The sequence below is a fragment of the Glycine soja genome, chromosome 20 (assembly GCF_004193775.1).
Source record: "Glycine soja cultivar W05 chromosome 20, ASM419377v2, whole genome shotgun sequence".
In the NCBI taxonomy this organism is placed as follows: Eukaryota; Viridiplantae; Streptophyta; class Magnoliopsida; order Fabales; family Fabaceae; genus Glycine; species Glycine soja.
The window spans coordinates 48,865,513-48,936,972 of record NC_041021.1 but is presented as its reverse complement, the minus strand read 5'-3'; the positions used below and the strand labels follow the sequence as shown (position 1 = coordinate 48,936,972).

General features: G+C 31.5%; 7 protein-coding genes and 1 long non-coding RNA gene across 12 annotated transcripts; 2 read left to right on the top strand and 6 right to left on the bottom strand.

The window, feature by feature from the left end:
* Window positions 1-1,549: 1,549 nt before the first annotated feature.
* LOC114403340 (serine/threonine-protein kinase Nek2-like) lies at window positions 1,550-8,339 on the bottom strand. Of its 3 annotated transcripts, none has more exons than XM_028366242.1 (15): window positions 8,044-8,339; window positions 6,998-7,113; window positions 6,789-6,855; window positions 6,550-6,615; window positions 6,320-6,366; window positions 6,165-6,210; window positions 5,973-6,053; window positions 5,829-5,871; window positions 5,695-5,744; window positions 5,524-5,605; window positions 5,386-5,435; window positions 4,844-4,917; window positions 4,539-4,590; window positions 3,747-4,193; window positions 1,550-2,997 (listed from the first exon to the last, which is right to left on the bottom strand). In XM_028366242.1, exons 2-15 carry the CDS (start codon window positions 7,081-7,083, stop codon window positions 2,329-2,331), a joined length of 1,860 nt encoding a protein of 619 aa, XP_028222043.1. In that variant the 5' UTR covers window positions 7,084-7,113; window positions 8,044-8,339; the 3' UTR covers window positions 1,550-2,328. The 3 variants fall into 3 exon arrangements, with proteins under 3 accessions (XP_028222043.1, XP_028222044.1, XP_028222045.1); XM_028366243.1 differs by lacking the exon at window positions 8,044-8,339 and adding an exon at window positions 7,268-7,288; XM_028366244.1 differs by lacking the exons at window positions 5,695-5,744; window positions 5,829-5,871.
* Window positions 8,340-19,312: 10,973 nt separating this feature from the next.
* Window positions 19,313-21,967, bottom strand: LOC114403677 (trihelix transcription factor GTL2-like). Its single transcript, XM_028366781.1, has 2 exons — window positions 21,390-21,967; window positions 19,313-20,943 (listed from the first exon to the last, which is right to left on the bottom strand). The coding sequence occupies exons 1-2, from the start codon at window positions 21,923-21,925 to the stop codon at window positions 19,548-19,550; spliced, it is 1,932 nt and encodes a 643-aa protein (XP_028222582.1). The 5' UTR covers window positions 21,926-21,967; the 3' UTR covers window positions 19,313-19,547.
* Window positions 21,968-25,098: 3,131 nt separating this feature from the next.
* Window positions 25,099-26,046, bottom strand: LOC114402018. The gene is made up of 3 exons (XR_003664386.1): window positions 25,734-26,046; window positions 25,508-25,631; window positions 25,099-25,390 (listed from the first exon to the last, which is right to left on the bottom strand). It is a non-coding gene; the product is annotated as an uncharacterized LOC114402018 (long non-coding RNA).
* Window positions 26,047-32,504: 6,458 nt separating this feature from the next.
* On the top strand, window positions 32,505-33,429 carry LOC114402593 (mitochondrial import inner membrane translocase subunit TIM23-3-like). Its single transcript, XM_028365234.1, has one exon. The coding sequence runs from the start codon at window positions 32,624-32,626 to the stop codon at window positions 33,176-33,178; it is 555 nt and encodes a 184-aa protein (XP_028221035.1). The 5' UTR covers window positions 32,505-32,623; the 3' UTR covers window positions 33,179-33,429.
* A 979-nt stretch (window positions 33,430-34,408) lies between these two features.
* Window positions 34,409-38,138, bottom strand: LOC114401649 (protein NDL1-like). The gene is made up of 11 exons (XM_028364226.1): window positions 37,952-38,138; window positions 37,722-37,821; window positions 37,438-37,535; window positions 37,112-37,200; window positions 36,798-36,858; window positions 36,620-36,706; window positions 36,241-36,318; window positions 36,097-36,153; window positions 35,947-36,002; window positions 35,060-35,195; window positions 34,409-34,942 (listed from the first exon to the last, which is right to left on the bottom strand). The coding sequence occupies exons 1-11, from the start codon at window positions 38,009-38,011 to the stop codon at window positions 34,703-34,705; spliced, it is 1,062 nt and encodes a 353-aa protein (XP_028220027.1). The 5' UTR covers window positions 38,012-38,138; the 3' UTR covers window positions 34,409-34,702.
* Window positions 38,139-45,544: 7,406 nt separating this feature from the next.
* Window positions 45,545-47,954, bottom strand: LOC114401203. Its single transcript, XM_028363666.1, has one exon. It carries the CDS (start codon window positions 47,196-47,198, stop codon window positions 46,296-46,298), a length of 903 nt encoding a protein of 300 aa, XP_028219467.1. The 5' UTR covers window positions 47,199-47,954; the 3' UTR covers window positions 45,545-46,295.
* A 10,139-nt stretch (window positions 47,955-58,093) lies between these two features.
* On the top strand, window positions 58,094-63,241 carry LOC114403315. 3 transcript variants are annotated; one of them, XM_028366196.1, is made up of 9 exons: window positions 58,094-58,358; window positions 58,648-59,140; window positions 60,026-60,417; window positions 60,872-61,121; window positions 61,300-61,465; window positions 61,571-61,673; window positions 61,769-61,897; window positions 62,361-62,579; window positions 62,794-63,241. In XM_028366196.1, exons 2-9 carry the CDS (start codon window positions 58,906-58,908, stop codon window positions 63,073-63,075), a joined length of 1,776 nt encoding a protein of 591 aa, XP_028221997.1. In that variant the 5' UTR covers window positions 58,094-58,358; window positions 58,648-58,905; the 3' UTR covers window positions 63,076-63,241. The 3 variants fall into 3 exon arrangements, with proteins under 3 accessions (XP_028221997.1, XP_028221998.1, XP_028221999.1); XM_028366197.1 differs by having other exon boundaries at window positions 58,757-59,140; window positions 62,794-63,145; XM_028366198.1 differs by lacking the exon at window positions 58,094-58,358 and having other exon boundaries at window positions 58,982-59,114; window positions 62,794-63,145.
* An 850-nt stretch (window positions 63,242-64,091) lies between these two features.
* LOC114403094 (ankyrin repeat domain-containing protein 13C-B-like) lies at window positions 64,092-67,892 on the bottom strand. The gene is made up of 2 exons (XM_028365826.1): window positions 66,024-67,892; window positions 64,092-64,978 (listed from the first exon to the last, which is right to left on the bottom strand). Exons 1-2 carry the CDS (start codon window positions 67,575-67,577, stop codon window positions 64,595-64,597), a joined length of 1,938 nt encoding a protein of 645 aa, XP_028221627.1. The 5' UTR covers window positions 67,578-67,892; the 3' UTR covers window positions 64,092-64,594.
* Window positions 67,893-71,460: the final 3,568 nt, after the last annotated feature.

The following is a 71,460-nucleotide window of genomic DNA, read 5'->3' as shown; positions in this document are numbered from 1 at the left end:
GTATCAAGTTGTACTTCACCATTACCATTTCTCTCATTTTTTTTTCTTCTCTTAAACGTACTGCTATATTGCATTTGATTCTGGTTGTATTTGCAGTAGCATAATGCAGGCTCCTTTATTATTATGCTCACCGTTTTCATGGGTAATTTTTCTTGACTCCAATTTTGCGATGACTGCTGTATTGGGGATTCTTCCCTTTCCACCCTTGCCATTTTAGCCTTTACATTCTTTGTCATCAAGCTTGGCTGCGTCCCCCTGACGTTAACTTCCTTCTTCGGTCAATTTAAGGTGACTAGTCAAGAATACCGACACTAGTGAGGAGTTACTTCGTAAGGAAACAATCTGTTGCACTGTGGAGCATGCGTTTACGTGGGTTAACGGCATACCCCCATGGCCCCATAACCCCATTACATGGCATGAGGCACAAAGCAAGCCTATGAATTCCAAGGGGTAAAAAAGTGATCGACTCACGAAATGATGGTTCAAGGGAAAATGTGTCCTCAAACTCGCCACGCTTGTCATGGAAACCTGGATTAATATGTTGCCCTTTATCGGGTCTTTGAAGAACAGCAACTGTGATTCTGTCAACGGCAGCTCGGTCACTCGTTATCTTCCACGAAAGAAAAATTTTACGGACATATTTTAGATCCTGTTTGTTGGTCTGAGTTTGTTCCCCCTTCCGTGTTCATGTTCATATATCTGCTAGATGGAAATAATACTTATCATAGAAGCAATTGGAATATAAGCCATTAGCCCCTTCATTGTATTATCAAATTGTTTACGGGAATTAAACATGAAGAACCCAAGCTTACAAGCAATACAAATGGTAGTCGATGATTCACGACCACTCGAAAAAAATGTACTCAACTTTTTGGCCTGTTTAGCTGCAAGCTTCCATAACCGAGTTTTGTAGGTAACAAATAGTATGAAAATTAAAGGTTAAATTCGTATTTTAATTCCTCTAATTTATTATTTATATTCAATTTGGTCCTATAATTTTTAAAATTAATTCAATTTGATTTTTAATTTTTTTTTTTCAATTTGGACCACCACAAAGTATGAATTCTCACAATTTAGGCCAAAGGATCAAATTAAATCAATTTAAAAAATTAGAGGATCAAATTAAATAAAAAAATTAAAGAATCAAATTGAATTTAAATAATAAATTAGAAGACCAAAAAATTAATTTAACCAAAATTAAAAGAAGTGCATCCTTCATCTTGCTAGGCAGATCATTGACCAAGGGTTGCATTACTATGATTTTATAAGTTTTCTCGCATACTTGCCTCACATTATGACATGGTTTGAACTGTGAATAACATGCTACGTGCAAGGGGTCGTTACAGGCATTAGTGAAAGGTCAACTTGTCAAATAAATAATGAATAATAAGACGCTGCATGCATGCATTGATATCAATACCCACAAGTTGAAGTTGGAAGCTGAAATCATAAAATTCAAACAAACGGCAGAAGTAGTAACTATCGATTGAAAACAGTCATTTCATCTTGAGTCCGTCTGGACAAGTATAACAAGAATGAATAACAATCATTTCAACAAAGTCCGTCTTATTAGGAATTAAAAGTTCTTACTAATCAGTTACAAATTTGTAACAGACATTACAACTTTTAATTCCTAATACGTCTGGACAAGTGTAACAAGAACGAATAACGCCGGAATCAATGCTCATCCATCTAAAATATGAGGGTGTTGAATGCCTGTGTGCTAAAAAAACAAAATCTTTTTATCTAAGAAATAGCTGCTTGTTCTCTAATACCTGTACTACATCGAGGCAATGCAGCATCTCTAGTCCGTACCCATAATATGGCCATTGCGTATTCAAGGTATGATTCATTGACTTTCTACTAAAAGCATCTTTGCATTTGCACTCAACTGGCAGTACAAATAGAAAACAAAAAAAAGGTTTTCAGTGCCATTAGAAAAATAATTGGCAAAAGTATACCACTTGCCTGATAACGTTTGGCCTCTCTGCTCAAGGCCAAAACCTGGCACTGTTTTGCATCAGTTTAACTGATGTATAGTCGATTCATGCAAAGAAATTCGAGACAACATCTACAAAAATAGAAAGGGTTTTGAGCCACCAACCTTTGCTACCTTTCCTGGCAAGGAACAAGGATTAGGATCATGAAAATGTCTATCATCTGCTTCATGGATCAGTTTGAAAATTTGAGTTATCATTATTAAGTGATGTGAAACAGAAAAGGGTAAATGAAAAAATTTGATAAGCTAAAAAAATCAGCTTGCTAATTTCTCTCGTGTGAGAAAAAACACAGAACTCTAAAAATGACTACGGTAAACATAATAGCAGTTTACATGGATTCTTCTGGGTTGAAAGTGTTCTCTTTGAAGCTCTTACTCAACCAAATAGCAGTTTCCCTAGGGGAAACCTTTCCAGGCCCAAATGGTTTCAACAGAACCCCAAGTTCATCATACCTTGCCTGCTGTAGCAATCTTGCACTAAATTCAAGCAAGCCTTCTAAAGCTTCAGCTCTTTGTTGGAATGATGACGGGTCAAATTGTCGACGGCGCAAGTCAGAAGAGGTGTGGCTTGAAGCACCTGCAGTTGCATTTTGATCTGAGGAACCACTTTTATCCTCATCAATCTCCTTTAACACGCTCTGCTTGATTCCCTGCCACGCATCCATACTACCAGGCTTGTTAGAGGCTCTACCATATACCTCTACCGTGCATTTGTCTATCACAGTTGAATGGTTGCTATGAGATGGGAAGCCTGAGGAACCTCGTGCAGAGGATGATGTTTTATTGATAGGGAACAAAGAATCTTCATATGAAGTTAATGGGAATTCAGCCATCTTATCAATCCGTGGAGAATTGACTGAGATATCTGGTGAAGACACGTGACTAAGCAAACTGACGGACCTGCAAGGAGGCTGCCGATTACCACCCCTTGTTGGCAGTGGGAATGATGCTCTGCGATTAGTATTAGCAGATTTTGTGGTATTTTGTGAAAGAGGAAGCTGCAATCAGACTTTAGAAAGTCAGACATATAAAATTATTTTTTGGATACAATAACATACCTTGAGGTTTGACCAAATATCAAGAAGCTCCCTCCTAGTCTTGAATATTGCAATCCACTCTTTAATTTATATTATCATATTATAGAAATCTCCCCAATTCTAAAATGGTGTTAATTTTATAATATAGTAACAGACTAACAGTATTATAACTTGTATAACTGACAGTTACTGATTTTTTTTTTATCTTTTTTGTAATAATGCTTCTTGCAGAGAGAATTCAAAAGACAATTATTGAAACCAGAAATAATTTATCTTGTAACTTTTGCTCTCCTGTTTTCTTAATATAAATGGAATGACAGTTATTTGACAGGGAAAAAAAATGTAAAAGTTGTACCTAGAGATATAGATAAAGACCTATAGTTTAAAATATATATAAAAAGCTAATGACACGAAGGGAGGTTTAGGTTTCCATAATGATACAATAAGAGTTGAAACTAATATTTCTAACTAGGAGGAAGGTTACTGTCATTTGACTACATATTAGTGTAGTTCAATACAACCACCGCATTCTTTACAAAAATACCAATACAAGTCCAGGAGTTGTCAACTGTGAAACTACCCATTTAACAAAGCCACAAAGGTGACATGCTTAACTCAGAATAAACCACGTGACATTTCCTACACCCCCAACCCAAAGAATAAGAAGCCAAAGTCATGTGAAAACATAATGGATTTACAACTTTCCTTACCGTCTTACAATTCTTTGAGGATTTCATTGATTTCTTGTTGGTGGCTGAGACCTTTGAGGAAGCGAATTTTGGAGTCTTAACAATGCTAGAAGTTCTGGAAACAACAGGCTTCTGGATTGACTTCACTTGATGGCTATCTCCAATACGTAGTTCTGCTAACCTTTGATTCAAATGGTCAGGAGTACAATCTATCTCCAGAGTAGAACATACAGAATCTTGATCAGCTCCAGATACACTAGGATTTAGAGTCCGATCATTGGTGAAAGAATGTCGCTTATCCCTATAGATGGAAACAGGATCATCTTCTGGCACCAAAAATCTAGTTTTCTTCATGTAGTTGGATTCTGGCCAGTGAACTGGCAATGTGCTTCGTCTGGGGCTGTTAATTTTGAGATGGACCTTAAGAACATAAGGTTGAAGATGTGGGTGCCCAAGCAGCTCTGAAGCCTACCACCAGAAGTACACTTCAAATTAGAAAAAGGGTCAACCTGATTAGGTCAGATTTGAACTCGGATGGGTAAGCACATAGCATGATAGGTGCCCACAAGGCCACAAACACGGGTAAAATTTAACATGATGGTAAGCACATAGCATGATGGATATATCATATATGTGAAGACAAAGGATTCAGAAGCTAGACAAAACATTATACAAAATGCCCATGCCACTAACAAGAATCATTACTGTCATGTAGACACTGGCACCATTCATCAAGAAAACAAAATATGGTGCAAGATGTTCCAGAAATACAGTTCATTGAATTATTCTAGGTCAGTGGAGAATTGTACATACTCTGGGCCTCAGCTCTGGATTTTTCCGCAGCATACTTTTAACAAGACCTCGACTGCCAAAGGCGATAAGATAACAAAATGACTAGATCAATCATCAATCATATAGTAAACAATATTAATAATTGATCTCTATAAATTAATAAGAAATTCCACTTTAAATCATCATTGGCTAACCTATACCTGATAAGTTTGGAAAACTTTAGGCACTATATGATGAAAGATGATAAACTTACAGCGTAAAACATGACAATGCAATTTGTAAATGGCAAGATTAATTAACTATTTGATGAAAGACTATAAACTTACAACGAGCTAGAATATTTTGTTGGCAGTGGAGCCACTATGGACTTATTAATCTTGTTAATCAATGCCTGTATATCCTGTTCAAAGAAGTTGAAAGCTTAATTAGGTAAATTCAAAAAATAAAAGGGTTTACAGAAAAGAAATGAAAACAGTAAATATATATTGAATCTGATTCTATATATAAATGAAAAAAGCTTAATTAAGTATAACCATGCAACTAAATCAGTGCTGCTGGTAATATATCATGAAAATCTTAGTTATCAAATAATTATATAATAACCATGAGTTCAAAACATAACAAATTGGGATACAAAGATAATGTAAATTAACAGGATTTTAGTCTACGGTCAGTCCACATAACCCACTATCAATGTCCAAACATTGTAGTTTGATGATATCATGTGAGTCAAATGGATTGACAAATGTTTGTCTGATTGATAATAAACTGAAACTTGTTCATCCAATAGCAGAGATAAATGTATTAAATATGTTCCACAAAGAAAAGATACAGGAAATAAAAAACTTATAATGAAAAAGAAACTTACAAATGCTTTGAATGCAGGCTTATGCGCTGTCATTTCATATATACAACATCCTGGATAATCGATTTCAAAGATCATACATATATAATAAACCAATAATACAAAAATTACAAAGAACAAAACCATAAAACAAGTATTTACCCAAGGACCAAATATCTGATTTAGAACCATAAGGTATATCAGCAAGGAGCTCAGGGCACATGTAGCTAGGAGTTCCCACAACCTACATTACAAACAACCACTCATTGATTATTACAAGTCGTGTTAAATTTACAATGAATAAATTCAATTCAAAGGTTACACATGTCTCACAGAGGAAGCAAGATCATCCGAAGTCAACATTTTGGCAAGTCCAAAATCACCTGCTTCATCATTGATCACTTGTAAACAAAACATCAATCTTCTATTCTATGCCTAATTTAAAGGAACCATAGAATAAAACTTACCGAGACGTATGTCATGATCTTTTGTTAGGAAGATATTTGAACACTAATTGAATCATGTGGTTTTCTCATTAGTATATAGTTAAAGATAAATTAGACAGAAACATAAATATCATTGTTAAGTACAAAGAGAAGTCTGACACTAACCTTGACATCACGGTGAAGAATGTGGTTCATGTGCAAGTAGTCAAGAGCCATAAGAAGTTGAACGAGCCACTTACAAAGTTTCTGCAAACAAATGGCCTTTATTAAATTTTAGATGCAAAAATTTAAATGTTACTCTTATTCTAGTCCAAATGAAAGGAATTAGAATTTATGCTAGGAGGAAAAAAAAATAACCTCCTCAGGAAACAGGACACCATTAGCTTTCTTTATAGCTTCCGCCCTATTACATCAATGGCATATTTCGAAAAACATTCATGCTCCAATTTACAAGAGTTGACAGGAAACGGAACTATAAATTGTACGGTAGAAGTTAGAGAAACAATACTTACATATCTCCTCCCTCACAATAACCTATAATGATGCAGACATAACAACCCTGAGAAGGAAGGAGCCAAACTAGATCAAAACTTAAACATCCTCAGAGGTTTAATGATGCGTACAGCAAGAGGTTTCCTATCAATCCTATAATATAAGCTTATTTTTGCCAAACAGCTAGCAGAAGCCATTCATATAATTAACTGAGGAGATGAAGAGATGTAAAAAGTAAGAAGCAAAATACCTTTTCTACCCATGAATCTTTGTACTCCACAATGAATGGGTTTCTTAATTTAGAGATAAGCTCCATCTATACAGGCCATAAGAAATAAATGTCAGTAGTATGGTGTCAATCATACATATCCACATACAATTTCACATTTTCATGTCAACATTTGAGAGTGGCTGCTAGGGAAATATTTTAGAAAAAGTAACAAGATAATCATTTAGCGCCCTATTTGAATAACTGTTTAAACCACTGACCTCCAGGTGTGCAGATCTACGAGAGCGCTCAGTTTGACGAGCAAGGCGAATCTTCTTCAACACATATCTATGTAATCAAAAGACGGAAGTTTAAAAGCATTACCAGTAATGATTTAAGGAATTGTATATATTGCTGTTTAAACATTAAAGTACACAAGTGAAAAGAAACAGACGAAAAATAAAGGAGGTCAGGTAGGTTTGATTCTCACTTTTTCTTTTCATGCTTATGTCTCACTAGAAGCGCTGAACCAAAAGCACCTTTTCCAATTTGCTCAAGTATTTCATACTGCTCCATGTCATCAATTTAGTAAGAGAATTCCCGCCCCTGGATACATTCCAAGTCAAACACGTTAAATCCTTACAAACAGATTAGATGACAAAAAAAATGGAGGGGAGGTAAATAATTAAACCATATTTGAGATTAACAGCGACAACTATTCTACTGCACTAAGCGACTAAGAAGTAAGAAGGGAAACTACACTAGCAGCGAAGTTACTCAAGAATTTGCATATGCTTGCAAGTTAACCTTTCCCCTTTCTCCTTTCTCATAAAGAATAGGAAAAGTACAATACAATATAATACAACGGTGATTATTCTGCAAAAAGAAACCAACAAATAGTAATAGATAATCATAAGAAAACAAAAAAAAGAAAAGAAAATAAAGTAGTCAAAAACCGGGTCCAGCAATGCTCGCTAATACAGAAAAATAAAGATCGCGCGGTTAAAGAGAAGTAACCACGGATCACACTAAGTTATGCACTAAAGTTGAATAATCAGGACGCTAATTACTTGACAAATAGTTTGATTCCACCACAAAAATGATTCACGTGAAGCATTAGTGTCTTTCCATTCGTTTGTAGATAATAGTGTATGTCGAAAATGTTTTGTTCGTTCAACCACGACGAGGCACAATTCATACTTAGCTACTTGAATTAGCAACAATTACTGAGATCACTACGCGTGATTAACGATTTGCTCTCTGACCTACATTTCTTGAAACCACGAGGCAATACAATAATTAAGTAGTAACACAAACAAATAGCCGAAAAAACGTTAAAAGCAACGAATCAAAGACAGCGAAGTCAAATGCAGAAGGAAAGAATAGCATGGAAGTGAATGTGAGCAGTGCAAGCGACGAAAACGGAGAAAAAACTGAAATCCGAAGCAGGTAAGAGAAAAAAAGAAGATGAGTGAAGAAAGAGCATGGAGAAGAGTTGAATCAGGAGGAGAAATGAAAGGAAAAGAGAAAATGCACCTGAGTTGAGTGAGTCGGTGGTTGCGAGAAGCGAGTTGAAGTTGAACACGGATCCGAGGGATCGAGAATGTAGAAGGGAGAGGAGTCACAAAGCGGAGAATGAGAAGTTGAGTATTGGCAGAGGAGATGCAAAACGACACCGTTGTTCGGGAAGAAGAAGCAGCAGGCGAAGTTGCAGAAGAAGCTCTTTCGCCATTCTCGCTCAAAAGAAGAAAAGGACAAATCCAGAGAGAGATTATTATTTATTAAACAACTTGGTTGTGAGAGAGAGAACGAGGGAACATGATGGGCGAAATTATAACTGGATTGATATTAGTATTATTTTATATTTTTATTTTTGCCGGTAAACAAAATGACTAATGAGAGTAATTATTATGACGCTCTTGTTTCCTGTTTTGCGAAAAGAAGCAGAAACCGAGGGGGAAAGTGAAGAACTGGAAGGTGTGTCTTGTCTTCGCAACTTCTTTTTTGGGTTTTGTTTCACAAATCACATTATGAGTATGACAATTCAGAAAATTACATTATCTATACCAATAATCTATACTAATAATATAAGAAATACTCTAACTTACTGTACACATTTCACTCGATTAATTTAGTCTTTGTTAATCTTTAAATTTTGTTATTTCTCCTGATAATTACCTACTGCTCTCATATTTTTAATTTTCTTTTTTAACTCTTAATTTTTTTCTTTTTTTTATTTTTAGTTAAAATAAATAAAGACACATAAGTGCCTCTCTCCACAATGAGAATTTAGAAAACCACATTTCGTACAAATATGTTTGTAAGAAAAATTAAAGTAAAACTTTTTTTAAGAAAAGTTTAGGTATTTCCATATTATTCATTATATATATGGTTTTCACATTGAAAACAAAAATTAAAAACATGTTTTTTTTGGATATAAATTTATTCTTCATCTTGGATCAATCTTTATTGATAATTTAAAATAAAACTTAAAAGAGATAAAAAAAAAGAAGGAAAATATAAAATAAAATAAATAATTTAATTGTCTCTTAAGAGGATTAGGCTCCCATGAACAATGATGCACGTTCTAGAGAAAAAAAAAACAAAAATATAATTTAAAAGAATATATATATATATATATATATATATATATATATATATATATATAATGATAAGGAACTGTGATGGCTAATTAACAAACTAAGGAACTATATCTAAATAATTTTATGTTTATTAAATATTTTATCACAATATTAAAACATTTAATGAAACAATAAGGAAAGAAAGAGTGGTAACACACTGACACCTGATACTTTGGTTGAAACTTTATTACCTAATTTTCTTGCATTTCCTTTTTTTTTATTTTGCTCAAGAATTAGTTTGTGTGTTTTTTAAAGCAGTAAATTACAAGTATCTTTTCCTAAGTTCAAATTTTTTTTCTCTTTTTTAAAAATATATGTATGCCTTTCTTGAAATTTTAAGAAATTACATATTATTCATAAGATTTTTAAAAAATACACATATCTTTTTTTATTTTTAAAAATTTTTAAATATCATTTAAACATTGAACAATAATTAATTATTTTTGTCGATGATTCTGATTTTAAAAAAAATAAAAAAAAAGTGATGTAAAAAAATAAAATAAAAAACTGATAAATTTTATAACAACATACACATATAGATTAGGTTGGAATGGGGTTAACTTAAGTCTCAATCCCAGCCTACAAGACGAATTCATATTCATTAATTTATTAACGAGTTGATGTGTCAGCTATCATAGTTTTTATATATAGCATATTCAGATATATAAGATGGTGTCAGATCTCTTGTCTCATGTCTCCTTTGAGATTCTTCAAACAGTAGCATTTCTCAGCCTTTACATTTTTTCCTCATAAACATTTTTATGACCAAACAAGTAAAGAAAAGATAAATAACATGAGTTATTAGTAGAATTAAATTTATTTATTTTTAACAAACTTAAAAATATATCAAAGTTGGCGTTTATTGTAATGAAAAATAGTTAATCAGATAAAAAAAGTATATAATATAATAGTAAATTGTAATTTTATCTAAAAATATTATTAAATAGATTTATATTTAAATAGTATGTTACTTTAATATCTTTTATAATATGGCAATCTCTATTAATTTGTCTGTAACGAAGGATATATGTGTTCAAAGGTGAAACTGAATATCAATGATAATTAAAAAAAAAATAGATTCAATCTCCATAAATATACTTTAAGAAAAAGAAAAGGTAGAAACTGAAACGGGAGATTAATTTGGCTAGACGGGGAAATATACATGAAAAACATGGTGGGACACACATTTACACAAACATATATATCCCGATCTCAAGTCTCAACCACTTCTTCTCAATCACCTTCCTTCCTATTCGGTGCTTTCTAATAAAAATATCAACAACACTATTGTTTTGTTTATCTTTTCTGTGTATGTTGAATAAATATTTTTTTAGCAACTCTTGTGGCCCGGGGTGGGGGTCCGTGATTTCACTGATGATCTGCACTCTCACGCTCTAACATTTGTTGTCACTAGATAGGGAAGTTAATTATTAAAATAAAACATATCTCCTTTTAAAACTAAATAATGAATTCAATATTTCACCAAAAGTCTCAATACATAATCAATGATCGTGTTTCTCTCCTCCTTAACATCGCATGCATGGCTTTATTACCATTCAAAAGATGAGAGGAAAAAAGAAAAATCGCCATTGGTTTGCCCTGCTTCGCATCTATTTGCATAAATGAGCACACATGATGTGGATTGGTATACAGGTAAGGATTCTTTATTGTAGGTGTTGTTAGATAGAGTTAAGAAGGAAGACCTACCTCATTGTCCGAGGGTTTGCTCTTCTGCACTGAGATCTGAGTCCAGCGTGACGAGATTGCCCAAATAGTTAAATGAATAATCTTAGTTAGGTTCTCAAAAATTAAGTTTTATTTTAATTTGATTTTAGTCTAGCCTTACTTAAAAACTGAATCAATTTTGTACTTATTTTTATAATAATGGGTTGGACGAATTCATTGAAACAATTTTGTACTTTGTTTATTATTATCTTTGTCGTTTTATTGAACCATTATTTATTTGAATTAATCTTCTAATATCAAACCAAACATTGATGTTACAAAACAAAAAATAGAAAGTATGAGAAAAATTTCAAGTTATAAATATTTTAAATATAAAACACAATATATTGATTTAAGAGGATAATAATACTAAAATATAATATAGCAAATGAACATTTAGAGGAATATTAACAACATGATATTTATTATTGGGTGAAATTTAATCATGTGTGTCTCACTAAATATAAGAGGGGATTTTATTTCAAATTATGATATTGTATTTCCAAAGACTATATTTCTAAAAATATTATAACCAAAATTTTTATTCGTGTAAATATTTAAAATATATTTGGTTAATTTTAAATTCTTAATAAAAAATTCAAAATATAAAATAATTGAAATGAAAGTTCTTTTTTTGGAACGAACAATACTTATGAATAATTTTTAAACTCGTAATAAATATGAAAATATTACATTTTAAAATTCAAAATACTGAAGAAGAAAAAATTAATTTGTGAAACAAACACGCTTTGAATGTTTCATTCCACATTTGGGAGTTTCATTTCCAAACCAATGGAACCTGCATGAATTATAATAATAGAGAATGTGTTATTAGCATTAGTTGATATTTTAATTAATTAAAATATTATAAATTAATAATTAATGTAGGCCTATTTGAAAATATATATTTTTGTTAAAAAAAGTGGTCTTTCGAAGTACGTAGCTTATTTGGTCTACAAAGCATAATTATAAACATGATTTATTTATCTTAATGTTATGCTATGCGTCTTACAATTTTACGTAGATTTAAATACATTATACCAAAATTACTTAAATATTAAGATTGTTAAAATAAGTGTTTAACTTAATTTTGTAGATTCTATAATAATTAAAAATGTGTTATGTTTTTGTATAAATATTTTAAACAATAATATTTATATATGCAACTTCATATCATATATTTTAATAGAAAAAATAGTTAAACAACATTATTATTTAAAGTTACATAACTCATGCAAGGTTTCATTGGAAATGTTTTTAAGGGATGCTTTTTTATTTTAAAATGAGGACAATCACAGATTGAATTGAATTAGTTTGGAGAGAAAAAATCACCCAACTTAATTATTTAAGCTTTGTTTTTAATTATCAAATACATAATAAATTTGATTTCAAGGTCAAAATGGATTCTTTTTTTCTTTGAATTCGATTATTTTTTAGCTTATTAAAAGAGTTTATAAAAAATGAAAAAATTTGCAAAATACATAAATCAATTCAATATTAAAATCACATTCTATGTAGAACTCAAAACCTATTTCAAATTATAAGTTGAAAATAATCCATAATCTTTCAAAGAGCAAATACCCAATAAATAACAAATTCTTAAATATGATATTATTACTAATTAATAAATATTCATAAATAAACAACGTAGTTCCATTTTATTAAAAAAATAATCCATTTATCAAAATTTTCAATTGGATTGCACAGTTTGCATTAGATTGAATCAGTTATTAACACCCAGTTTTAATGTGAGAGCTTGGATGTCTCAACAGAGACATAGAATTTAATTAATATCGCGCATATACTTTTGTCTTGATAAAGACAATTTTGATTGTCCTAAAAAGAAGTCATCCTACCAAAAGTTTGTATTATTGGTATAAATAATTTGATACTTAAATCTTTTAATTAAAGTTTGAAGCTTAATTTCTAACTTCAATATAAAATGACAACTAAAAGTATAAGGTTATTTAAAAAAAATGAACAGATTTGATAGGAGCTAGGGAGATTACCTCTGATTCATAAAAAAAAAAAAAAACCATCACATCATGCTTACCCGTTTAATAGGCATGGAATAGACAAGTCTCTAAGTTAACACGGGAAGTGCGAGGGACAAGTAACCAATAACCATGAACTGAACAAATAAAGCGCAAGACGGTGGGATAAATTGGGATTAGGACAGCGTTGTAGGCCAAAATAAAACGGAGAATCTGGACAACGTGCTTCCCGTAATAATCTGATAACACCAGTACAATACAATGTACTCACTTAGTCAACATTAATTGCACCCACATCGCGCCCTAAACGGGGAAATTTGGGTTCCCGTGGATTAAGAGAGGTTGATACTCTATATACACCCGAGTAATTATTTGATCAGAATATTAGTTTCGATATATTGTTATTTTAAAAATGCTAAATACAAATTGTAAATTAAACATTATTTTACTTTGTGTATTATACAAAATAAATATTTGTTTTATACAAATAAATAATCTTCAACATCAATTTAAAATTGATGATTAAGAATTATAGAATAATTATCTGTTATTATCAAGTTGGCTATCCAATCTTTTGTTTTTGGGTGTCAGTTAGGATGTATGTTTCTTCTTGAGTTCCTAGATATGTATTGAGGGAGAAAGAAGTTGCCTGCCACTAACCAGAAATATTCAAGTATGGAACGCATGTCTGCATGGTCCGATTATATATTGAACTGTACCGTTGAATATATAGTGAACTAGTGACTGTGCGGTAAAGTATCATTGATTTGTCAAATGATTTTATGTTTTTGTGAGTGTATTTGGATTATGGGCCGAAACATTTGTGTAGTGAGCTGGGCTAGCCTTTGAAGAGAGAGGCGTTGACTTATTGTCAAGTTTGATATTGTGTTGTGGGAGCAGCAGATGCACGTGTAAGGGTAGCAGAAGAAGACAAAAGAGAGCAGAGAGGCACATGTGACGTGATGTGCGTGGTGGGGCCAGAGCGAGCCTGAGACAACGTAGGACCCTCTCCCCAACGCCATGTGTTGTCGCTGTATTCTGTCGACATTATCACTTACTACTTCCTCCTCCCATTAGAGATCTCAACTTGAGTCAGGATTGCAGCAGACTCTCAAGAGGAACAAGACATCTATATTTAGGCCTAGCTAATACCAGGGATTTTGTATCATAATTCACATGTCCTGCTACTTCAATAAATTTAGGACTTTATACTTGTATAATTTTAGTTTATGAAAAAAGCTCAAATTTTGTATTCTTTTATTACTACTTCTGAAGAAATTTATTTAGACAAGATCATAACCTTAACTACATCTTATTCCACAATTACCGTCTCGATCACTAGTGATGCCAAGATTAACAAAGATAAACAAACTGAGTTTACTCGTATTAACCATGATGCATTTGCTAGTTTTCGAGGCATTTGACCGTTGTAAGTATTTATTTTTATATATCTATATATTTTAACTTTACTTAAAATTTTTAGAGATCAAAATTTTAATTTTGTAACAATAGTTGATTTGATTTAATTATGTAAACTTTACTTTGACATTTTAATACTGTTAGAACGAAATTTTAACTTCATCAAATCGAAACATTTTGAATGATTATGAATTTTTAAAACATTTATTTACTATTTCTAATTATTACTATTATTATTATTATATAGAAATATAAAAATCCAAATAAAATATTTTAAAATAGTTATTTAATTTTATAATATTTACTTTTAAAATAATAATTTAATATATGTATATTAATAATTTATGCACATAGTTAAAATATTTTATATCTATATATGATATATCTATGTAGATTACAATAATATATATTCTATTTTTATTTTTTAAAATACATTAATTTAATTTTGTGTTATAAATAAAATTATACTCACTATATTATAAAAATAAAATATGTGAGAAAAATGATTTGATAAAAATAATTGTAAACATATGATCCACTCAAAAAAATAATTATAAACATATGTTTTAAATTTTGAATAAATTGTATTAATATGCATTTAATTTGTTTACTTTTACAGGTCAGAACTTATATAATGCTAGGAATTATGATATACTTTTCAACTTCAAAATAAAAAGTTATACTTTTTTTTTTATAGTAAGCACCGTTACATATTCATTTGTTATCACCAGATTAAATGTTGGGAGTATTATCAATTCATTTCTTTTATTAATTTGTTTCGTTGATTTTCAAGGCAAACAATAATAATTCGTTCAAATTTTAAATTAATCAATAATTGATTTAAATTTTTTAACTTTTATAAAACATTTTACATTTTATTGAAAACATCAATTGATCGACCTCATAATTATCACAATTAAAATTATTATTCTATAATTTTCCATGAAATTGAGGGGTCAATTAGTAGATTTTTTCTTCATTCTTTATCCTTTTAATTTTGTATAGATAAAAAAATCAGACTAAGAAATTTCAGAAGAATGCATCAAGCAATTGTAATAGATATTCAACATGCAAAAATTAAGTCAAATGAAAATTTTCATGTCACTCTGTTTCAAAGGTACGAAATTTTAACAATTAATTTTTTTCATAGTTTCTTCTTTTTCTTCATTTTTCTAATTAACTATCGAATATTAATATCTATATGACGGTCTCTCCATCGTATTCTTGAGTATAATATATCTATATATAAATACAAATAATTAGACGTCAAGATAATTAATTTACAAATAATAATAAAATACTTTTTCTCCCTTATTACATATTGATAAGCTAAGCGAGAAATTATATAAATATAAAATTTACTGGTATCATTATTAATATTTTTTTCACAATCGTTATTATGATTATGTGCTACAAAACTAGACTCATATTTTTACAAAAATTTATAATTAAGTTAATTATTTTGTATTTTTCTCCTTTTTCTTATTTAAATGTTAATAGATATGAAATATATATTTTAGAATAAAATATTTGACAAATTATTTTAATAAATTATAATATGCGATGTATTCTATTTCATAATATAACCTCGTGAAAAAAAATTAATAATCAATATGCTTAATTTATAATTTAATCAAATTGAAAATGTAATCCTTATTGATAAATAATCTAAAAACAAATCTAAAAAATTAATATAAATATTTTTTTTGCTTACTTAATATTTTTTCCTCTCATTTTGCTATTACAATATAAAAGAATGAGAATGTCACTTGACATTTTATACAGGTAAGAGATAAAAGTTCATCATCCAATGATTGAATTTGGCTAAACATATGAAATAAGGATTAAGAATCAAACAAACATTACATAAAAGTTAATCTCAAATTATAAAATAATAATAAATAACCTAAAAAAAGTAATGAAATTAAAACCAAAGAAACAAGGTGTAATAGCAATAGTAAAAATTAACTATTATCTCTCTAAAAAACGTAAAACTAATATCACATAATTGAAGCTATTCAAAATGATTAAAATATCAATTTAAAATGATTTTTTAATTTTACAAAAAAAGTATTTAAAGAATTTTAATTTTAAAAATATAAAATTAAGTACATATAAACATAATATTTTCAATAACAAAAATGAATACTCAAATTTAAATAATTATTAGTTTATATATTCAGTATATTTTTTAATTTTTATATTTCATATCAATATTACGTTATCATTATTTGGAGAAATAACAATCAAAATAAATCTCAACAAACAGTTTTTTAAAATAACATCTAAATTAAAAATATAATTAATTATCTTTCTTAATTTTAATATAATTATATTTAATATCCTATTAAATATTTTAAAATAAATTTTATTAATATGTATAATTTTTATATATAAATACTAATACATATATAAAAAATATATAATTTAACCAAACTCCTCAGTTTAAAATCTAGTGACATATGAATACCTAATTGTTATAACCATATGATTAACACTCATAACTTTATCTCATTTTCTATCATATCATATTACATTTCTTAGTTTCTCCTCTCTCTTTATTTCTCCTATGTGTATACTAAATTGTAGGTATCTACCCATCATTTTCCTTTCTTTTTTTTCAAACCATCATGCATGTATGGATTGTATGCTAATATATGGATACAAGTATATTATTCAGATATGAATCTGTTCGTACTATACTACGTTATATTCTGAATCATGCTACGCATACCGCTAACAATTAGCTTGTCGGTGAATAATTAAACACATTGAACTGAATAAGATTTTAAAACCATTTAAATAATTTCATATCCTTCTTTTTGGTATTTCATGGTCTTGTTTACATCACACAATCTCACTCTGGATACAGGCTGTTTACTCAGTTGAACATTAACCATAAACATAATGACACATAAAAAAACATAATTGCCCATAATACTATCATGTTAATTTCTTTTCATTACGTTAATTTCTTATTTATATAGCTATTGGATATTATAAAAATTTCATCGCTGAATGATTCTAACATTAAGAATATTGATCACAAAGAGTATATTATTTGGACAATTAAAAGCATGGAGTTGTCATTAGCATAGACAAAAATTCTATTATTTTAAGGTGATATTAATATCAAATGCCTACTTTTTTCTAAACCATATCTGAGTTGTTAAATAATGTTTGCAAAATATATTATTAGAAAGTTAGGAATTATATAAATTGTATAAATATATTTTGAAATGAGGATCGTTCTGCGAATAAAAAAGAAGTTAATTGGTGGGTTAGTCGTTGAAATTTCTCTACTCTTGTCCAAAACGTGATTTTTCTGGGAACAAAACAACAAAATAAGCCGAAGCAATCCATCAGTCAGCTGCAATATGCACTTTAAGTCACTGAAAACCATTGAAATATATGGTACCATTCATTTGGAACAATGATGTCATGTCATAACTCTTATTGTAAAGTATAAACACAGCAAGAAGATTGAGCTAACTAACGTCTCACGGTAGCCAATTTTTTTTATCCAATATAATAGTACTGAAATAATACGCCTAAATGAATTATGCTAGGATAAAATATTTCCTAATATTAGTTTAAAGAGGAGGCATCATGTACTTTATGAAAAAAAATATTTTTAATGACTATTTATATTATATATAAAATAATGAGTTATTTAATTTATCTTAAATAAAGATGAGATTAAATAATTTCATAAATGATTGGTGTAATTATCTTATGTACTTTTAAGATAATCAGATATATTATAGGTATTAATTGCGTTAATCATTTATGATAAAATTGTTTAATTTTATTTTTACTGGACATAAATTAGATAATCACATATATTAAATTTTATTACACTAATCATTGAATATTTTGATATATTTTTGGGTTGAGTACAATTTTGTTTATGTTAATTCAATAATAATGTACATCAAATTTTAAATAAGTTAAACATTTACATTTATGTATATTTACAGTCAAAAATTACTTTTATTTTTTTAAAACAAATATTATACATTAAATTAAATTTATTCAATAACATATCATATAATTTTTAAATTTTATAAAAATTGTAGATTTAATCTACTCAATAAGAACTTTTTACTTACCAGTTAATTTAATAAAATTTAATTCATACAAATGTTTGTTTTAAAAAAATATCTTTGCTAAGAATTACTTTTGGGACAATTGATCATTTCTCTTGTTTAAAATCTAAAAGGTCATTAATATATTTTAAAATATTAACATGCATATATGAAGACATATATATGAAATATTTTATTTACAATGCAATATATAAAATTATATGATAATTTATATAATAATTTTCTATCTCTCTCTTACATGATTTAATCTTAGTTCTTGCTTTTTTCCTCTTTTATTTAAAAAAAATATGTATAATTTTGTTGTGTAAATACAATATTTCTAAAAATATATTGCAAGAAAATTATGGTAAGTTAATAATTAATTAATTAGGTAAGTAAATAAATTGGTGCAAAATTACTATAATACGAGTTAAGTAAATTTCCTTTCGATTTTCAAATCGAATGTCACTACTGCTTGAACTTTGAAGCACGACAAACATTAAAAAAGATATTTGTTAATTAATTAAAGCACAATCATTTATGTGATATTAATTAATAATTAAGAAATTCATACGAACAGACTCGTTTTCCTCATTTCTCCAAAATTCTAATCATGTGGCCCCTAGCACTTGAGTACAAAATTCATTATTACTTGGGGGTGACAAAGTTATCAAGAATAGTAAAATTTGAATAGTTGATATTAGAGATAAAAACTTATCTTGGCTGGACTTTTACTTGAGTACCTAAACTTTTTATACTTGTTGGACGAAAACGACTGATGGTTCCTTTAACCTTTTATTAGTTGTTGTTCGAGTCCCTAGCTAAAAAAGTGAAGAATGTCCTAAAGAATGTTTTGCTTCCTCTTCCTTTATTTTTTTCACAGGTAAATGTCTTCCCCTATTAAAACAAATATGAAACACCAATTAATTTCCCTCGCTAAAATAAAATCAAACGGAATATGAAAATAACACTTACACCGGAATAGAAATATTAATGGTTCTCATTCCTCAAACTAGCTATAGCTGTCGGTGCTCGCCAAATTCTAAGTTTTCAAATATACACAATCAATTTATATGCTATATTAAAGAAAGCCAGCATCAACCAGAAAACAAAAATTCAAAAAAAAGTGCTACACTTCTTATTATGTGACAGAACATGGACAAATCAATGAATTAAAACTGATCGAAATCCAAAGAAGGTACTTGCATCAAGGTTTTCTCACCTCCATGATCAACCTGCTGCTGCTGCACACTGAAACCACCACCAGACCCCACCTGAGAAGAAGACTCGTGAGCTTGTGTTGTTTGATCTGGTGTCACTTGCTCGGGATTCTGATTAGGTGGACTATTCAAGTGGCTTTCAGATTGCAGAACGGGTTTTCCTTGATTATAGAGACTGCTCAATTGGTGAAAGTAGGGACAAGTCCTCGAGTCAAGGGACCTCTTCTTGTTAACATCCTTGGTTTTCCTGAAGTACTTGTTTATGTTCTCCCACTTCTCTTTGCACCTCTTTGCACTCCTCTTGTATCCCAACTCCAACATCCCTTGTGAGATTCTCTCCCAAAGAGGGACCTTGTTGTTCCCTTCCTTCTCCTCATTGTTGTTGTTGTTCACACTGGTGCACCTCAGGTTTATCAGTGTCAACACTTCATCCTTTGGCCACCTTCTCCCAACATCGTCTTTCTCATTCCCTTTATTCAAAACCGAATTTGTCTCTACTGGAATATTATTATTATTATTCTGGATATTTAGAGAATAAGAACTAGGGTTCTGGGGAAGAGCTGGAGTTGAAGTAGAAGAAGTAGAAGGAATCACTTGTAATGTGTCTTGTGCAACACTTAAGGTAGGGTTTTCTGTTTGTGAAGGATTAGGGTTTTGTGTAATGTGGATGTTTAGGTTTGAATCATTGTTTACCTTCTTGAGGGTGTGGCTTGCAGGGGACGAAGTGGCTGAGAATTTGTTAAGGATTTGGATAATGTTGGCTTGTCTATCACCTGCAATAGCTTGCTCACGTGCCATCATCTCAAGCTCCTTGTTCATCTTCTCAATCTCTTGCTTCTTCCAAGCTTCCTCTCTAGTGAACTTCTCGTCATCTCTCTTCATCATGTCCTCAAGGAGCTTGTTGTGCATCTCTTCTTGCTGAGCCATTATCTTGTGCACAATGCTCTCACAAAAACACTTGAACATCTCAAACCTATCAGGCCTCTTCCTCTTGCGGTCCTTTGTGATCTTTTCCACTGCTAGTGCCTCGTCGCTTTGCTCGTTTTGTTTTGTCACCAATGCGTCAACAACGTTTCTAGAATCCCCTTCTACTTCCAACTCCAATGCATGGTGGCCCATCTTGTCTTGTTTCTGCAGTGGTGGCTGAGTCGTATTTTCAAGATGATGATCACCACTACCCCCTTGGTGATAAAGCTGTTCAAGCTCACTAAGAAACCGATAATTGCTACTATTATTATTATTATTATTATTCTTGCCGTAATTAATGTTGTTGAAATATCTACTCTCTTCTTCAAACTTCTCCTTGCACTTCTCTGCACTCCTCTTATATCCAAGCTCTGCTAGCTTCCTGCGCCCACATACACCATAAATTATATAAATCCAAAAAAGCAAACCATTGAATGAAAGCATCTATTAGCACCTTTGTCTTCAACACGTAATAATAGACAAAACTGCTTCCCTTCCTTCAATTTTCGTGCCTTCCTTCCTCTTGGGTTGGGTGTTTTTGTGTGTGTGGGTGGCAAGGTGTCAGTGTGTTAGCTAAAGTGTAGGTGCACGTGTGCGTTTTTCTACCACATGAAGTTTTTAGGTAGCATACGATGCAACCGCACTGATCAAACACAAAGTGCAGCTCATAATTGTTTTTCTGTTAACGAATTTATTGCGTTGATTTTTTTTTTGGATGATCTTTGATGATAGAAAGAAGGAAAAAAAGTTACGGGCACGCAATAACAGTAAAAAAAAATAAAATTAAGATTGAATAGCAATAGTAGGAATTGGATTAAGTTAATTTACCTTGAGACATGTTCCCAAGTGAGTTCTGGGAACCAACTTTCCATGCTAGATCTGATCCTCAAGAGCGCAAGCACTTCATCGTTATTCCAGGGATCAATCAGCTCGGGAAGTTGTTGCCTTTGATCCCTTTGGATTTCCAAGTTCATCGGGACGGTGGTGTTTTCTTCCTTGTCTTCATCTTTGTGGTGTAATGGGTGCAAGAGATTGTTGGGTTGGAGTGGCAATTGATGGGGATGGTTATAGGGATCAAAATTGGAGGGGAAGGTGGTCGTATTGGGGGTTCCTCCTGAAGTATGGAGAGGGAAAGGTAAGTGAAGAGGTAGAGAGGTCCTTGGAGTTATGAATTGGTGGAACTGGTCTGGTACTCCATCGAACATGTTTGTGTTTGTGTTTTGTGTTACCACTTCTCTCTTCTTTACCTCTTCTTTCCTGTGCTCACTGTAAATTAAAATCAGCAAAATGCTACAAGCAAGCAACTTACAAACCACGCACCAACCCCTCTCTCTCTCTGATTTCTGTCTTTCTCTCTCACACATTTATCAAAGAATTTGTCCTTGCATGGAAGGGAAAAGATAGCCCACCACCACACCCTTTTAGAAGAAAGTGAACTCACACCCCTAGCTAACAGATAATATATATTCTATATAACAATAAAAAGAGAAGAGTGTTAGCAAAAAAAATAAAGTTAGTTGAGATCACTCAGTTCTATATTATTTAATAATTTCTTTGTTAATAACATTTTTTTTTTATTGATTAAAATTTATTAAAAACAAAGTCATAAAAATTATATATAAATTTTAACTAATAATAGAATATGTGTTTAAACTAATGTATTGTTAATATTTTTCGAATGAAAATGTGGTTTCCTTGAACTAGTCAATCAAACCACGTTACAAATAAAAAGGCACATTGAGTGCTTTTTAGCCTTTTTCCTATTTGCAAATAAAATCCAAAGTCATCTTTATCAAGCATTGCAATTCCTTCTGGTGAAAAAACTTTAGGTATGTTATCCGGGGATGAGTGTGACCCTCACAAATGAGATGCTTTGGGAGAGAATAATTGGCGCCAGGTATATACTACATCACAAGGGATAAGTGAATCCAAAAAACAAGAAGATTGTGTGCGTGATGGTGTTAGCGGGGAAAAGAATGCAATGGCTTCAACAAGAGGGAAAGAAAGGAAGAAAAGGGGTGGTCTATTGTATCATGGCATGCATGATTGGAGACTGAAGAGGACGCGTTTGAGGAGTGCGTGTGGTTGGGAGAGGAGTGAGGTGGAAAATGATACTTGGAAGAAAAAAGAAGAAGGAAGAAATAAATAGTTTTGGTTGTCACTGGACCATTCGAATCCTATGCAGTAGCTGATGCTCATGATGGTGTAATTAACGGCATCCGGATGGCAGGACACGTGAAAACATGCAGAGGCCGGGACCAATTATTTAAGGATGGGAATCTTCACATGGTACAAAGGATACAGTGCTATAGTACAGCTTCACCACAGTGCAGTGTGTGTGACTGAGTTAAGGGTTCATTGCATGGTCAAGAAGCCTAAATCATTTCAATTTATTGATGGATATGTTGGGCCTACTATTACATCTATAGTTTGGATCTATGAACACCAACAATAAGAATATTTCCCCCACCTTCAACGACTTACTTTCCCCTTTCTGCGAGTTTGCATCTTTAAGACTTTGCTTATGACCATCATCACCGTGCACTATTTTTTTCCCCCCTCCCTCCTTTGGTTGGTTCGTTTCATTTCCCTTCATTAAGATTTTTGCACTAACACATAAAGAATGCAATAAATTTTGGTATTTGCACCTACACATGAGATGTATAAAGAGAATGGAGGAAATAGAGAAAAAAATGAATTAATGAGCAACTTAATTATAATGTAGTAGCTGGAATATTGAGGGTGAAATTAAGGTTAAAAATGGTTATATACGAAGAAAAAATTAAAAGGAAAGAAAAAAACAAACTTTCGGATTTGAGAGGGAGGAGGTGAGCTAAATAAGAAAGGGGTGGGGTAAGTGGTTAACCAGCTTGCAATGAGTTGTGGAAAGAGATATGTCATAACTTAGTTTTTCCTTACTTTTTTTTAGTTTTGACCTATTTGACTGAAAATGGCTGCAAGTTGTACCAGAGTTCATAGCAGTGAGAGGCTTGGATGTGCATTTATTTTGTTAAAAAGTTCTCTCTCTCTTTTAATTATGATTATGGACCTATTCTTAAGTCTTGGCTTGGAATAGAGTAGAGTTTTGGTTGGTTCCATGTGGATGTGGGTTTGTCTTCTCTTTCAAACTTTCAAGTTTTATTATATCACATTTAATTATTAAAAGGCAGAGGGGTTTATAGGCCGAACATACCCAAAACTAAAATAAATGGGTCGTGTTCATGGGCCTGTGTACTAGTGGATAATAACTGAGCGGTAAGTACACTGTCATGGGTCTTGGATCGCTGATATGCACACCCTAGGCCGAAAACTATAACTTTACTGGTTTGGTAGGAAGAGTAAGTACAATGCCAATTCTACTGTCAAACCTCAAGTCCAATCTTCTTTTCATATCTACTATCTAGTAACCACAGTCCGCAAAAAGAAGAAAGAGAAGAAGAATGAATTTCAAATAGTGTTTTTTTTCTAATGCTGAGGAAGTGTTTTTGCTTATATTATTTTAAGTTTCTATATATAAAAATAAAGGATAATTTCAAAAAAGTAGTTTTCTCTAAGAGAAAGTAAAAAATAATTTTAGCAGTTTTTTTTTTTTTGTATTTCTATTCTTCATTTAATCATTTCACACTTCATTTCAAATCTCAAGATTAAAGACGAGACTACTTAAGAAATTTAAAATTAAAAATAATTTTTAAGTTTGAAAATTTGTCATGCACATTTTTAATTTTATTATAATATTTAACTTTAAAGTAATTGAAACTGGAAAAAAAGATAGCTCAAACCCTTTCAAGACAAGAATTATTTAATACTTTAAGAATGTGTTTAGATAGGGTAATTTAATTAGGTAATGTATTTTTTTATAGAAAATTAAATTCTTTTTTATTAAAAGTAACAATTTGAATATTTTAATAAAAGGAATTCAAAATTTTAAAAGAGATTTTAATTAGTTGAAAAAATAGAATTTCAAATTTTATCTTCAAGGGAATGAATTTGGAAATTTTGCAACAATTCTCTCTTTTCTCTTCTTTCTCCCATGCTCCAGCGGCGCATGTGCAAGTCGTGGCCGTGTGCGGAGGTGTGTTGGTCGTCGATCTCTCCAAAAGAATTAAAATTAAAACATTTAAAATTCTTAGAATTTAAAATTTAAAATTGTCTCATCTAAATATATTTTAAGAGTCCATTTGATTTGTTAAAATTTATAACACTGAATAAAATAAATATTTTGATTGTTTCACGTTTTATCTGAAAAGGAGTTATAGTACAATACAAATTAAAAAGATGAAGAAAGAACCAAAAACTCAACTTCTTGTTTTTGTTAGTTTAAACAACCTTATCATGTATCCTCTCAAATAAGAATTAAACATCATTATCCAGTCTTCCTGTCAAAATTTCAGTAATATCTCAATTCTAAAGTGAACATCAAATTTAGGCATACAAGTCATAAAAAAATGGATGAAGAAGCAACAAGTGAAAAACAATATCTTAATTTTTGAAAAGTAATACATACTGGCACAGCACAAGGCATCAATCTCAGATAAAAAAAAAAAGTCAACCAAAATCAAATTATTCAAGTTCCTATAATGGAGTGATGACATTGAGGCCAAAAGGCAAGAACTATTTACCAAATTAAATAAAAAAAAGTAAAGCTCTAAGCCCAGTAATCTGTGAACAACTTAAAATTACCCGTAAGTTGTTGAATGCCAAATGCGCTCTGTGCCATCCTTATGGCCAGTAATGATTATAGGCAGTTCAGGATGAAAGCAGACAGCAGATGCATTGTGCGCGTGACCTTCTAGAGTATGGACACAACTTTTGGTTTGATAATCCCATACCTGTTTCAAAGGTTTTATTGGCATAATAATTCCTATCCATCCATATAGGCAACCAAAATACCAATTCAAAGGGAAGATGAAGAAGAGGGGGGAAAAATAGAAAACAAGAAAACAAACCTTGGCAGTGAGATCATCAGAACCAATAAGGTCTGTCACCATCTGTAAAGTAATCGACACAATTCACTCTTCCTTGATGGCCATTCAATGCAAAACTGGGATGAGGAGAGTCAAGATTCCAAATCTGCATGTCAAGGTAACAGCATTAATGCATTACTTTTAATTTTTATCAAAGGTGTGTCGAAGAAAAATGCAGGAAAAAAAATAGCAAGAAGAACATGTATACCTTTATGGTGCAATCAAGAGATGCACTGGCAAAGGTCTTTAGGTCTGTAGGATTAAATGTCACTTGCATGACAGAATCAGAATGTCACAGTAATGTCTGGGTACAGATCCAGTCGTTTTCCCAATTCCAAAGCTTTATGTCATCAGCTGATGACAACACGTAAGGAAGGGTAGGATGAACTGCCACACAACTAATGTTAAATTTTTGTGCCTCAAACTCTTTTAACTCTATCCTTTGTGATGTAATTATATACATGAATAAACCGATCATCAGCCCCTGCAACATTCCACTGTTTGCGTGCAATAAACTTGGCTGACCTAACTGCAAAATCATGTTGTAATGAGATCCACAAAATATTCAAAGAAAGAAAATGACTTCAAGCAGTGAATCAAGAGGCAGATGCACAAACAACGAAGCAGACTAAAAAAAAACTTTCACGCACCCGGTACGTCAGTAACCTGAAAAGACTCGACTATGGTCTGAAATAAAATAATAAAAAAATCAATCTAATTGTAATAAAATAATAAAACAACTTATAGTAGTTTAAGATATAATAATCATAATATTTTAGTAGAAACACCAACATATTTGAACACTGTTTTCATGTAATATATAGACATGATATAACAGCTTTTTTAACAAAAGAAATAAAATAAGCGTCTACTTTGAATTTCTAGGAAACCATAATATATATATATAGATGGAAAAGGTGGCTTGTTTAATTGGTAATCCATCAACAAACACCTGTGTCTGACTCAAGTGCCAGCACATATAAATTCAACATTATATTTCTGAATCCGGTTGCATATATATTTAATACAATATACAACTCAAAAATAAAAATCAACATATTTGTAATTCCAGATAGAGACAGTTCTAGAGTGTAAAATGTGTATTCATTAGCTCATAACATCTCTCCGTCCATTACAATTATTTTGGGGGGGAAAATCCAATTGCTAGATGATGGTATATCAAACGTATAAATAATATTTATAAACGATAAGTCAAATAAAAGAATGCAGCATCGCATTAATACCTTTATTGATATAAAATGGGTCAATGCCAAATAAATCATCACTATGTGGCACATCCATAGCAGTGCCCAATTCAACCCAAGCGTAGTTTCCAATTCTTGAAAGCTTTGAATATAACGAATTACTTTTACCAACCTGTAAGTATAATCCACTCAACATTTCCAACATATCATTAAAAATACAAATATGAGCATTCCACTTTAACAAATTACACAATTAAATTTTAAACACAGACTGACCCTCGCCTCACAAAAGAAATTTAAACAAATTTGTTATAAATTTTGCATTATATCTTCAGCAGCAGTATCCTCAGGAATAGACCTCAAATTTGGCACAAGACGAAGCAAAGCAACAGCTTTATCTGCAATGCGTCCAGCAATTAATAGGAAACACCCCATCAACGGAATTGTATAAGTGGGGTGCAGATCGAAACACCCCTTCTAACACATTAACTGCTTCCTCTTCTGTCACCAAGTCTCCCTGTACATGAACAAAAACAATAAAATAACAAACAATACAAAAAGGAGAGTGATTGGTTAAAATTTATTGAAAACTACAAAATCATCATCAAGGAGTGGGACGACGGCATTTTAAAATTCAAGTGTGTTTAAAATGCAATTGAGTTGATTTGAACTCTTCACATGCAAAAAAAACAAAATGTTTGCATAGTCATCATTCATCGATAACCAATAATTTGCACGAAAAGCAAGCAAAGTATTGAAAATTGAAGAAGCAGTACCCTCAGTTCTAGAGACTGAAACTGCGGAAAACACTGGAGCTTCGGGCACCGATTGAGGAACCTCCGAAGCGAAGAATGAAGGCTGAAACTACCGTCAATCACCATTTGAAGCGGAAACACTAGCTATCTATAAGCTCAACAGTGAAAGAGTATTTATACATATATATATATATATATATATATATATAGAGAGAGAGAGAGCAAAATATATTGAACAAAATACTATAGACTTAAAATAGCAAAGCGCAATAAAAAAAATTAAAAAAAAAGCAACGAAAGTGATTAAGTTAATTAGAGAAGGTTAGGGTTGTTGTGTGAGTGTTCGTTGCAATTCAAATCAATTCTTCCACCGTTCGCAGCTGATAAAGCGGTGTGTGAGTTGGTCTTCCGCGGCGAGTCTCCGTCTCCGAGAAAGGACACTGCTTTGCTGTTGTTTGAGTCGTGAGAAGCTATTATATATTCTCAGTGTGCCGACTTAGTGCTATTATCATTTGATTATTAAAAAGAATCTTCTAAATTAAAAGATACTGGTAAAATAAGATTATTTTATTATTTACGATAGATTTTAAAAAATATAGATAAAATAGAGTTAGATAAGATTATGATGTTTATTTCTTTGTTTCAAAAAATAATCTTTATATTTTTATCTTTATCTATAATCTATAACTTTGACAAAATTATGTTATAAATAATACAAATGATGATTTATGATTAAATAATAATATAAAATTATTTAAATTAAATTTGAATTGTGATAATAGTGATTAGATTTCAAAATATATTAATCCTAAACCCTAATTAAATTGTGATAATAAAACATTCATAGTTATAGATAAATTCATGTGTATTTCAAAACACAATTAGGTTTAGATTTTTAGAAGTAAACAAATTTGACTTCATATATTTTTTTTTTAAATGATGATATTCATCCAGATTTCAAAATATAATATCATGTTATAATTTTAAAATTCTAATCGTTAGATTTGAAAATATAGTAACCCCACACCTAATTCTAAAGACCGAAAGAAAAAAGGCATACCCCCAGTCCTAAAAATTAAATCATGTAATAAATTCTAACAACTTCATCATCATATCCGATAGCTTATATAGTGTTCTTAAATTTACCAAATAATAAATTATGAATATCAAATAAATTTCATTCCTAACACTAACATCATACATAATATGAATTTAATGCACATTAAAACAAATGAAGTAACATATTAAAATATGGCATGCATTAATATCATTATAAAGAAATAATTCAAGATTTCAAGGAAAACAAAACAAATATATATATATATATATATATATATATATATATATATATATATATATATATATATATATATATTCCTACTAAAAAAGTAAGATACAATCATTTTCTAATATCATAATTTTAATGTCAATGAACACTAGTCTACTAAAAATAAATAAATTATTACATCACCACTGTTTTTCTTGTTCGTCGCATAACATTGATAAAGTCACAATTAACATATATATATATATATATATATATATATATATATATATATATATATATATATATATATATATCATGTTAATACCAATATGATTTCCTATGTTGTTACCTCTTGGAATATCCTATGTCTTTTACCTTTTGACCTTTGCCCACCATTATGAAAGCCAAAGCTCAATAAGATGCTTGTTATTTATGATAATAAACAACTTTATATTATAAATAATTATATTTGTGTAACAAGAATATAAAATATTATTATTTTCAAGCACAATTTCTAGCATTAAAGATCACATAAATAGCCATTTCACATTAACACCGTTCAATCTTGTCAATTCTACTATCTCCAATATCTAATATAATCCATATTAAACCTCCAAATACATATAGCAAAAAGACAATCTCCACAAAATCAATTCAGGTATCAAAAGAAAAAGAGCATGCTCACAAAGCTAAAGAAAAAAAAAATCATGTGGTAAAAGAGATAGTCACATACTAGGGACAAGAGTTATTAATTGTTATTACAACAAAAAATTAGTTCTCCCAAAAGCTTTTAACTCAACACATGAATATAAAATCTCTCATTTAAGTCACCACTCCCAACTCTCCAAAAGCTTCTGACTTAAGGAATTATTCTATAAATGCCTCAACAATAATCGAGATATCAAAACTAACAAATAAGATAAGAATTAAGAAACCAAGAGAATAATGAGGATTGTGCTTTTTCTAAGATATAAAAAACAATAGGGAGAACATCTCATTTATAATTAGAAAATGGCCATATAATAATAGTGTGTGATAAAGATAATTAATTAAAATAATGAGTAATTATTATGTTTAAATGAGGTATTAAAATAAATTTAAAATAAGAATTATGATTACTTAAAACAGTAAAAAAAGTATAACAAACAAGTCATTACACTGGAAAAATACTCCAAGCTAAAAAATAATAAATCGTAACCTTTTGAAATACACAAAATTACACTATAAAATAAACTATATTGTAACTCAAGTATTTATTATGTTATGAACTATTCTCTTTATCTTGTATGGTAGTATGTATTAAACATATCTTAATACTCTAATCCAAGAATTGTTTAAAAATGTAACTCAATGGTGCACAAGAAAACTTAAATTAGTTTTATCTTAATTGAGCTTTAATTTTTTCTCTTTTTGCAAATAAACATCATCGACTTTGATTATATCATCTATCCTTATATTTTTCCATTTTTATTTATAAATAAACACTTTAAAACTTAATTGTAATAATAATTTATTTATCTTACTACTTTAAGTCAAATTGATGTAAAATAAATGTGTCAATTATAGTGACGTGATAGGTGGGATAGAAATGGGATACAAATGAGACAATTTTGAATTCACAGGAGTAAAGCTACAAAAGAAGTTAAATTAAATACCACAGTATTTGTGATAAGGACAAACTAAATTTGGGTAGTGAGTCAGCCATTAAATTTTTTGTAAAGCGATTGTGCAAGAAAATATGAATAGTCATTGTATGAATTTGTTTTCTTTCTGAATATATGAATTTGTTTATTATTAATGCATCATTTAAATATATATTGTATGTATTTAATTTATATAATCATATGTCAGCCGTTACCAATATTTTAAATGTTGGCAATTACCTATATTTAGGGACAATATCTTTTTTATTTTGATTTAAGTGACTGGAAACAATTATCTGAAGATTGTTATATATCTGATTTATTTTTGAACCTGTAATAAAATTCATATCAATTTTAACAGAATTGGATTTTATGGTTCCTGCATATATTTTCATGTTTTTTGAATTCTATGATGGGTATTCTATAACGGGTAAAATTTTATATAAGATATTTTGCTCACTGTTTTTGAGTTACTAACCTTTGCAATGATTTGGAGGTTAATTTCTAATTTGATAACACTTCCAATTTTAATTTAATCTGAATGTGTTTATTTAATTTCTAACATGTTTGGATCACATATGTTATCAAATTCTATAACGTTACTCAAAACATAAATCTTATTGAGAACTAAGAATTAATTATTTGTTGACCTCTCTTTGATTCGGTAATCTTATACTCATTTTTAAAAAAAGTGGGAAAAGGTTTTGGAGCTATATTTCCTATCCGACTTGTTCTCTCCTTTCGTGAAGCACCAGGGCACTCAAAGGTATACGCTTCCCCCTTTATTTAAATTCTTCAAATTCGTGAATTAACAAATTTTAGAATGTGACTATGTCCTGAAACTAACATAGAATAACCATTGGTCACAAACCATGCTTGTTAAGTATTACTAAGAGTTGACCTGGAATGATAGAGAATTTATTAAACAAAAATGCAACCATATTGCTGAAAGCTCCTTTAAACATCTTGTTTTTCAATGCACAAGGAATTTCTTCAATCTTCAATGGATATTTTTTTTGTTTAGCTTTTCTCTTTGCTTGAATTTAATTTATTTGTAAGGTTATTTGCTTTTTCCGTGTGTTTATAAGGTTATTTGCTTTAATAATTAGAATACTTTATCGTGCATTTATTTATTATTAATTTATTTATTTTAGTGACCATGAGATTGATATGGAACATTTATTAATTTTCTATGAGTTTCACACAAATCAATGACATGTTAGTGTTTATATGAATTATTTATGATTCAACATATTTTCATTTGTTAAATAAATGCTTTTTGACGAATAGATAAACAATGTTTATGAAAAAAACTGTAAAAGGGAAAGCTACCCCGATATTATCGAGTAAGATGCAACGTATTTCATTTTTTCCTAAATGATTATTATTAAACAAGTTTAAACCATAAATAATTTTACCCAATCACATTTACTAGCCCTTCGACACTAAGGTATCTCCTTTAGAAGCAGGGACGAAAAAATTTGAGGGAAGACTATGAGGGCAATTCCCCCACAAACTTTTGAATTTTTTTTTAATGATGTACATGTGTAAATTGTCTCCCTAATATGCAATACAATGTAAAATTTAACTTATAATATAAATATTATTCCCACAAAATTTATGTATATGGATATTGTATTTGCAGCATAAAGTTTATAGATTCGATATTGGTTAGAAGAGTTGTTTATTAAGAGGTTGGTTTGCAAAATCTTCCCATAATATGCATTATACTCTTTAGAATTACACGAATAAAACTTGCACAAATTACACGAAATATAATATGTGAGGCTGAGATTTTTTTGAGTAAAACTTAATTAAGAAAGATTGACAGAATAAAGGGTGTGATTTGATACAAATCAGGGTTTGCTTCCTTTTTCACGAAAAAACTTTTCTTAACATTTATCATTTCCAATTAAAGAAGCAAAAATGAAAATAGATTTTCCAACTCGACAATATGACTATGTATCTCATTAATTAATTTGTTTCCTATCCCCTATATGTTCAATTAAAAAATAAATATTTTCTATTTTTCTGTCATTCCTCCTATTTCATAATTGTTACGACAAGTAAGATTAATTTTACTTTAATACCAAGTGGTGCCTTAAAAAACAGAACATTAGTGTTATTATATTCCCAAAACCCTTTGAGGCTTGATCTTCCTTAAACCCTACGCACGCCTTCGTTGTTGTCGTAGACTTTGGAAATTTTTTCATTCACAGAAGACGGCGATGGCGGATTCTTCAAGCAACTCAAAGGATCACCACAACACCCGCGTCTACCACCCTTACCAGGACCTCAACGTCCCCATTCAGAAGCTCTACAACCTCCCCACCGCGCCGGAGCACCTCTTCCCCGAAGAAGCCGCCAGGACCCACCGCTCCTGGGGTGACAACCTCCAGTACTACACCGGCTCCGGCTACCTCGCCGGCGCCATAACCGGCGCCGCCAGGGGCACCGTCCAGGGCCTCCGCGAGGCCGAGTCCGCCGACTCCCTCAAAATCCGACTCAACCGAGTACTCAACTCGGGGGGCCTCGCGGGTCGCAGACTCGGCAACTCGCTCGGCGTGGTGGGCCTCATCTTCGCCGGCCTCGAGAGTGGGATGACCCACTTAAGGGGCACCGATGACCTCGTCAACAGCGCCGTCGCCGGACTCGGCACCGGAGCTCTCTATAGGGCCGCCGCCGGACCCCGATCCGCCGCTATTGCCGGTGCGATAGGTGGGATCGCCGCCGCCGCAGCGGTCGCCGGGAAGCAAGCTTTGAAAAGATACGTGCCGATCTAGGAAACAATCAGGTTAACGACAATGGGGAATGGGGATGGTGATACAAATTAGATTAATACTTTGGAATTAAAATTGTCTTTTTTTTTAATCATCATAGTTTTTGTTGGTATTAATTTCATATTGCAGTTGTAATCACTAATTTGTAAACCCTCTCCATAAATTCATGTATTTAGTTTTAAAGCACTGAAGTGACATGGATTTTTATAATTATTGTTTAATGTATCTCTTGTGGTCCTCTAGAGGTTGCTAAACACCGTTGTTATTTTAGGCTGATTATAAGAGACCAATTCTTTGCATTTTGCAACCTTGTAAAATGTAGCTTTCTAAGGTTCACACAGTAATAGAATGTTAACAGCTCTGGAAATTCATAATAATTCTCACAAATAGCAGACAGAGAACACATAGCGGAAGCCTTTCTTAAATCCTGATGCATGTTTTCTGCATAAATGGTTGGTTGGTTTGTTTCTGTTTATTTTCAAATTTATAAATGAAATTCCGTCGTAAGCTTCGCCTGAAACCTTGGCTTTAGTATGGTTGATTAAAAATGTGCTCATAAACATTGAATAATTGAATTGATTTCAGAAGAATGAGTTAGTGTAAGGAGAATATTTTTTAAAACCCAATAACAACGGTTTTCAATTTCCTATTGTTACTCCAAATTTCCATTGCAATCAAATTTAGAATTCACTTGATTTCTTAAGTTGTAAATCTGCGAGAGCTTTTATTTTACCTTATATCTCCAAATTACATCTTTCGTGCAAAAATTCTAAATTAATAATCTTGTTTCCCGTGAGTCCAATAATACAATTTCTAACATAATATTGTACTGATATTAATATCTTGAAATATATCTTAACTCACTGACATGAACCTTTCCTGTGTCATGAATCATGATTAATTATACTAGTCGAGGAAGACTCATAAAACAGAGCAAGCAACGTAAATGCTCTTCTTAATGGCTAATATTACGAGTCCGTAATTTTTTTAGGACGAGTCTTTAACTCTAATAGTAAATAAAAATGCCAAACTATTAACGTAAACAAAAAATGACAGTTTTTTTTTCTCTTCACAAGTATTTTCTTTAAGATAATTCTGTTTTAGTCCCTATCAGACCCTATTTCTGTTAGACCCACACCCAATCCGGTTTTTAAGAAATGACAAAGTTATCCATATATTCACTACAAAAAACCAACATTAGTAGCAAACAGTCCTTATCGCTTGAGGTTTGTATAAACCTGAATTTTTGCAGAACAGATTGACTTTGGTGAGAGATCTTATCTCAAAAAATCAACATTAGGAAAAAGAATAGTCCTATTGTGAACTGTAAGATACCTCCCCTACTTTCTTTCTTTTTTACATTGGTAGGAAAAACACCCATTTTTGCAAACAATATAATTAGTCCACCAACATAATCATTAATCAAAGAATATATCCTACACTAGCTATATATTATATTATGTGCAATGATTTAGCTCACTTCACTGCTGTATTGTTGGGGTTTCTGAACCTTTTTGCTGGATAAAGTTAGATTTGAACATCAACACGGGTTCTGATGGGCTTGAGCTTAATTCCTAAACTCTCTGGGGAGAGGAGTTCTGGTGCTATGCATGAATGGCTAGTGGGGCTTGCTGGATTTGAACCGTTGCTTGATGAGGAAGCAGCATGTGTTTGTCTGTGGTAGCCAAAACCCATTAAGAAACGCTCAAGTGGTGTTATCATGGAATTTGGGTGCTCTTCTGTAACTAATGAGCCACAAGCCTGAACCTGAGCAAGTATTATAAAATATCACGTTATTTCTGTTTGTCTTCTCAACTAGATTTTTAAGGAGGCAGCTGAGTATAAGTTATATATGTTGACTCATGAAATGAATGGACAACCTACCTCAACAAGTGCGCAGATTTTGTGGTTCATTTTTGAGCTCATGTACACAGATTCAGCATGGAATGGACTACTCTCACCTGCAAATATAAGTGTTTTACATTGCAAGTCCTTCAGACCCTCAGTGAGGTCGTGCCGTCTGCAAGCAGTTAACCATTTTGGTATAAAATCACGGAAACAATTAATAATTTGGCCGTTTTCAAATTTCCAGCAATTTATTGAAATTATAAGAAATAGCCTTCTTTTGTTATGTTTTCATTTACATGCCATGTTGGTTTGCCAAAAATCCAACAAGTCGGTAGCCACAGAATAGAATTTGGTTCTCCAGTCCCGTAGAATAAACTGTATGGAATAACAACTATTACCAATTCGAATTCTAATAGTAGAAAAGAATTTTCTAACAACTTTCATGAACTTCATATGCAAACCACCAAAATTTGCTATTGAATCCATCTGAAAAATATTTGAAGTATCATCTTTACAAGAAATCCAACAAGTCATAGGACAATATCATCTGAAGATAAGAATATTTAAAGTTTCATCTGAAGAATATTGTCCTAAGCGGAAGATAGTGTGATAGGATAATATCCTTACAAGAAATTGCATTCTTTTGTCATCTATTCATTTACATGCTATGTTAGTCTGCCCAAAATTCAACAAGTCAGTAGCCACAGATGAGAATTTGGTTCTCCCATAGAATAAGCACTATAAGGAATAACAACTATTACCATTTCAAATTCTAATTGTAGAAAGGAATTTTCTAACAACTTGCATGAACTTCATAAAAAGGTCTCCAAAAATATACTATTGAATCGTCTAAACAATATTTAAAGTATCATCGATAATAACAGGATTAAACAATCATGTTTGTCAGAAACATTATAACTTACGCATTAATTGCTTGGAGAAATCGCATGACATTCAAACCTTGCCTTTCATCCAAAAGCTGTAATTATAGATCAGAAAAGAGGATCGGGCAACTTAGAATCCTACAAATACAAATTATGCATTTGTTGTTGCTAAAATTGATATGTTCATACCCTTCGGCAAGTTAGTATTATATCTGATTCTGCTCCCTGAACACTGCACCTAAGTTCCTAAAACAAATGTAGAGAAGTAATGTCACATACAGAAATGATTCCACCTTCATAATGAGGGATGAAGGGAAAGAATGTGAAGAATACTTTGCTGAAGTAACGCTGCAGAAGACATTCCTTCAGTACACCGCACATACCATAGAAGTATAATAAATTCATTAAGACCTGCATGAATGGAAATAAAAAACCTTCATTACAAGGGCAATGAATTTTCTTCTTTTTATTGCTTTACAACTTCCAAGTTAGAGATCTAAGGAATTGTTATATGATAGCCAATGATGCTGACAAGGACTTTTATTGCTATGTCAGACACACATAGTAGACTTAAATTTTTATATTGTTTTACTGTGCACAAAAAAGTTGTGCATCCTTGTCAGTTAATGGGCTACTAAATTCCTTAATCTAGTTACAGATACTTCAGTAGATAGCATAAGATAAAAGCCAATGCTGACAGACATTATTAAACCTTGTTGTAAAGCCATTCAGTCCATGAAGGAGATTTGCAAATAGGTGAAACAAGAATCAATCCAAGCACTCGTTCTTTGTATTTCATCTGCCAATTTAGGAAAAAGCACGACAATGGTTTACTTACTATACTAGATTGTTATGGTGGATCAAGTTATAATTCACAAATGCCAACTTACAGCTAATAGAGTGAGGACATAAGCACCAGCTGTTACACCCAAGCACAGAACCTCCCTTAGCCTGATTTAAGAGGGTTTTGGACAATGGTTAAAATCCTATTCCAAGTAAGAATATCAAAGACAAAGAGGCTTGTTTCAGTAATCTAAAAGTGTATTCAATAACAAATACTTAAGTTCCTTTACCTAATATGTAGACCTAGTACATATATATATGTGCCTTTAAAAAAAGAAATAGTTATCACATTCTTCCTGTTAAAACAAGAGGGGAATACTCTGAATAGAGGAATACTTAGAATAACTGATGCTCTACATACCCAAAGAAATCAAGCACTTCTGCAATCTGGTCAGCAAGGTCATCCACGCAGAGCAATGGTTCATCTGAAGAAATGACATCAGCCCCCAACTGCAATAACTCTTAAACAAATGATAAAAGAGTCAAATTATACTCAAGGAGAGGACAACACCCTTGAAGCTTTATATCCAAATCAACTCTGAGCTATTTAAGAGTTAAATCATAAATATTTCATGGAAGTTGCAATTCTTCAGCATTCAATCATGTTGAAGACTTCAAAATGAAATGGAAAAGCCTATGTTGGCTATATGAGTTGGAAGGAAGGGGAAGAATGCTAACAATACCGACCTCATGTCCCGGAGCATCAATGTGATAAATGCAGAAGTTATGAAGCAACAAAGAAGCTGCCTCTGGGCAGAACAACAGACCCTGGAAACAAGAGACATCTGCAGAAAAGGCCAAAATCAAGTTGTGGTAATTATACAGTAATCCAAAATTGCAAAAACAAAAGGTTGCTTTGCTTCTAATTCTAAACATCTTCACCAAACCGCATAGACAAGACATGGAACATTTTGTGAGCAAATCCATTCATATTAAAAACAAAAGCAATATAAATAAGGTTACAAACTTACAATTGAGAGCCACGTCTGGGTAGGTTATTAGAGCGGGTTTTTCTCGATCCCCACAAACAAGCACAGACATGGAGCCTTTACTTGTTTTCACCGTGCATTCCTGCAAAAGTATAATCTATGTTAAGACATGATTATAATACAAATTCCATTCAACTATCACACAAACACAAGATAAACTTTGAGATGGATGGTTCTCTAGAAAAACATGTAACTTGTTAAAGTGCCATTACCTTTCCTCCTAAAGGAATCAAATCAATGTCAATGGAGACAGAGTCGCTTGACTCGCCCATGTCTCCGCTCTATACATCAACAAATGCTCACACCGCTTAATACTGATATTCACGAAGAAACTCTTCTCTTCTTTGTTCTTGGTTCTTACTCTTCCTTCCTATTCGTTCTAGTCAAATTACAGGCAGAACCTCCTTATTTGAAGGGAACCACACAAGTGACCTTAGTAAATGGTGACAACTTATCAGAGTACGAGATTTTACTGTCCTTGTACTGTGTGGTGTGTCATTCAGTCAGTGACCGTTGGAGAGGGTTAAAACTTAAAAGACAAATTCATTTAAAATTTTATTTACTTTGCGTTGCTATTCAGTAATTTGGGTCAAGTCAATTTATAACTTAAGAAGAAAATTAATTGGGTAACAGCTTTCTTCATTTCAAAGATTTCAACTCCATATTTTATTTAAAGAATAATTAAATTCATTATCACTTAATTAAATAATATTTTATATTTGCACTTTTTTATGCTTTTTCTTCGAGTGAAAATATTTTTATTAAAATACAGAAAATTATATTATTTAAATACTTTATGTTTTTAGTTATTTAAGCATTATAATAAGAATACTTAACAGCGTACAGAATTTATTTTTGAGGAGGGTGGGTAAGCTGGTATGGCATTGGAACTGAGAAGCATAAATGAAATGGAAAATGAGGGCTTTCTGGTAATTTTGCACGGGCATCATTATACAGCTGTAGGCCAGCTGGATTTTTGTTCCAAGAGAAAGCTCTCCACTAACATATGATCAGACGCCAGCTCATTTATATACTGCAGGATTTAAATCTAATTGTCTTCCTTTGTGTTAATAGATGTTAGATTTTTTACTGTGAAGATAAATTTTACTTTCATAATAAAGACTTCATCTTTCAATTATAGAAATATCTTGTTTACAGTCAAGTAAACGTAAACAATAAATATCATGTATTTTTGTGAAATTAGATAAATCTAATTCCTTTTTTATATTTTATTTATTGTTTTATGTAATTAATATATTCATGGAAAATAATTAATTATATCAGTATAAAACAATTTATTAATTAAGATATCCTTATTAATGAAAAAGCATAAAACTATATATCTATTAAGGTATTTATTTCTTGAAGATATTATAAATAATAATACTGATTAATTATTTCCTAATATTTTTAAGTGATAATAATTTGAAATAAAAATATTCTAAAACTGACAAATAAAATGAGATGGAGGAAGCAAATCTTTGTTTTAGGTTGGTGTATATTTTATTTATTTATTTTATGTGACTATTCTGACTAGATTCTAATCATCGTGTTTGTAATTTAGAATATATGTTATTTGTTTTTATCTTCACTAAAAGCAAATGCACAATGTGTATAAAAGTTCAATATCATTGTTATTTTTCATACAATTTTAAATCGTTTTTTGGGTTAACTTTTAAAGTAATTCTTTTAAAAATGCAGAATAGTATTGTATGGCCAATAGAATATTCTCATTTCATCTGAAAAACTAGTGGCCTCAATTTGTAATTTTTTGTTTATCGATTTTTAAAAAATGTTATATATGTCATATTTTGTTCATTTATAGCTTTTTTGTTAACCAAGTTAAATACTAATATATTGTATTTTCATTATGTCTATGTTAACAAATATAAGGTTCTTACTTTGTAGCTGTAAAACTTTAATTTCATAATTAGTTTACCGCGAAAAGTTTAGTAAGGAAAACTCTACTCAACTAAGAGCCTACTCAAATATAGTAATGTTTAATGCATAAAAAAATAAATGTTTAAATTATTTATTTGATTAGTTTATATAATTTACATTTTAATTATCTTTTAATTCCTATAGTTTAAAAATAATATTTTTAATCCTTATAATTTATATTTTTTTTAGTCTATAGTTTGAAAGTAATATTTTTAGTTTCTATAATTTATATTTTAATTACCTTTTAATCATTACTACAAAAAAAATATATAAAAATAATTAGTTACAAATTAATTATAAATTATCAACTATTTTTTATTACAAATTATCTTACGATAAATTAGTTTTAAATTATTTGTTAATATTTTTGTAGTTAATTATAATTGATAATGTTACTTATTTTAATGATAAAGATTAAAAGAAAATTAAAATATAAAATATAAGAATTAAAAAGATCATTTTCAAATTATAGGGACTAAAAATAATTAAAAAAATTACTTTTAAACTATAAAGACTAAAAAATAATTAAAATATAAATTATAAAATTAAAAAATCACCTTAAAATTATAAAGATTAAAAAATATAAATAATAAAACTATAGAGATAAAATAAATAATTAAATCAAAATAAATATAATAATATTTAGACAATTATTTTTCAACAATGACTCCTTATTGTAAGGCGAGACTGGTTAATAAGAAAGCAATTGAATATTAATAGTTAATAATGATGGCTTAGGTTTACACTCTCACTCGGAAATGCTGCTAAAGCTAAACTAATTGTAGGTAAGGACATGCATGGTGATTGATTGGTCCGTTAAATTATGAAAAAGGAACCGAATGCGGCTTTTCTTAACTAACAAATACTAACGAGAGTGTCTTAAAAGATATTAACAAATTTAAAGAAAATATTTTTATTAGAGTGTAAAAAATTATATTATTTATGATTTGTAATTTTATAATTTATACAATAAATAATTTATGATAAGTTTAATTAGTTTTATAATTTTTAAACTTAGTCTTTATAGTTAATAAATAAAAATTTTAATTTCTAAAGTTTATATTTTAATTCTCAATATTTTTGTCGTTAAAATTATTTAATTAATGGAATTAAACAAATTTAATGATAATAACCTTTTAAGAATTAAAACATAATTTATTAAAATTTAGAAACCGAAAAAATTGAAACTAAAAAATAAATTTAAAAATTATATGAATTAAATAGATAATGAAAGATAAGAATATTAGTTAGAAATATTTTTCTTAATCTATCCGGGGATCGCGGACTCTGGTGACAACATCCCGAAAACAAATTTAGCAGACGGGTATGGGATATGAAAAGGCTAAAAGTCAGAGACTTTTCTTAATTATCTTAATAAAATACACATAACCTAATTAGTGGCATGTAAGCATGTTGACTATGCTATTCGTTCTGCCATGCCCCAAACTTTATTTAATTCCGATGCCTTTTCTTCAGCTCTCATTTTCAAATATGACTGCAGGAAAACAGGGCACGATGAAAACTTGATGCACGTCAGAATTTGGCAATTGGCATGGAACATTACTACAGCATGAAACAAAACTATGAATAAGGATCTACCTTGTCATAATTCTTAGTTAAGCAATAAGCCAATAAGTGACATTTTGTCGAAAATGTTCGAAGATTTTTTTTTTTTTAAAATACTATTAAGATTCAAACGAGAAAGCCTGCTAAATATTAGGTACCAGTTGTTGATGATGTCGAGTGTGTTGACGTACAAATTGCAGGATGCAGCTTTCGTGGCGGCATGGACCAAACCAGACGCTGTTTGTGTTGATTGCACGGCCTTCCTTTTTTACCTAAAATTACCATTTACTTGTTAAGGTTTAATTTTCTAACAGCTCTCTCTATTGTAGTATTTTTTTATGTTTGAAATTTATAATTTTAATCTTTTAATTAGATATCCACAACGATTTATTAATAAAATGAATTGAAATTTTATTCTTAAATTTTTTAACAACAATATCAACGAGAGTTTAAATAAGATTGATCACATTTGATATTTAAACATGTCTTAAATAAGATTGATTTCAAACGAGATACTTGTAAAAAAAATAAAATTAACTACAGTTATAAGTTTTAAATTGTAAGATGTTTTCTCAAAATGTACATGTACTAATTAGTATAACCTTATCGGACATACACTGTCGTCTTACTCTTCATAGTTTATAATCTATGTGTAACTTTTTCTTTCTCTATCAAAAAGTGATGGTTTCAGAGTTAGGTGGAAAAAATGTGCACCCTTTTACGTGCCAATTAAAAAAAAAAAGTTACTCATGTCAGTTTCTTTTTTCCTGTACCATGCGATCGTTACAAAAAGAGAGAAATTATATTTTTATATTTTTTTAATAATTAAAAAATAAGAACGAAAGAGAGAAAATATGAAATTGAATTAGAGATGTAATAAAAAAGATATAAAGTAAAAATGTATTATAAAATAATATAACTCTTAAAACATGTCCACTGTAAAAGAGTAACTCAAAATAGAAGAAAGGAAAATTATTTTATTTTAATCAGGAAAAGATTTAATATTGGACTACAATGCTCAGAAAACCTACCTTTTTATTTAGTAAAGATTTTTTTTATAGGATAAATTGTATTGGACAGCAATCCTAAGAAATATCTAGATGAAGGTTGAATTGTGATAGCTGGGGATAGGCTTGATCCTGAGGTATTCTGTTAACTTGTAAGTGTGTGTAAAAGTTTAAATAAGGGTACATGATTATGGATTATCGTTTGAGGCGCTTCAAACAAGCATTCTCATATAATCATGAAGTAATTATAGAAGCAACATTGGGCTGTTATTGGAAAAATGTTCGTTAACATGGGAAAGTTTTTAACAAACACTCACTATATGTAGTGTAGAGGTGTTCATGTATCTTTACTTTAGTTAGCTTCAAAGCTTCGGGAACTATTTGAACGGAGAATTTATTAGCAATGTAAGTGGAAAGACAAAATTTTCTCAAAACATTATGAGAGTAGAGTTAGTATACCTAAAGATCTGAACTCATCTTAGCTCAATGCCCCATCTGTGTTAATCAAGAAGGGACTAAGCTTGATTTTTTTTTAAACTGAGTTTCAATTGATTGATTAACTTGTCTAAAAGATAAGACGGATTAATAGGTTGCACATAAAATTAAATAAAAGCTAAATGTATTTTTCATACACATAAAATACTCTAAATTTATTTTTAGTCTCTACAAAAAATTTATCTATTTTTCTTTTTCATAAAATTAAAATGTATAACTTTTTGGTTCCAAACTAGATTTGGATTTGTCCAAACCTAAGTGTCATTTTCTTTCATTTAAATTTTAAAATACACATAGGCTTGATTATAACTAAAACTAACTTTGGACAAAAAAATCATATATTTTAATTTTGCAAAAACAAAAAGTAAACAATTTTTTTTATAGGAACTGAAAACAAACTTTAGATATTTTACTGAAAGAAAACTATACTTTAACCTTAAATAACTCGAACCTCAATCGGTGGATTTGACTCCGACTTGTTGAAATACATTGAAAAGTAAAATATCATAAACCCAGACACACTATAAATCATTGTCGGTCTAAGCTGTATACTTGCATTTCCATATTTAAAATGAATAACTTAATGGAGATCTTGCTTTATGAGGATAAGTATCTCTTTAGTCTTAGACCTTCAATATCCTAGGGTCATATTGAATCTTAATCAATTGAGTTGAATAATCTCATTTAAAAAGACAAAACTACGAATTTAACATCACAAATGCGTATCTATTGTTGCTTAGCATATCAAAGAATTTTCTCATTTTCATTTGAATATCCTTAGCTGCGTAAAGAACCATATTTTATTAACAAAATTATAGAAAATACTATATTAGGTCATGCATTATCAGCAATATGCATAAGTGCTTTTCATAACACTAAGATTTGGTGCGCGGGGACTTAGGAACTAGTTTATTCTCTTGAGGTCAAAATTAACTCATTCGCATTTAGGAACCCAACAACCGCTAAGATACTAAATTGATGTGATTTATCCACATATAAAATGACTCAAGGACTTCTTTTGTATGACTTGACAAATTGACAAATAACTTCCACCAAATCATTCATTCCATTTAGCACATTTTTCTCACCTCTGCATCTGAAGAAACACTCAACTTTCGGGGTCCGTTGGGAAACATTGAAAGTCATTACTAATTGGTGATCATTGCAGATTTTCTAGTAAATAAAATCCTTTAGCTCATAAAATAATGGTATTAATTACCGAAAAAAGGAAGTCAATGAATGCAAATATATATATATATATGTGTGTGTGTGTGTGTGTGTGTTATGGTATTAATTACCGAAAAAACTAAACATTTCAGAACGTATGTGACAAATTTCCCAAGACAGTAAACCACAGTCACCAGTTTTTTCTCGTCAGACTAATATAAGGTAGGTAGACTTTACCATATTGCTCCATCTTTATTACCTTGCAGGTAGTTCACGAAGAACATTAAAGATATCAAAATTAAACTCCAAGATAACATGCATAAAAAAGGGAATTATCCACTAGGAGCAAGAATTTAAAGCATTAGGACCAGGGCCAAGATTTGGTAATGACACATGAAACCGTACAGTGATAAATATGGAACATACAAGTTAGAAGCATAGTGCATGTGTACGAGTTCATTTAAGAGGGATCAAGGCAGTCCCAAGGGTAATGCCTATATGCATAAAAGATTAACAACAGAGTAGAAATACTCACTGCACTACTGCACTACTGCACAGCTCAAATAATACAGAAATATGGGCGGTGTTTGCCTAAGTATTAACACTGGCCTGTATGAGAACAGTAAAAAGCAGAGAAAATTCAGTAAAAAAATACTTGATGTCATCAAATATCAGCTACTTTTACACCAAAATCAGAATTCTTTGAATCTAGATACAAGGAGTCCATGACTTTGTGTAGATTTCAAATCATCCGTTTTCATATACATCCTCTATCACATCCCCTCCAAATTATTTCATGCCACAAATTATCAATAACAGAATATAGAACAATGAAGCAAAAATCAAAAGGATAAAAAAGGATGCATTTTCGTATATGATAACATTGACAGAGATTTACTTCTTCCATTAAGGGCAATCACTATATACAATCTGCAATGTGACAATACCATGATCTATCAAACTCACATTGAGGCATCTTTACAAAAGCAGATAAAGGAACTATAACACATAGACAGCTATGAATTGGGAACAAGTGAGCAGCTTCTCTTACTCATCTTCTATATATATATTTCCTCCTTACCTTTACACAATAAAGAAAAGTTCAACCAAGCATTCATGAAAAATGTTCTTCCCATATGAGCAGCTACAATAATGTTGGAAGATCAATACTGCTGAAAAGATATTTTATGGAATATAGAGGAAAGCATCTGAGCTGTAAGTAGATATTATAATAGATTACTATCATTCAGAGTGCTATTATATAGTAATAAAAAATACTATAGAAAAAATGACAGGGTATAAATAAATGACAGTGGTACAGTTTTCTATGGTTTGGATTGTGGAATATATCTTACATATGAGATAGGCATCTGAAATAGCAGCTGTGTGTCTTTCAGGAAATCATAATTGTTTGTAACTACTAAAATTGTTCTTGTTTTGCAATTTGTATGACAGAATCAAACAGCAGACAGGCTGCAGGATTAAAAAGACAGATTCCCGGATTTGGCTGTGAAAGATAATAAAAGATCTGCAGGTAAAATCATAGAACATCAGAGCTTAATATAGGGGAGAACATAAGCTGGCAATATACCCTTGGGTTAATTAACAAATAATTAGAATAAATACATCAGTCACAAACCATGATTCATCTTCATATGCTAACCAGAATGATACCTGGTCTCTCAGAATGAAAATAAATAAATATATACAAAGATAACTGACCAGAATCTCATTCTCAGTTTGCTAATTATCAGACATCAGAGCAGGAGATTCTAATAAGGGAAGGATTAATTCCATATCCTGATAATAGTCTCACTATATTAGTAAAAGCTCTGTGGATTATAATACAGGAAGGAAAGCAAATCAGCATTCATTATAATTCATTGATCTCTTTTTCTCTCACAAGCTACCTTCCTCTTCAGCCTCAGCTCTCCCTGGCTATAAGACTTGTTACTGCTGTATCTTCTTAGTTAATAGACATTACTAGTTTGCAGTTCCTGCCGCACATATCTGATAAGATGAATTCTCAAAGCAAAAAGATAAAAATATATGACAACCTGAAATTGGAATAGCAGGTATATATTACTGATGAAAGAAATTAAGAGAATATGTACTTGAATAACACAACAAACTGTAGACTAGTTTTTTGTAATATGGATATCATAAAATTAACACTTGAGGATAAATATACAGCCAATTGGAGAAAAAAAAATGTTCATGATCTGTTCAAATGCACAGATATATTGAGGGTATGAATTTTAAGGGTAGAAGCGATACAAGCAAAAGTACTCATCTTTAATCAAGTGTAGTAAAACAATCAGATCCTGGGTAAAATCACAACTCACTAAAAGGTCTGTTAGTATGGTGGATTTCCACAACTCTAGTCGTTCTTCCACGCGTATAAAATCTGTGAGAAGCCGAGACCTTGCGACTTGGTCTCAGAAAACCTCTGAGAGAAGGACCACTGCACCACATTTGCATCAGAAAGGGGTTGACCAACCCACAATTTTTCCTCGGAGATGCATGTTCTGAACATAAAGACAGCATTTCCAAGGGATGTACCAAAAAGCCAATTATAGACATCCCAGAAAACTTCCACTGCAAGTCCATCCACCAAGATGGTGTGATTCCCCCTAAACTTCCACTTGAGCCGCTTCACCTGCATCACGGTTTTGCTATCTATGCGAATTATAAGGCACGGATCAGACACCCCTGAGGTGTCACATTCTATGACAAGATCATGAATCTGACCATTGTCACAAAACACAGCCTTATTACCAAACATCTTCTTGCCAAAAACATGTTCTTTTTTGGCAACAAAAACAGCATTAGAGGGTAATGGAATAGCACTAGATTTCTTGAAAGCCTCTTTCCTCAAATCTCCAAGAAGGAGAACCATTTGCCGATCTACAACTACTCCTACATAAAACCCCTCCAAGGGTTCAGGACCAACACCCAATCTAGCATTGGAAAGGTCCCAATACACATCAATCTTACAAGAATAAGCCTCAAGGCTCTTATAACCCCTCCTCTTGGAGAACACCCAGGGTTTGATATCCACCTTACAAAGACACTGATTTGAAGACGAATCATCGATCCCAACGCTAAGCCCTTGCCCCATCAAGCTCTTACTCCACGTGATGGTTATCAAGCAGCACTTACCCCTTATCCGGCATTGGTAAACGCAGATAACCAGATTCTGTGCAGTTTGGCTCGCGCTTGAAGATGATGAATCCGCAACCTGAACTGCATTCTCACCGAAGCATGAAGGAAAGTCCTTCATTTTTTTCTTCTTCTTCTCCAAAACAACAACCTCAACTCAACTCAATTTCTGACCTTTTTAGGAAACAGAACAAAAGTGGTAGACATCGAATGTTTTTGCTGTTGCTTTTGTTTCTCTCTCTCTCTCTCTCTGAGGATAAGGCAGAAGTTGCAGAGAACTAAGAGAGAGTGTTACCTTGATGGATCAGAGATGCAGTACAAGGCATCTGAGATGGGGTCTTAGATTGGAACCCATGACTCTATCTATCTATCTGTTGTTGAGTTGAGAGAAGAAGAGAAGAAGAGGCGCGTGCAAGTAGAAGACAAATGTGGAGGAATGTAGAGAGTGAAGGGGGTCACAGAGAAACAGACAAAAAGCAGACTTGTTTCACTGTCAATGCCACAAATCTCAAACAAACAATTCAAATTTTTTGAAAAACAATAATAATAATAATATAGCGTCTATGACTCTATTATTATGTGTCTATCTACTATGGTAGAGATAAAAATGAGATGGTGACCACCCACATAAAAGAATGGGACAATGTGGAAGAAAATGGTAACTGGGTTGAACTTTTGGAAGGCTGGTTTGTGAGGGTTACTCTACACTGATTAAAGTTAAGGGTGGAAAAGAAAGCACTTTTTTTCCTTCTCCTATGGTGTGTGTAGTTGCTTTTACCTGACAAGGACACATGAACGAACAAGAGAGGAGCCACTCAAGGTGGCTTCATTTCTCAAGTTCGGGGAAATTCTGAGTAAGAAATGTTATGTTAAAATTGAATGTAAATTCCCTATATTTGGCATGTATGTATTCAAAGGGAGGGAAGGAGTGAAAGGTTCAGAAGCGGTTCCTCAGAAGTGGAGCCCACACTCTCGTGTAAAAACGTAAGCACGTTCTCACAAATATGCTTCCATGCTTTACATACCTCACAATAATCACACGAAAACCTGTTTTTTTCTTTTCTTTTTCCAGTCATTTTAAAATTTTATCCTGCATCATCTAACCGGGGAAAATTAATAACTTTTGTTCCCAACCTGGAAAAATTTAAACTTAGGCATTTTATATCAACACCTTAAATTTCTGATTATATTTAATTCTTAAATTATTCTTATGTTACTAATTAGTCTTTCTATAAAGGCTATATTTACATCTAATTAGACTAAATTTCATTACTCCAACTGTCCAACATCTCAAAATATTTCGATTAGGGTCAATTTAGTTTGTCTTTCTTTTTAGCAAATTACACTGACTTTTTCTGAGTTTAAGATTTATTACACACTCATTTTTGCGTTTCTTTGGTCTTCCCTAATGAAACCACGTTAACTAATGCTTCACATCTTAAGTCAAATGACGAAATGGTCCGCTTATCTTCTTCTCTTACCCACAAACTAACATCTTTCTTGATCCCTCCACCTTCACGCCACACCCCGTCCACAACCACCTCCACCCTTCGTTGTCCCTTCACCTTCATTGCTAGATCTCACCATCGCACCTCCTAGCCACTAGATCTCACCTTCGAGCCCCTCCACAATCCCTTCACAACCAACTCCAATCTTCATAGTCCCTTCACCACGGCACATCCAAAACCCGCTCATGGCAAAGGCCTTACAATCAATGTATATAAGATTTCAACTCAATACAATTTCAGTCTATTAGAGAATCTTAATATATAGCAAATCTTTCTAGAGATTGAAATATGTAGTATTAATATGTAGTAGATCTTTCTTGAAATATGTAATAGACATTTGGTTCATGACAAACATTGAACTTGTATCTCATTATTTTTATAGATGTAAATATCAATATGTAGTTGACATTTTCTATGAAATTGTATGTAATACATATCATTTTTTTTAACTTTTAAAAACTCTCAAAAAAAAGATACACGACGAAAGTATGATTCTATTATACACAATGTATAATGGAATCACACTTTCATTGTATATTTTTTTAAAAAAATTACTAAACAAAAGTGTGATTTTGTGTACAACAAAATCACATTTCCTTTGTACATTTTTTTCTAAAAAAAACGTAAATTTCTCCACACCAAGATGCATTATGGAATCGTGATTCCACTGGATAGTAAAGGGTGCAAAAATTATGCACAGTAGAATTGTGATTTCATTGTTCTTTTGTACAACCAAAACATGATTTTGTTGTGTATAATTTTTGCACTCCCTGTTATGTTGCGGAATCACGATACCGTAATACTTTTCAGGGATGGATAATTTTAAAATTTTAAGAGATTATAAGGGCCAATAGTAAAACTCATTAAAACCAATAGCAACTCTCATTTCCATAATAGTTTTTATGCTTTATGAAATTGAGCTAGTCCAATTAGTATTTGCCTTGAAATTGGGCCAAAATTGGGCTTGTCCAATTATCATGGGCTAGGCTGATTTAAGACATGAAGAAGTTTGTCAATAGACATGATTTAAAAAAAAAAGCATTGGTGGTATTTTTGCACTTACTGATTACACTTTCGTTTTCTCTAAGTACACTCTTATAGCTCCATATCCTTTTTCTTAAAGAAGTACACTCCTTTTGTTTTTCAAAAATGTATTTCTAGAATTACATATACTTATTTCAAAAATGTATATCCGGAACTATGATTCATAGTTCCAGATATATACCTTCAAAATAGGTATAATTTTTCAATAAAATACCGGTTAATAATTAAGATGGTTGACGATAAATAATAAAAAAATGATAAATGCTTATCTTATACCCATATTTGTTAGTCTTTTTTTCTTCCAATCATTAATGTTCTTTAAATCTATCTAAAATTTTATTTTTATCTTATCTTCATTATTCTTTAAACCTTAATTTTAAACTATCTTCATCACATATTCATTATATAATATTGCATTTTCATCATTATTATACAATATTTTGTGTTTGCCTTCATGTGACAATGTGTTTTAAGGTAGGTTCATCACTAACTTCATGTGACATTGAATCGTTGACGTGGACTTGGATTGGAAAATGAATGAGCACACTTAAAGGAAATAAACCATCGTCAAAAGCTTTGCTTTGCAATTAAGGTGTATAATATATGAAGTTAGTGATGAACATACCTTGAAACGCAGTGCCACATGAAGGAAAACAAAATATTATATAATAATGATGAAAATGCATTATTATATAAGGAATATATGATGAAGATAGTTTGGAATTAGGGTTTAAAGGATAATAAAGATAAGATGGAAATAAGATTTTAAATAGAATTTAAAGAACACTGATTATTGAATAAAAATAAGATTAACAAACATGGGTATAAGATAAGCGTTTATCATTTTTTTTAAAATTTTATCATCAATCATCTTAATTCTTAAGTGATATTTTATTGAAAAATATATACCTATTCGAGAAGTATATTTTTGAAACTATGAGTGATAGAGGGCTATCCAAGGAGGAAGAGTTTGACTTGAGTGAGCTCAATATTAATTGACAAATCACTAGAGCAAGGAGTAAGAGACTAAGGAAAGAGAATAAGAAATGAAACTTATAAATTTTAGCCAACTTTTAGAATATGATTTATTTTTCGTTTTTAATTATGTTTTAGGCCTATTTTCTAACTTGTAATATAGGCTGTCACGGCCTTTTATGGTTCTTCTCAAGTATTTTAATTATTAAATACTTTGTAAGAGTATTTAATAAACTTTTTAAATACTTTGTTGGCATATTTTGATGAAATTTCTTAAGTGATATTTTATTGAAAAATATATACCTATTCGAGAAGTATATTTTTGAAACTATGAGTGATAGAGGGCTATCCAAGGAGGAAGAGTTTGACTTGAGTGAGCTCAATATTAATTGACAAATCACTAGAGCAAGGAGTAAGAGACTAAGGAAAGAGAATAAGAAATGAAACTTATAAATTTTAGCCAACTTTTAGAATATGATTTATTTTTCGTTTTTAATTATGTTTTAGGCCTATTTTCTAACTTGTAATATAGGCTGTCACGGCCTTTTATGGTTCTTCTCAAGTATTTTAATTATTAAATACTTTGTAAGAGTATTTAATAAACTTTTTAAATACTTTGTTGGCATATTTTGATGAAATTTCATATTAGACACACTCGAGAGAGTGTCTCTCTTGGTTATTCTATGAAATATTAAGCTTTTATCAAAGAATTTTTTATTCTTTGCTACGAATCATCCTCAATTTATCAATCTTTCACTATTGTATTGTTATTCTTTTCATCTTCTTTTCTAATTTTCTTCTTCCTTTTTATTCTCTTCAATTTCAGATAGTCTCAAATAGGTTCCTCAGTTTGTTAATGCTAAAAGTTAGATCCACAACTAAGGATTCCGTCAATGAATCATATTTTGAGAGATACATTTTCCAGAATAGGTAGATGTAATTCCAAAAAAAAAAATTCTAGAAAGCAAAAGGAGTATACTTCTTAAGAAAAATGATATAATGAGAGGTAAAAATGGGATGTACTTAGAAAAAAGGGGGTCCATAGCAAGAGTCTTTTTTTTTTTCAAACTCAATAATTCATAATGAAAGAGACAATGATGGGAGAACTATAAAATTGTTTTTGTGTTACTCAGTGTGCTTGATTTTTGTTGTTCCATTTATGTCAATTGTCAATGACCATCATAGAACAACACAGTTTTTCCTTCTGTTTTCCTTTTATTTTGTCGTCATGCAAGTGTACCCCAGAGTTCATGACTTGTATCATATTTTATTTTCTCCTCTTTCACTCGTCCTTGCAAATGTGTCTTTTTCCGTCCTTTTCATCTATTGGTTTCTAGTATGGTTTCTGTGTTTCTTGTTTCCAGATGCTCGGACGAAAATCTGATAGATATTTCAGTTTAAGTAAAGACGCCTGATCGTCACTATTATCATGTAAAAATGTGTTTGATGATTCTATATTCATTTACTTATTGTTGGAAAACAATGAAAATTAACTTTTGGTTATATTTGATTGTTTGTTTCGATTCTTATTTGCAGCCTGCCCTCTTCACAAACAGAAAAGTGAATGCATACGAGGAATTGACATTGGTTAGCGGGCTGAAGCAATTGAACACACTTTTTTTCATATATATTTTATTTGCACATTACTTCTTAATGATTTCTTTTAATTGGTGACAACTGACAAATAAATAATGCTTTTGGTTGTGTGTTTGTGTAACAAAAATGGTTTTCTAGTAGTGAGTCCTTCCTGTTTTGCCCATACAATGTCTATGAAGGTGATTGGCATATGGTTATCTTCATTCCCAGGTGCACATAAATGTCCTAACAAAAAGGAAACATGGGTGATCCCTTTGCTTGATATGAGTTTAAAAATCTAAGCTTATATAATTAGTGGAGGGATTAAATTACTCTGAGTAAATTCAAAAGAGATATTCTTCATTTTCTCTTTTTATTTTTTTAATCCAATAATAAATCATACTATTCACCCATGAGATTTCATAAAATTATATAAGTATCTTTATTTTTTTAATATTTACAAGAACGTTTCTTATGTGTAATATTTTTCAAACAATTAAGCAGAGAAACAGGATAATATATGAAGTGTGTCAATATGATGTTTTAAAAACAATTAAGGGGTCTTGGTGTTGGTATAGAGAAAGTAGAGAGACTTTATGTAATTTCATGAAATTTAATTTCCAACAAATAACTCATCTTTCACCATTAAATTAAAAGAAAATGAAAAATAAAGATAAATAATAACTTTTTAAAAGTCAGTCCTAGAATAACTTAATCTCCCTTCATACAGGAGAGTGAATTTCTAACTCTTGAACAGTATAAACTACATAATTAGAATAACTCTATTATTTTCTTTATCTTCTTAACGATATATCCTCTTTTATCTTTATCCGTAAATTAAATTTCAATAGCTTTTGTAAAAAGAATTGTTCGTCATAAATCTAAAATATTTTATATATTAAAAAAGATTTATTTGTTATAATTTAATCATAATATAAACTATATAAAAGAAAATAGTCTATACATGAATAACAAAGAACATTTATTTTATTTTATGTTCACAAATTAATATATAATAAATTTATTAATTTTTACAAGTAATTATTTTAAAATTATATCTACCTATTTTTTTAATTGATCGGAATTGTCAAAGTCTTTCTTCACATTGGACATATATGCAAAACTTGCAATTTATAGGGAGTAATATTTTATAGGCATCTTAGATTCCAGTGTTGTAATCAAGGGCGAAGCTATTTTCAAGAGTAAGGGAGCAATTCCCCCACTAAATTTTTTTATTAAAGCTATTTTCAAGAGTAAGGGGGCAATTCCCCTACTAATTTTTTTATTAATATAACATATGTAATTATAATTTTAAATTGTTAAAAAAATTATAATGAGTTTTCTCCCACAGCTAAAATACTATTATGAATCTGTGGTTATAATCCTATACTTGATGCACACGAAAAAGTTTGACTTTGCATGCACTCATCTAATGTTTGTCTGAGTCGTTTGAGTTTCCTAAAAACACACCATAAATTATTTGTAGGTATTGACTTCGATGATCATGACTCATGAGCACCCCATTAAAGCATAAGTGTTTGAGGAAGTGCCTTCTGCCGTGATAAGAAACAAAAAAGTCAATCAGATAACTTGGTCTTAGTTGTGATAGCTCATGAGTCATGTTAGAATTTAACTTTATTCTTTACGTGCTTTATTTATTGCATTTTCTCGTTGTTATTCTGTTTCCTGAATTGGTATATATATATATGGTTTAACAATTGCAAGAATGGTAGATTAAAATTTTCACATGATCCATTTTAATTTTTTAATCTAGCTAATTCGATTTCAAATGTCAATTGCCTTATTCATGATCAAACTTGCATGATGAAAGAAAACTTGTATGTGCAATCTCCAAATCATTACATAGCTTAATCCTGAATAAAGGATGAGGATTGTGCTTGGTTGTTGATATCCTACGTAAAACTTTGTTCAATTTTTATCAGTAACCAAATTGCTAAAGTTATTGTAGTGTTTTTATTTATTTATTTATCATCCTAGTTTTTCCATTCATCTTCCTAATAATTTCCATATTTTTTTAAAAAATCTCTTAAAAAATGTGTTAAATTATTAATAATACAAAGAGAATTGTTAATAACACATCTTTTAACATATTATTGTTAGCTAAACTTTATTTGAAGTCATAAATAATGTAAGTTTCACTCTTTATTTAATAAGCCCTCAACCATAGTTTTATAATTTATAATAAATTTTGACTAATAATAAAATATTAAGATATGTATGTTAAAGAAGATATTATTGACACTCTTCACAGTATAAGAAATTAATAAATATAAATTTATTAAAAATTACATGAAATATGTATTTGTAACTGCTTTTTGGAAGAATCTTTTTATTTTTAATTTCTTAACTCTTTACCTTAGTGGCAATGGCTAGCAAAATCAATGTAAGTTGAGTTGTTTCATTTGATTTATAATGTTTCGTTTTGTGGGAAAAAAGAAATAAAAAAGTTTAATTACACTTTTTATTTTTTTAGTGAATTTTATCTTCATTAGATTAATTTAATGCATTTTATCTATTACTTTTGAAAAATTTATGAATTTCATCTTCTATCATATGTGTGATAATTGACTAATGTATGGAGTGTTGGCGTGACATGTTCACATAATTATACTTCTAAGTTCAAAGTGACACGGCCATGCTAATTTTTTTTTTTGTTAATTATCAAAAACTAATGTTCTACGATAATCTTTCTTAATAAAAATAATCTATGATAGTCTCCTTAAATTTTATGATGTCAGTGGATGAAGCGGTTTACAATTTTTTTTTTGTTCTATCTTTAGATATTTATTTAGTGCTATAGAAGATTATGCTTCTTGCACATTATTTAATTTATTTGGCAGTAACTAGATTATTGTAAAGTAAAAAACTCAAGGAGATACATGGCACACAGATGGAGTAGTTGACACTTTAACATTCTTTGTTCGTTGTTTGTTTCCAGTTACCACCTTTATATATATATATATATATATATATATATATATAGACAGTTACCACCTATTTGGTGAAGGTAATATAGATGATTTTTTCAAGCATCTTAATATGCTAGTTGGAACAGCGAATGCGGGTCATATAGACGTTCTTTTTTTCTTTTTTTCCTGCAAAGTACTTAGTTAGGAAAACAAATTCAGGGGGTGAATTTGTGTGAATTTGTCTGCGATTACTTGATAAATCCGTAAATGTAAATCCTTTCTTGCGTAGGAAAACAGTTGTTCATTACCTAATGATCAAAATTATTATTAGTTGATTTTTTTTATTTGTTAGAATCAAAACAGATGTTTATAATCATTTATATGTCCTATTCAATCAATTGAAATAAATTTTCTTGACTTAATTGACTATTTAATCTAAAATACTCTTTATTTAATTGAGATTTTATTTTTAATAACTCTTTTATTCTTGACATTAACTTTTAATTAAAAAAAAGTTATTTTTAAAATATTAAATGAAATTAGTATAATTAAAAAGTGTTAACTAATATGAAGTAAAGTGTTACAAAAAAAAATGAAGTAACGTAAATTCCCCCCCTTATAATCGGAGTAATGTTTACTTAATAGTTTATGCTGCTTTTACAGTTTTTACTTTAGTAAAAAAGAACTTACCAAGATTTAACTTCAACAAATGCTTTTTTTTAGAGAAACTTCAACAAATGTTATTAACTGTATGTAACATAAATGATTAATGTGTGAAGAAATCAGGAAAAGGTGGCGTTGAATTAAGTTCATAATCAGATTATCCAGAGATTCAGCAATAAATCATAACAATCCATTCCCCAGGTCCTTCGACAAATTGTTTTGATACACCTCATCTCCCTTATTTGACACTTTATTTTATCATTGGGCCAGGTGTCTAATATGGTGCCAATTTATTTGATAAGAGTTGCTCCCTCACAGAGATTGCGAATGTGATTAACATTCACATGTCACATGTCATGCCTTTTTTATTGTTGCTAAAAGCTTTGCCCTAGCGCCTCGTTTGGCGGAGCAAGTGTTTCTACTTCCAAGTTAGTTTTGGCTTAATTTTTTTTTTATTGACAGAATTTTTTTCTACTTGTAATTTTTTTCTCAGTTTCTCTAACATTAATTATATCTAATTCTATAGTATATTCTAAAACTATAAATAAAAACACACAATTTGGAGAGTAAATTTCCACTCTCGTTTTTTTAATTGAACATTTTTTATATTTTCTTTTCTTTCTTTGGATGTGCACACATTGCTTATGCCATTAGTAAAAAAAATAAAAAAAATTCTTTTAATTATCTAAAATTATTATTTCTTTATCTTTTATTTCTATTTCTAAATTAAATTTATGGTAACATATCTAGTGAGATGATTATAGTTAAAGTTAAACTTATCCGTCTCAAGCCTTAACAAAATTATTTTTACATATATAATTAAAAGTTTATCTTTAATTAATAAAGGATTTGATTATTTGTTAATTGTGCCAAAATTTGTGCTTGTTTGGTTAGTACGAGGAAGGATGCATACTGCAGTGATTTTTGGGGCAATTATCCAACTAACTTTTTTTCTTAATATAATTCTATGAGATAATTTTCTTGAATTCTCCTAAAATGGCTCATTCCCCCCCCCCCCCCCCCCCAAAAAAAAAGAAATGACTCACCCTTCTGAGAGGATTATATCAAGAAGACCCAACTCTCCTCAACAAGGCCAACTCTTATTCCCTCTTAGCTAAGATCCATACAAAGTGTGAAACAGAAATGATGATCACTATTGTATGCAATAGTACTATTGGGACGCGTTGACAACATTTTGTTGGGTTTTTGGACTTTCTTTTTATGTGGAATAAAGGTTTAAATAAAAAAACTCATTTTGTTTCTTTTATTTAAGTGGAGAGAGATCAAATTAAAGAATGAGATAAAGTGAGAGAACCTCATTTAACATGTTAGACACACATAATCACCCATCCCATATCATATACAAGGGATTAGTACTAAGTCTACACAATGACATAACAAAGAAAGGTCAATAAAACTATTACACATGGATAGCATGTATAAAATAGAGATAAGTTACATGACCCTTGTTACATTCATGGTTAGATAGAATTAGAAAAGAAACAAGGAAAAAAAAGGTTTGAGCTAGAGCCAATGTATATTACAAGTAATGTCTCCAAAAATAAATATTATTCTCACAAAATAAAATTTATAGATCCATTACTGATTACTGATTAGTATTCAATATGTTTTATGTAATATAACATGCATTATAATGTAAAATTTGCGACAAAGTCACGTTATAATCACGTCAACTAATTGAAAGTTAATTCTAAAAAAACAATAAATAAATAAAAACGACACTTTTGTTGGCGAATTAAAGTAGATGCATGCAATGCTACCAGTAACGAGGTTTCTCGAACCTAATTATACCTTATTTGATCGTTTACTAGCATTGTATTAACAAAGAAAACAAGCATGATATGGAATGAATTGGAAAGTTTCTGTTTCTCGTGGCGTGTTGTTGTCATCTCCATGACCACAATTCACAAGTCATGACAAGTGGACTGATTCCTTTCTTTTGGGTAATGTAAATTGAAAAATTCTACCTGGAATAAAAAAACCTACTGACCCAAGGTTTTGGGGTAAATGACAGATAGATAAACATTAGAAGAGGGGACCACAGATATATATATGTGGCAACTACACCAGAATGTGAATGTGACCCTCTTCTCCATTGGTAAACTCACCTTCATTTCATATACATGTCTATGTTTCCAAGCACACACCTTCACCTTCCCAAGGCTTTCTCCTCCTTTTGCTTTGGCCAGGACAAATGTCCCATCCTTTTCACCTTTTTCAGTTTTACTTTTTTTTATCACTTCTAAGTTCTAATTATAATAAATATAATATATTTATACACGCGCGGTGTTCACTTCAGATAAAAATCCGTGTCACTGTTTCTGAGTGGTTCTGGTGAAGCTGTTGCCACATATTCTTATCTTCTTCATCCCCCGATTCTAACTTTTGTCGTTTTGATCACATGTGTGATGTGTTTATCTCCTCTCCACCTTGCATTCGCATTCCCATGTCTTTTCATAACCAGCCCTCATTTCCACACTTTCCTTTCCTTCACAAGCCTTAATTAATTTCAAGTTTTCAAATTTTATTTTTTGTTATTAGCTTCTATTAATTCGGTTGGGTTAGGTTAGACCTTCTTCTTCTTTCAACTTAATTTATTAACCCATCACTTTCTCTCTACTGTTCACAGTATTATTAATATTATTGTTATACGATGATTGTATTATATAACAAAAAAAATACGTAAACTACATTTTCTGTAACTTTTATTATGCCGCTATTCTGGCTGCTGAAGTATCTAGGATGATATGTAGATTTCTATTTATATATTATTATTATTATTTGTCATTCGTCGAGTCTCTGTTTGAGAGTGGCTTTGATAAATTCTGATGGAAATTTTGCATTAATTTTACAGTTGCAAGGGATGACAAGGGTGGTCCCACAAAAGTGTTTAAAGAGATAGGTGCAAATAATTGTGTGATTTTCTGAGTTTTTTTTTTTCTCTTTCCTTGGAGTGGTTGAAGGACTCACAAGTAGAAGAAGAAGCTAAGTGTAGATCAGTCACGAGTTAGTGTTGTTACTTGTTAGAAGAAGTAGAGTACATGAGGAAAAGGGTCGCTGGAGAAGCTTTTTGAATAAAGAAAAGAAAGTATCGTTGTGAGGGAAAAGTGAAATGGAGCCACTGAATCAGAAGTCTTTTGAGAGAGTGGTTTCCCAGAAAGCCTTGCAAATGGGAAACTCATTTCCTTGCCAAATTTGTGTGGTGGGATTTCTCTGCGGTGTATGCCTTACCTCTCTGTTCTTGGCTGCTCTCACTTCCTTTGGCTCCTTTCAGTTTGGTCCCATTTTGTTTTCAACCATGTCAATGGCTAATTCATCAGGGTATTCTACTTTTCCTAACGATATCAGTGAGTCATTTCCCTCATCCTTTGTTTGAACCGTTTCTTGTTTGATTCTTTTAACTTCTTTTTTCTTTGTTTTGTGGAAATGAGGTTGTGGATGCAGGGTGCATCTTCCTCTGTTTTCATGAGACTTCTAAATAATTTATAAAACATGGCCAATTCAAGAAACTTTGAAACTGGGTTATTAAGAATTACTGCATTTTTTTTTGTCAGCAGAGTATCCATAGGAATATTTATTGCTTTGCTAATAACTAATCTCCACCTTGACCGCCTTTAGGGAGCTCTTCCTCCCAACCATGTTTTTTTTTCATCTACAATTACTTAAGGGGCTCCAACACAGGACCATTCGGACCAACAACTTGTTGCTAAGAATTAATAATTTAAAATTTTAAATACATAAGAAAATTTAAAAGGGGGGACTTGGGGGAGGGAAAACCAATTTTATTTCACCTTTTGTTCTTGATGTTTCTTATTTTCTTTTTCATCTTTTCTTGAAGAAAAAGAACCGGGTTTATTATGAGTTCCAACTTTTTCTTTTTAAAGTTTGATGTATTCAAGGAAGGACGTTTATCCGCGAAGCAAAATTGATGAGAACTTATTCGGCTTGGGCATGAAGCAACTTTAATTAGTAATTGCTGTCTTTACGTTAACCATACTCTAATAACCATTCTTTTTTGACTTTGGACTGCATATTCTAGAGAGTATATACATTGTTTTGCGTAGTCAGCATTACAATTATGGCATGCTTATAATAACTATTTATTTATAGCACAACGAGACACGTAAAACTGATCCCAATGATGTAGTAATACTGTGATTAATCCGATTGATTGTGATGAAATTATTAAATGTAATTAACGTTGGAATGTGTTGTTCGCTTTGTTTTCTTAGACATGGTTACACGTTCGGACTGCCACTTTAAGTTTAAGGAAACTGAGAGATTAGGGGATTCTAAGAGCAGCAGAGAGCGAAATAACGATGAGAGAGTCTCATTGCTTTATTCAGCTTGGAGTTCTGTGTTGAATGAACCTACAAGTGGTGGTAAAGAGCACTTGCAGAAACATGGAATTAGTGGGTCCAGTTTGCCTAATGCCCCACATTTGGAAAACTGCAAGGTGAAAACACATCTATATGATTATCTTGATAAGCGTAAAGGATATGAGGTTTTCCCGCCATGGACAACTTGGAAGGGATCTTTGCAGACATTCCCTGTGGCGGCATTCAATGAGCAGATTCAAAATCTTAGGCACGAGGCTGTATCTGAGGGGGCTTATCCACCATGGGTGTGTTCTTAACTATTTTTTTAGTGTTTTGGATTCACCATAAATTATTTCACCAACAAATTATTGTTGGTATCAATATTTGGTTTATTGTTGCCTCCAAATATACTAGTGAAGTGGCATTAGTTTCCATAACAAATAACAATCATCATTTCATAACCAAATGCTGTTTATGTAAGTTTTTTTTTTTTGTTTCTTAAACACATTTCTTTTTCCAAGCAGAGCTAATTATGGTTAGTATTCTCCTCACTAATTAAATATTGTCCAGTTCAATCTTTTTTCTTTAATGCACGATTCCAACATTTAGAGTATAATTGTTAACAGAAAAACAGCATATAGGTGCTTCTTAAGGAGGATTTGTGAACTTCTTTAGAACATAAAAATGATATTTACAATGTTCATGATTAAAAAAGAAGCTGGAATGCTGCAAGGTTTATTGATATAGAAGCTTTTGCAGATTGCAGGGTCCGATGAAGAAAACTATCCCTTGACTAGAAAAGTTCAGCGTGACATATGGATCCATCAGCATCCTTTGAACTGCAGCAGCCCGGATGTCAAGTTCCTTGTTACTGAATGGGAGAGATTACCTGGATTTGGAATTGGGGCTCAGATTGCTGGCATGTGTGGACTTCTTGGTATTGCAATCAACGAAGGAAGAGTCCTTGTCACTAACTATTACAACAGAGCTGACCATGGGAGTTGCAAAGGTATATTTTTGTGAAAAGAACCAATTACTTATTGTGGTATGTGTTTCAGTTATAACAACCTATGTACAATGTGAACTTCTGCTCACAACAAAAACCTTAAAATAGTAGTATTAAATATTGTTACAAGAAACCAATATGATTCTGATGATATTGGAAGTGGACACTCTTTTATATGTAGGGTCTTCCCGGTCTAGTTGGAGTTGTTACTTCTTTCCTGAAACCTCCCTAGAATGTCGGCAACGTGCATTTGAACTCATGAAAAGTGAAGAAGCGTGGAGTAAGGGAATTGTGACCACAAAAGAAAATTATACAACGAAGCATATATGGGCTGGACCTACTCCAAGGTAACCAACCTCTCACAAGTCACAACTGCAATCAGATATTTATGATTCCGTCCCTGCTGGGAAACTGAACGTGTAGGAGTTTTATTCTTCCAATGTCAATATCAGGAAATGGGGGCTTCCATGGAATTATTTGCAACCTACAACTGATATAAATGGGACTCTGTTAGCTTCTCATAGAAAAATGGATAGACGGTGGTGGAGAGCACAGGTACCTACCAGACTTGCAGAAAAGGAGTTATGTTAAGTCCTCATTTTTAGTAACAGTTGATGATTTGTTCTAGTTGCCATAAATATTGTTTCCAGGCAGTACGCTACTTAATGAGGTTCCCAACCGAATACACATGCAATTTAATGAACGAGGCCCGCCACGCTAGCTTTGGAAAATTAGCTGCAAAAATGGTCCTTGAAAGTCTTGCTGGGGATTGGCCAAAGGTTGTAGTTAAATTTGCACTATTTTTCTTATTGGACATGAAAGAATTAAAGAGTGGAAGTAGTACATTGTAACCATGCTTTGCATCTAAACACGGGAAAGATTAAAAAATAGGTCCTGGTGTCCTACTATTACAGAATTTATTATTTACCTAATTTTCCCATCAAGTTACTCATACTCTCATTGTTAGATACCAACATGGTGTGATATGATTGATAGATAATCTTTTCCCTTAAACATGTGGTCATGGATTTGCTTAATCCTTGTGTATGAAAAAATATATGTTGGGAGAAGTCATCCCTTTAATGGATCTCAATACCTCGAGGACTAGTCATTGGTTTGGGGTCGAGAGGTATCCTGGTTCATACCAAAATACTCTCATTGTTAGATAAAACGGTAGTACTATATTTTCCATATAAATTGTATTCACAAAAATTTACATTCCTTTACTCTTCTATGTCTCAGGAAAGTAGTGCCAGGCCAAGGCCTGATGATATTGATGAATACGTGTGGTCCAATCACAAGCCATGGGTCCCTAGGCCTCTTCTGTGTATGCATGTAAGGATGGGAGACAAAGCATGTGAAATGAAGGTAGTTGGATTTGAAGAATACATGCAGCTTGCGGATAGGACTCGGAGACACTTCCCTCACCTTAATAACATTTGGCTGTCAACCGAGATGCAGGTATTATGGTTGTTACCATACATGACTTTCTAATTGCTAACTATTTGGACTCATCTTTTAGATGATAGTTTATATTAAGGGGATTTAACTTAGTTGGTTGAACAGGATGCATGAATTATTATTGTAAATTCTCTAACATTGTCTTTTATTCTCACAATAATAAAAATGATAGTAGTTTGTTATACACTGACATTATAAGACTTATTTGATTCAGGAAGTCATTGACAAGACCAGAGAATATTCTCATTGGAACTTTTACTATACAAAGGTAAGACGGCAAGCTAGGATTAACATGTCAATGGCTGTCTACGAAGCCAGTCTGGGTAGGGAGACCAGCACAAATTATCCACTGGTTAATTTCTTGATGGCTGCTGACTCAGATTTTTACGTTGGGGCATTGGGTTCTTCCTGGTCCTTTCTTATAGATGGAATGAGAAATACTGGGGGAAAGGTAATGGCTGGGTACTTGAGTGTCAATAAAGACAGATTTTGGTAGAGTTACGTTTGTAAATTAGATCATCAGTGGTTAGGCTACCAAGCAATATGATTCTCTGTATGTATAATTATTGTACATATGCAAAAAATAAAACAACGCGATCTCTAATTGATAGAGTGATGATGAAACAATCAAAATGCTTGCCCCTTGTTTTTGGAGTCTGTAATTTCTTGCCTGTTTCTTTTTTGTTCGGTTTAATGCGGAGTTCCTAGGTAATTAATTCATCAAAGGCTTTAGGTATGGAATATTTCCATCTTCAACTGTTACTGGTAAGGAGTAGTTACAGTCGGGGTATATTTTGACTACTTTAAGCTAAATGTAAACTATCCAAATTCTGTAATCAACATAACCAATTCCTGAGATATTCAACACCAAATATATTAATTACATGATTTTTTTAATTCATGAAACTCCCAAAATTTGACAATATTGCATGTTACACCAAAATTTATCAAAGAGCTGATTTGAACTCTTTTTTTTTTTTTTACTGCAATTTGAACTTATTTTGTATCTGAGTATTTTACTTTCTTATTCGTTCTATAGATGATTGGAGTTGGCTATCGGTCCTAGGATTATAAAACAAGGATGAAACTTAATTAAATAAGATTTTTTTTGTATGCACTTTAATGAAAATATGATATGTATAATCAAGTGCAAAAAGAAAAATGAAAATATAAGGAAATGATTAAAGAAAATATATGTTATAATTTCATTATAAATGTTAATTATAAAATCCCAGAAGAAAAAAATATGGAGTGACTATAAAACTATATTCATATTGTATTTTTGTCACAAAAAGAACACAAAAAACAAAAGTGTCTTAAACTTTTTCCATTAAAACTGTCTTTGTTACCAGCAGATAAGTAGACATACCTATAAAATCTAAAGGTACTGAATGATTTCTTTATATCAAGGAATTATAAAATTCTTGTAAGGAATTTTGGATTATCCACTTTGAGGTAAAATAAAAAATAAAATCCTAACTATCAATGTGAAAATATGTACCGAAAAAACTATTGAAGTGAAAAAAGAAAGAGGTTCTTGTATTCAATGATGTAGATACAAATTTCAACAAATTTTGCTAGGCCCAAGTCAGTTCAAAAGAATAGCCAAAACTTCATGAACGAACAGTGAAAACACAAACACCACTCACAAAAATGCAAAATCAATAATCAGAGATACAGATGTACATACAAATAAAGGTAATATATCTTGGGCAAAATCAGAATGAAGCCAAGTAAATGAAGGCCATATAGACTCTTTCTCTTAGTTTTCCCTTCAAATGACAATACAATTATTTCCAGATGATGCAAACTCTTCGTAATCCAACATCGCGAAAGGGGAATAACAGTGGCACCCTTTTTTCTTAAAGAGTAACAATTGATCACCCAAAAAGCTTCCAGTAAATTCTTGGCTAGATCATCCAATGTGAAAAGTAAAGTCAGCTGTGCACAATGACTCTTACACTTTTTCTCTGACAACGATTATCAAAAGAAGCAATTACAGAGATAACATGCTATTAGTATTCTTCCACATCTTCACTCCCTAGTTGCACTCCATCTCCTCCTTTAGCAGTCTGCTTCTTATGTTTCATATTTTTGGCTCTCTTTGCCTTCATACGGCGTTTCCTCTCATTGGCATCTACCCATTTGTAGTCCAAAGGTATATTGAAAGGGTCGATTTCATCCTTAAATCTATGACTATCAGAGTCAATGGACTGTGTACCATGACTTCCTTTCATCCATGAAATCCATGACGTAGATCCTTCCGATTCCTTGGATTTAGCATCCTGGAAGTATGCTGGGCTGGAGAGTGGAGTTGAAAACTCCTCTGCTGGCTGAAGCTCTTCAAATTTTGTAAAAGTGACAAGGACCCTTATGGTAGGGACTATAGGGATAGCTACCTGCATAGCAGCACATAACCAGAGGCCTATAAAAAACATGCATTGATGCAAAGTATGCCACAACAGAGAAACAGTCAAACAATGTCATTTTACAAGGGTACTGTGCGAAATAGATATGTGCAATTATATGATAAATTAGTTTAGTTATGTATATGAAATATTAACCAGCATATTTTTAATATATACCTGACGTGTTTAAAAGTGTCTCTAAAATGTTCAAAAAAGACAAGATGGTTAGTTTTGGTAATGTAAGTACAACAGTTGTATCTAAAAGTAGTGTTCTTAGTGTTTATGTCCATTACATTTAGAACACCAACATGACTCCACTCTTGGAGTGCTAGTGTATTCATATCCAGAAGAGAGATCTGGAATGTATAATAGAAAAGAAACGAGTGCAATATCAATGAATTTTAGGCAACATCATGTATTTTGCTTTGCAATATCTAGTTCTGATACTTGTGCATAAATGATGAAGAACTGTACATCTTCACAAATTAATCCATAGAAGGGCAACTACATGTATCGGCCTAAACATTGCTGGGTGTAAGCCAGTGGGAAAAGTCTCGTTGTTCTAACACAACCCCAATGCAAGTGTTCAATTAGAACAAATATCCAAAGGAAAAAAAACTAAAAACCATAAACATCTTAAATATTGATGCTATGAACTCCAAGCCACATATTTGGCAATACTGCAATAGAATGGTGGTAGTATATTTCAAGAGAATGATCAATTTATTCATCAATCTCTACAAGCGACAGTTAAGCATCAACTCGAAATCAAAGAAATTGTATTGCACTCACTTGTGTTGTGATAGCAGAAAAAGTTTTGTAACTAAAATCAAAGAAAACCCGGTCCCCCAATCCAAAAACAAGAACTTTGAAGAGGAGGAGGAAGCATGTTTAGAGAAACTACAACTCCTCTAGACTAACTCCTACTTTTTGTAATTTGCAACCACAAGAGTAGAGAGCAAAGCAACAATGCTTTAAACAAACAAACAAACAATAAAAGTTAAGCACTGAAGGTTATGACGGGTATTTGGGTTACCTTAACAGGAAAGGTTCCAAGAGGAAGTTTAGTTGTCAAAAGTTCTCTGAGTCTCCTAATAGCCTTAACCTTGTTTGCTAAGATGTCAAGCAGAGGCAAAAGCTCATCTGTTCTCAAAGGAAAGTCCGGTGTCAACCACAAAACAGGTCTCAAGCCCTTCTTGTACTCACTCTCATTCTTAGACTCATTAATTCCTCCTTTCTTCTTTTTCCTTCTAAGGTTTTTATCCTTTCCCTTCTTTGTTTCCCCAGGATCTTCCTTCACAAACTCAGGTTGCAGCTTCTGCTGATCACCCGAAAACTTCTTGGCAGTCTTCAAATCCCCAGGCTCGTCACCACCCTTGATGTTTTTCTTGTTCCAACCAAACCATCCCTTCTTCTCTTTAACCCCACCACCATTGGCTTCACAATTCGAAGCCGTTGAACCATTCTCATGCCCATCAAACCCAGGCTCCCCATCCTGACAAATACCATCAGAATTCCCCATCCGAAGCGCGGAATCCAACTGCATCTTCTCCTCAGCAGTCAACACATCATCATACTCATCATTGTTCTCTCGATTCACCATACTCTCCCCATCATCCACAGCGAAAAGCTCCTCATCGGTCATCGCCCCGGGAACCCTCCTCGACTTCACACTCACCATCACATGAAGCATGTCATAAACCATAGCCTTCCAATTCCCCACCATCTCCGTCTTCTCCTGCCGCCGCCAATTCAAATGCGGAACAAGCTCCGCCTGAGTAACATCAATCCCAGGCCTATACATATTAGTCTGAGACATCAAAGAAACCTCATGATTAACCTCAGCTTCAGTCGGCTGAGTACCAGCTCCCTCCAAAGCATTCGTAACCTCCTTCTCCTTATGAGCAAGCGCAAGCAAAGAACCCGGTGGGAAGTTCAAATTCCCATTCTCGGAGGCATAACCCTCTCCGAGGAACAAAAAAGTTTGGTCCGAACGCTGTATGCGGAAGCCGTCGAATCCGGCAAGGGTCATGTCGGCGCGGAGGTTAGAGCCGCGCTTCCAAATGCGGTAAGTGTCGGAAGGCGCAATGCGACCAATGAAGGGAATGACGGAGCTCTCGAAATGGAAAGAAATCTCCATGTAGAAGTCGCGGATTCGTGCGGCGGAGGCGACAATGCGGGGGAGCCTGCGGCACCATTTCGCCCACGCCAGAGGCTGGTAGTGGCGCGCGATGATGACGGCGATGGCTTCCTCTCGGGTGCACACGGCTTCCTGGAGCGCGCTCCAGCCATGCTCGTTCTGGAGGCTCCAGTCGGCGCCGCCGCACATTAGAATCTCGGCGGAGACGGGGTCCCTGAGGCGCACCGCGAGGTGGAGAGGGGTTTCTCTTCCCGGAACGTCGCGCCGGTCGATCACCGCCGAAACCTCGTCGGCTTTGAGCTCCGCGGCGAGAGATTCGGCTTCTGTGTTGACCTCGCCGGCTTTCGCCAGCCGAGGGATGGTGGATACGAGACGGCGCAACGCGGCGTGGTCGCGCCTCGCCACTGCCACGTGTGCAGGACTGTGCGCGTATTTCGATATATCCTCCATCTGATTTCTCTCTCTCTCTCTCTATGCTGCTACTATCATAACTGTAAGAAACCTGATTTAGACACAGGAAGAAAAAAGGAAAAAGGAAAACTCAAACCGATTCAAGATGGGAAACGGATTTTGCTCCAAAAACTCCTTTCTCCGCGAAGCTGGATGAGAAGATTTGGAGCAGAGAGTGGTGCTTTTGCTTTTGGAATTGAGTGGTGCATCAATTATGGTGAAAACGAAAGGGAGAGCGATGAATTGAATTGAGGTAGAGAGAGATTGGATCTAATGCTAACAAACACACCGTTTCACTCTACTTATTATTACTGTCTCGGTTCTGAATGAAGAGAGGGGAAGGGGAGGGACTGTGGGAAAGGGTAATTGACTAATTTCCAACCTTTTGCCATTGTCAATAGCAATTTAAGTAGTGCCAATATCAATTTCCATTAAGAAAAGAAGAGGCCCTAAACGAAACAAAAACGAGTCAATGCTCGAGGCCCGTCCCTCCAACTAAGCAACTAAAATAGTAAAGACAAAAGGCCTAGGTTATGTACGAAAAAACAATCAAAAAATCAAAACAAAAGGTGCAAAAATATCCTAGCAAAGCACTTTGTTCGCCAAGGAACTTTTTTTTCTTCATATACTCCGTCCTCTCATATAAGATTCTTTCACTATTTTATAAAAATTAAGAAATTTAATTAACCTAATTACTGACTAAATTTATTAATAATTTATATTATTTTTTAAAATTTAGATTTATCATCTCACTATATTCACATAATTTTGAAATCTTCTCAATGTTTATGGTTCATTTTCTTGTGATGATTTATTTAGACAAATACAAAACTTCTCAACTTTTAGAGTTAAATGCCTACAAATTAAAAGATGGAGCATGAAGAACATTGTGTTGCGATAATTGTAGTTATGTTGTCTTAGGCTTTTGGGCTGGCCTAACATCAGAAATAAAAACAACCCATTAATCTTATTATTGTTCCAAACACTGCGTGGATGTTTGGATTTCGATTTAAAATGTGGAGCACGAATTTTAAAATAAATTTAATGGTTCACAAACTTAATTTTATATATATAAAAAAGGGTCTAGATTTTTTACAAATTTTATTTTGCTCCAAATATCCGTTTATAATTGAAAACAAACAGGCATTGCATATAATTGCATATAATACTCAAAACTCATTCTCATTCCCTACCTCTCATTAGAAATGGTAGCGACTTCTATGAATGGTGTCAATGGCAGTAACATATTTTTTAAATTATTTATTATTGACTGCAATTTATAAAAAAACATAAAATTATTTAAGTTTTACTTCTTATTTAATAAATTTCACTCAATTTTATGGTTTTGAATAAAATTTAAAAGTGTAATAAATAGTGTGTTGGGAGCGCTTTTCTTAAAATAAATACTGAATTACTCCACTAATCTAACTCATTTGATAAAAAAAATGTACACTCAATTAAGTCAACTCATTGTGAGGTACCAACACATATCCTAACTGTCGGATTTTTATATAGCTTACAACTTATTGAAGATTATGTCCGCAACACTTGGTTTGTCAAACACGAAGTACCTCCTTAAGAGTGCTCTCTTCTAACATCCTCCTAATATTTGTGGAGGACTGGTGCTCAAGATTTATTGTATGTTTACATAAAAATTGAAAGAATTCAAAAGTATTTTTTGGAAGTAACAAATTTTTCTTTCTTGTACATTGAAATGCACGATTTTATTTTCAAATTTGCAAAAGTATTTTTATAACCTTAAACTAAACATAGGACTAGTTTATTTTTTTAAAGAAAAACAGTTTTAGAATAAGTGTTTTCTAAAAAGGTGTTTTTCTAACAAGCAGGTAGGATTTGGTTCTTAATGTTTTAAAACTTTTTTTTAAAGTATAAACAGAGAAGGAAAACAAATTAAGAAAACAAAAAATTGTTTAGGTTAGTTTGTTTAAACTTATTTGTTAAAATAAATATTTATTTTAATAAAATAATTAAAAAAATTTAATGTGCTTGTTTAAATTATTTTTTCTTAAGAAAATAATTTTTTTACTTATTTTAAGAAACATATCTACTTAAAAAAACACTTATATAGGTTATTTTTTATAAAAAAAAAACTAAACAAATTCACCCTTTGTTTTATTAAGATAACATTTTTTAATAAATAAATTTAAATAAATGGATCCTTTTGTTTTATTAAGATAATATATTTTTTTGATAAATAAGTTTAAATAAACTCACACATAATTGAATGAAGTTGGTTAAATTGGATTTATGATGGCCCCATGCATTTGCTCGGTTGATCTAGTATGGCCAATAACATTCATAGTCTTTGTTGAGTCCGCACTTCAAGGCTGTACGTTGAATCATAGGATTTTACATTATTACTAAATTTCATCGCAGCCCATTTCAAATCACACAGTATGCGTCCCATGGCATCTCACAAGAAGATCCTCAACTCACACAACTTTTTGTTGTTTTTTTTAGAAAAATCCTCCTATGTTGGCAGCGCAATATTACAATTTACAAGCTTCCCTGTTTCTGCCTTTGTTGCTTTAGAAGAATGATGCACTCTTTGACCATTTGTGCTAAAATCAAACTGCATTAATAGTTTGAATTTGAAGGGATCTATTTGAACAAACGTGGAAACTAGAACGATTGTTGTAACATGTGCCATCGCTAGTTATTCCCAGCACCAATTAAGGCAAAAGAAGACAACCTATAATTAAATTAATTAGCAAGGCCAAGGATATCTCATGTCAAATAACATCAAAGCAAGTACAAGTTATAGCTTTTAATTAATTTGTTATATCATAATCTAGTTTTTGTTGCTTGGCTGGCTAATCATAACTTATAAGAATCGTTTCCAGTTACCATTTTCCGTTTTCTATCCAAGTTACATCTTGCAGCTTTCAAGTTTCATCCACTAGTATTACTTCAATAAACATACTTCTTCTCCAGGCTGGGTTTTATGACAGAAGGTGAACCCATCTAAAGCTACATTGAAACTTGAAAGGATTGATGTAAAATAAGCTTCATTGGAGGGACTTGAATGCAATTTTTTTAAATATACTGTATATTTTAACCTTGTTTTCAGTAATGATTTAATTCTTCTAAAATAAATAGTTTATTTTAAAGAATAAAATATAACTATAATTATAATAATTATTATTATATATCTTATTGTTATATAATTACCAATTACTGTTATATTTTATGTTTTTTTAGGGGGATAAAGGCCTAAATTAAAGAAAACACAAATAAACTAAAAATGTGGATAGAACAATTTTTTTTATATAAAGTCTTATATTTGACTTATAAATAAATAAATAAAATATAATTAAGAAAGGATATTCTATTAAAAGTAGTCAATTAGATACCTTAATAAATCTTATTTATCAATAAAATTAATAAATACTTTATACTTACAACATAATAAAAAAAACTAAAATTGAGAAATAAATCCCAAGTAGTAAGTTAATAAAGAGAATGATAGAAAGAAAAAAAAAACTAGGAAGAATATAAATTTTTTTAGGACCATATGTCATAGATAGGCCGAACTTTGGAGGTATGGTAGCTAGTATGTTATATTTTATCTTTTGGAGTGTAATTAACCTTTAGAGGAGTTAAAAGCTAAATTGTTTTCATAGTGAAACTTTTTAAAAGATGTAAGTAAAAAATTTCACTGGTGAATCTCTTTTATGTTCATTTTTTTTTCTATAACATAAGTTATGTGTGGATCATGTTAAATGTAGATATTTGCAAGCTTAACATTTACAAAATAGCCAAATCTAGATAATTAATAATATATTACCATTTTTTTACTAATGATATTTCTCAATCCATAGTTGAAGATTAATTATTTTTAAGATAAAGATTACTAAAGTTT

What these genes read in the sequence shown, in the direction of transcription:
- LOC114403677 (XM_028366781.1), bottom strand. Translation starts at nt 21,925, where the DNA reads ATGTGTGAGAGAGAAAGACAGAAATCAGAGAGAGAGAGGGGTTGGTGC. An exon ending in ACTTGGGAACATGTCTCAAG is followed by an intron (nt 20,944 to 21,389) that starts GTAAATTAACTT and finishes ATGTGGGCGCAG; the next exon opens with GAAGCTAGCAGAGCTTGGAT.
- LOC114401649 (XM_028364226.1), bottom strand. Translation starts at nt 38,011, where the DNA reads ATGGGCGAGTCAAGCGACTCTGTCTCCATTGACATTGATTTGATTCCT. An exon ending in TGATTCCTTTAGGAGGAAAG is followed by an intron (nt 37,822 to 37,951) that starts GTAATGGCACTT and finishes ATACTTTTGCAG; the next exon opens with GAATGCACGGTGAAAACAAG. An exon ending in GAAGTGCTTGATTTCTTTGG is followed by an intron (nt 36,859 to 37,111) that starts GTATGTAGAGCA and finishes CTCTTAAATCAG; the next exon opens with GCTAAGGGAGGTTCTGTGCT.
- LOC114402593 (XM_028365234.1), top strand. Translation starts at nt 32,624, where the DNA reads ATGGCGGATTCTTCAAGCAACTCAAAGGATCACCACAACACCCGCGTC.
- LOC114403340 (XM_028366242.1), bottom strand. Translation starts at nt 7,083, where the DNA reads ATGGAGCAGTATGAAATACTTGAGCAAATTGGAAAAGGTGCTTTTGGT. An exon ending in CATAAGCATGAAAAGAAAAA is followed by an intron (nt 6,856 to 6,997) that starts GTGAGAATCAAA and finishes TTGATTACATAG; the next exon opens with ATATGTGTTGAAGAAGATTC. An exon ending in ACAAAATATTCTAGCTCGTT is followed by an intron (nt 4,591 to 4,843) that starts GTAAGTTTATAG and finishes CGCCTTTGGCAG; the next exon opens with TCGAGGTCTTGTTAAAAGTA.
- LOC114403315 (XM_028366196.1), top strand. Translation starts at nt 58,906, where the DNA reads ATGGAGCCACTGAATCAGAAGTCTTTTGAGAGAGTGGTTTCCCAGAAA. An exon ending in TACTTTTCCTAACGATATCA is followed by an intron (nt 59,141 to 60,025) that starts GTGAGTCATTTC and finishes TTGTTTTCTTAG; the next exon opens with ACATGGTTACACGTTCGGAC. An exon ending in GGCTGTCAACCGAGATGCAG is followed by an intron (nt 62,580 to 62,793) that starts GTATTATGGTTG and finishes TATTTGATTCAG; the next exon opens with GAAGTCATTGACAAGACCAG.
- LOC114403094 (XM_028365826.1), bottom strand. Translation starts at nt 67,577, where the DNA reads ATGGAGGATATATCGAAATACGCGCACAGTCCTGCACACGTGGCAGTG. An exon ending in TTGGAACCTTTCCTGTTAAG is followed by an intron (nt 64,979 to 66,023) that starts GTAACCCAAATA and finishes GCTGCTATGCAG; the next exon opens with GTAGCTATCCCTATAGTCCC.
- LOC114401203 (XM_028363666.1), bottom strand. Translation starts at nt 47,198, where the DNA reads ATGAAGGACTTTCCTTCATGCTTCGGTGAGAATGCAGTTCAGGTTGCG.